Source organism: Lynx rufus, unplaced genomic scaffold (assembly GCF_022079265.1).
Source record: "Lynx rufus isolate CCGP_SWC_20201006 ecotype Redwood Valley unplaced genomic scaffold, mLynRuf1.p SCAF_5, whole genome shotgun sequence".
NCBI classification, from domain to species: Eukaryota; Metazoa; Chordata; class Mammalia; order Carnivora; family Felidae; genus Lynx; species Lynx rufus.
Genome location: NW_025814867.1, coordinates 45152495 through 45224583, shown reverse-complemented (window position 1 = coordinate 45224583; position 72089 = coordinate 45152495). Strand labels below are relative to the sequence as shown.

General features: G+C 42.2%; 1 protein-coding gene across 1 annotated transcript; it reads left to right on the top strand.

Annotated features, from left to right (window-relative positions):
- Positions 1-20169: 20169 nt before the first annotated feature.
- ERICH6 (glutamate rich 6) lies at positions 20170-49135 on the top strand. The gene is made up of 14 exons (XM_047099809.1): positions 20170-20560; positions 21638-21695; positions 26161-26252; positions 29242-29304; positions 29580-29635; positions 29729-29845; positions 32196-32309; positions 33261-33418; positions 34556-34626; positions 35704-35849; positions 38328-38413; positions 41033-41188; positions 44319-44547; positions 48872-49135. Exons 1-14 carry the CDS (start codon positions 20170-20172, stop codon positions 49133-49135), a joined length of 2001 nt encoding a protein of 666 aa, XP_046955765.1.
- Positions 49136-72089: the final 22954 nt, after the last annotated feature.

Sequence of the window (72089 nt, the reverse complement as noted above, 5' to 3'; positions counted from 1 at the left end):
AAAATGAATGTAGTGGATATGTGATAGGACTTGCCAAGGTACACAAATAACAGCCATTTATATTTAAGCAAAATATAAGCCATGGCTCTATTTTTTTTTCTGTAACAATGTTAAATCTTTTAGTTTTTGACCCGGATAATAACAGGTAATATTTAGCGTGCACTTACCATGTGCCAGGCACGATGCTAAGTGTACTGCATATATTAACTCACTTAATGCTCACAACAATCCTAAGAGGGGAAAACTATTAGCTGCTCTGAGCTTGTGCAGTACCTCACAATTCAAGGGAGGATATACGCATGAAATGTCACATCAAAACAAAGCAAACAAAGCCGAAGGGCCCAGGACGTGCAGAGAGAGTACAGGAATGAAGAGCCACATACAGATGGCCGGGGCTGTGTTCCATAATCTCGTCACATTCGTTGTCGCTGATGCTACCTGGATGATGTGCTTTCCGTTTACCCGCAAAAGTAAGCCATCTGTTTCTTCTTAACAGCTTATTGAGATATGATCCACATATCGTACAATTCACCCACTTCAAGGGCTGCCCATTAGCGGGCACTCCCCATCTCCCCACCCCCCGCTGATCCTAGACAACCACTAATCTACTTTTTGTCTCTGTAAAATTGCCTCTTGTGCATTTTCTAACAGTGGAGTCACATACTACATGGTCTTCTGTGACTGGCTTCTTTCACTCAGCACGTTTTCAAGGTTCATCCACGTCATAGCATTGCGTAGCTACTTCATTCCTTTTTGCCGGCAAATAATATTTCATTGTATGGATATACCGCACATTGATCACGCATTTACCAGTTTATAAACATTTGGGTTACTGGGACGCCTGGCTGGCTTCGTTGGTTAAGCGTCCGTCCAGCTCTCGATCTCAGCTCAGGTCATGATCTCACAGTTCCTGGGTTCCAGCCCCGTGCCAGGCTCTGCGCTGACAGCAGGGAGCTTGCTTGGGATCCTCTCTCGCCTGCTCTCCCTGCCCCTACCCCACTGGTGTCCTCTCCCTCTTCAAATCAATACATAAAACTTTAAATAAAAGTAAACATTTGGATTATTTTCACTTTTTGACTATTATGAATAATGCTGATACAGACATTCATGCACAAGCTTTCATATGGACATGTTTTCATCTCTCTTAGGCCTATGTCTAGAAGTGGAATTGCTGGGATGTATGGTGACTCTGTGTTTAACCTATCAAGGAACTGCCGGACTGTTTTCCAAAGTGACAGCACCATTTTGCTTTCCCACCAGTAGTATAGAAGAGTTCCAACTTCTCCATTCTCCCAACACGTGTTTTTTTGACTGCAGCCATCTCAGTGAGTGTGAAATAGTATCTCATCGTGGTTTTGTTTTGCATGTCTCTGATGGCTAATGATGTTGAATGTATAAAACCATCTCTTTTTTTTCAGTTTATTTATTATTTTTTGAGAGAGAGAGCACGAGCGTGAGCAAAGGAAGGACAGAGAGAGAGGGAGAGCAAGCATCCCAAGCAGGCTCTGCACTGTCAGCACAGAACCTGATGTGGAGCTCCAAGTGACAAATTGCGAGATCGTAACCTGAGCCGAAATCAAGAGTTGGATGCTTAACCGACTGAGCCACGCAGGTGCCCCTAAAACCATCTGGTTTTGATACTGGTGGTACAGTAGCCACACAGGCCAAATTCACACAATCTAGTCTGATTTTTATGAACAGCCTAAACATATTGATAAAATAGGAGTAAGGAACAATCAGGAGAGATGGAGTCGAAAATTCTTAAGATGACAGGTCATTCATTTACTTATTCATTTATTTGAGCCCGTTGGAGGTAAGAGACCATTTGGGGTGCTGGAAACAAGGCCGGCAACCACACCCAGAATAATTACTGCCCTTTTGGAGCTTAACATTCTATCAGGGGACACTAGCCAAGCAACTATTTACATAATGAAGTAATTATAGTCATGAACGGCTCTGTGAAAGACAAGTAGGGGAGGCTCTGAGACATTACAGAGGGTCCTGACTTTGTCTGAGGGCTCAGGGAAGGCTTCTCAGAGGAAGTGAAGTTTGAGTGGAGATCTGCAGGATGAGTTCATGGTCACAAGAGAGGGTGCTGGCATAGAAGGTGCTGAAGAGGTGGGGGCCATGTGGGGCAAGGAAGCTGAACAAGTGTGAGGGACTGAGACTTGGCAGTGTGGCCACAGTATAGACACTGAGGAAGGAGGCCAGAGGCACAAGCCAGATCATACGAGGTATGACAACTTGTGTTCAGGGTTTCGACCTTTCTCCCAGAAAGCAATAAGAAGCCACTGTTTGAAGGGTGTTAAGTTGGGGAGCTGAGTGATAGGATTGGATCTGCACTTTTAAATGATCACTCTGGCTGCCATTTAAAGAATGCAAAGATAAGAAGGAATGCAAGCCAACCTTTCAGGAAGTGATTTTAACTAATCCAGGTCAGAGATAAAGGTAACTCGAGCCCAGAATTGGGGACAGTGGAGATATTTGAGAAGTAACTAGGAGAAATTTTGAAGAAACCTAGTCAATGATTAGACTCGGGGGCCAGGAAGTGGAAGATGTCAAGGATGACTGTGCAGTTGGATAAATAGTGGCGCCATAGACTTGATAATGGGATTCTGAGGGAAGGAGCAGGTTGCAGATGGGAGAGCTCATGAGTTCATTCCAGAGAAGCTAAAGTTAGGTGCCCGGGAAGCACCAAGTGGAGAGGTGGAGTGGACAGTCTGATATACAAGTTTTGAACTCAGAGGAAAGATCCAAGCTAGATCTCAGGGAGAGACCCACGTGGGACACTCAAGGTACAGATGGTAAAGGTGGAGCCTTGGGTGGAGATGAGCTGATTTAGGGGAAAGGTGTGGAATTAGAAGAGAAGGATCCCACTGATGAGGCAAGAGTCACTGCAATATTCAAAGTCACACGGAAGAGGACTCACCAGCAGAAGAGGCTGAGGAGAGATTAAAGAGGTAGGATGAGAACTGGGAAAGTTGCTTGAGTCATGAAATAAGAGTCTCAAGAGAGAATGATCAACAATATTAGAAACAACACGATGACCACTGGATTTAGCAACACAGAAGTCACCGGTGACCTTAGCAGGATTCAATATGTTAAGTGGTAGGGGCTGAAGTCAGGCTGGAGTGAGGTGAGGAACCTGAGAGGAGACAAGCAGGCAACTCCTTCAAGAACGAAGGGGGTGAAGGGCAGAAGAGAGGAGACAGCTCAAAGGAGATGTGTGGTCATGGAGGGTCGCATTTAAGATGGCAAGCTGAGGCATATTTAAATGTGGATGAGAAGGACCCACCCTACTGACAGAGACAGGAGGATGATGGCACAGAGGTGACAAAGCTGAGCGACGAAGAGTTCGGTTTCTGAAGCCAGACCTCTTGAATTCAATTCTGGCTCCTCTATCTGCTGCCTGTGTGGCTTTGAGTGGTATTTTGGCTTCTCTGTGCCTCAGTTTCCTCATTTCTAAAATGTAGGGGGGACAAAACGGAACTACCATTGGGAGGGTTAAATAAGAGCACTTACGGAGAGGGATGAGATTTGGGTAGAGTCACTTTGCCAATGCAGGATGTCGGAACCACACTGACCATCTTCACCAGTCACCTGAGCTTTGCTCTTAGAGACCCCCATTTGCTCCCTCAGAAATTCCGACAGCAACTACCAGATAATTCCTGATCCAAAGGGGGTGATGGTAAACTGTTTCTACAATTAAAAATAAAGCACCAACAGAACGTGAGCGTATGCTCACCAGAAGTCACAAACCAGAACGTTCAGAGAAGCAAGATTCATAACCGCCTCAGATTGGAAACTACTCAAATACCCATCAACAGAATAACCAATAAATAAGCTGGTATATTCAGACAATGAATACCGTAGGGCAACGACAATACATAATCCACCACTACACACAGCAGTGAGCATGAAGCCAGATGCAAAAGAATGTATGTTGTATGGTTCTATTTATATAAAGGACAAAACCAGACAAAACTAATCAACACTGTTAGCTACCAGGACAGGGATTTCTGCTGGGGGTGGGTAGTGACCAGAAGTGGGGGAGGTTTAGACAAAAGGGGGTTTCCTGGGGGGATGCTAGCATGCACTGTAATCCTAATTTTTAAGAAAACATTAAATAAAGGACCTATTTGGAAAAAATACTGCTGGATATGCTCTATAGGCATCTTTCAAGTTCAAGTTCCTGTATCGGGTTGGTGAAATAAATATGTACATTCTGAAACGCAAAGCGGTAACAGTTTTTGCATTGTTCCCACAAAGGCAATGACCCCAGACGCTATGAAAGGTGTTTAAGAGTCGCCACTTTGCAGAGGGAAAATCTCTCATGTTTTCTGAGGATTTGAGGTCTTTCATTTACTCCGGACATTCTGGGTGGGTAGCTTTAAAGGAAGCGTCTTCCTGACTCAGCCTCAGGGAGAGTCACAGTGGAAGCCCCGCAGTCTCACTTACTTGTTTGAACCAGCCTCTAACTGCTGACCCTCTCACTATGGCATGCTTGACTGACAGTCACTTCTCGTCGCTCGTGGAAATCCCTGAATGTTTCTGAGACAAAGCTGAGGAGTAGTCATAGCCCCACCTCACCTTCTCCTGCCCGGGTCTCTTGACCTTATTTTTCTCTTCATTCAGAGCTTTTGCCTGATTTCTGACAGAATGATTGGAGTGACCTAGCTCTGAACCTAATATCAAGATACTTACCAAATTTTCTGTCAAATTGTTCCTTCAGCTTGTTTCCACCACACTGGAACCCCTATGATCTCAGAAAATAAGAACTGCACTGCATGGGGCGGGGGGGGGGGGGGGCGCCTGGGTGGTTCGGTCGGTTAAGTGTCTGATGCTTGATCTCAGCTCAGGTCATGATCTCATGGTTTGTGTGTTTGAGCCCTGCACTGGGCTCTGTGCTGACAGTGCGAAGCCTGTTTGGGATTCTGTATCTTCCTTTCTCTGGCCTTCCACCCCCACCCCCAAACTTCTCTCTCTCTCTGTCTCTAAATGAATGAATGAATGAACACTAAAAAAAAAACAAAAACTGCACTGGCTGAGTCACATGCTGCCTGACACTTGACTTGAGGGGTGGCCTCCTCCCTGGGTCTTGATTCTGTCTCTCCTGATCCCTCATTTCTTGTACTCTTTATATTTGCTCTCCTTCCCATTTTCCGAGGTGCGTCTTCTCATGTCCTGCTTGGGGCCGACTGTGACACTACAGGGTTAAAAATGTCCCCTCTCTCTTTCCCCTGCGTGCCTGCTAAATGCCACTTGGAACTGGAAAGAAAACAATCCACACTCAGCTAAGCTGCACCTACCTATCAATCATCAAAAACAAAGCCGCTAAGGGGCATCTGGGAGGTGCAGTTGGTTAAGCATCTGACTCTTGATCTCAGCTCAGGTAATGGTCTCACAGTTCGTGAGTTCAAGCCCCACATCGGGCTCTGTGCTGATACTGCAGAGTCTGCTTGGGATTCTGTCTCTACTTCTCTCTGACCCTCCCTTACTTGTGCTTTCTCTCTCTCTTTCTCAAAATAAATAAACTTAAAAAAAATAAAATAAAAAATAAAGCCTATAAATAGGTTCCTTCCAGTTTTTGGTAATTTCCTCAGGAAACAATTATTTTCAAATTGATCTGCCTTTGTTTTTTATTTCATTCTATAAATTGGTATGTAGAAATTCAGCTACCTCAAGAAAGGGAGAAAGCAAATAAATCAGTCATGTTCCTTTTTGTCCTGAAGAACCCAGTCCTCTATTCATAAAATTCTCACTAAAATATAAACAGCTATAAAAATAACACACTGCACGTATCTTTGTGAAATAAACAGACAGTGAAATCTGCTTATCAGAGATAATTCAAGTGAAGGGGTTTAAATGGCTTTCCAAGATATTCTACTGGAATTAGCCTGGAGAAAGAAAAAGAGTATTAGGAAATCAAAAGTAAAGGGGTTACGCTCATCTTTGTTTTTGTTTTGTTTTTTTTTTTTTTAATTTTTTTTTTCAACGTTTTTATTTATTTTTGGGACAGAGACAGAGCATGAACGGGGGAGGGGCAGAGAGAGAGGGAGACACAGAATCGGAAACAGGCTCCAGGCTCCGAGCCATCAGCCCAGAGCCTGACGCGGGGCTCGAACTCACAGACCGTGAGATCGTGACCTGGCTGAAGTCGGACGCTTAACCGACTGCGCCACCCAGGCGCCCCACGCTCATCTTTGTTAAGGAGTTGAACGAGTCGAAACTACAATTATCTCCAAAGTAATACAACGGTGAAGGATTCCAGAACTTGACAACTGAAAACGTAGGGCTCAATTATATTATTATTGCTATACACACTTGTCTTTGTCAATTCTTACAAACAAAACCAATCCAAGCGTGTTGGCACAGATAGAGCGTTCTCAATGTTTAATTCCTGGACCAGTAACATCAGCATCATCCAGCAAATTGTTAGAAATAAAAATTCTTGGAACCACCTCGGACCCACAGAATCAAAGCTCTAGGGGTAATGTCCAACAATCTAGATTCTGACAAGCTTTCTAGGTAATTCTGATGCATACTCAAGTTTGACTTGAATTCATTTTCCCCTAACACACAGAAACACCAGGTACCCCTACTTTTGTGTGAAGTCATACTGGTATATCTCCTCCTTGTCCCATTAGCCCTACCTGGGTGTGAGATGTCATTCTCTGCCTCTCTTAACTAGGACCATGACAGAAATTGCTAACAGTTCCTCAGGATCCATTCCTTCCTTATCCCTCTTACTATTACAGTCATCGCCCACCCCATTCCACCACAACTTTTAACCAGCCAAAGGGCTTTCCAACAAGAACTTACATATCTGATCCTCTCTTACCTCTAGATAGGACTAGGCAGATAATTAGTTTGGATCAAGAACACATGGATGGAAGTGATGCGGTCAACTTCCAGATTCTATCTTTTTAAAAAATCCCCAACTACCTGGTTGCCCTCCTCTTTCTCTTGCCCACCCCCATCCCCAATCAGAATGCTAATATGGTTCTTTGGCTCTGAGGGTGAGGACCACATTGCTCTGGTGAAGCAACAAGGTACCCAACACCTGGGTCCTTGAATGCTTCCGGATCAGAGCTGCCTCAAGAACCTTAACTGCCTTCTTTTGGACTATTGTGTGAGAGAGAAATAAATACACTGTGATTTTATTTGAACTGCTGTATTTCTCTCTGTTACAACCTAGTCTGCACTTCCTCAGTGGGTAGGGCTTCCTTCCCAGAGCTTTCATCTTATTTCCTTTCCTAAGGCTGAGACTTCATGCACTCAATCCCATAAATCCACCTTCCACATATATATTCCCACCCAAGACAGCTGAAGCTTTACACAAAGGACTTCTTCCTCTAGTAATGACGGGCTTGGTAATTTGGACCAACTTGCCCACTGAGGACCTCTACAAAAGCCAGACATGTTCATATAATTTTTTAAAAGTCTACTTAAAGTCACCAAAGAGGTAACAATAACAAGGCAGTTTAATAACTAAGTTAATGGAGAAGAGGGAAATCCAAAGTAGTATTTTTGGGCTTGCTTTTTCCCTGAGCATTTGCCAATTCTAGGAGAGGTGACTGAGAGGATGAGAAAGATTTCTGACAGCCTTGGGGGCACCTGGGTGGCTCATTCGGTTAAGCATCCAACTTTAGCTCAGAGTTCAGCTCATAGCTCGTGAGTTTGAGCCCCGTGTCGGACTCTATGCTGACGGCTCAGAGCCTGGAGCCTGCTTCAGATTCTGTCTCCCTCTCTCTCTGCCCCTTCCCTGCTGGCACTCTCTCTTTCTCAGATATAAATAAACATTAAAAAAATTTTTTTTTAAAGATTTCTGATAGCCTTGAATGGACTAAGGAAATTTTAAAAAGTGAGAGAGCCCATCAAGTATGGGAGAGAGGTGCTGGTAACTCCTACACTTGAGACTGGGACGCTGAAGGCTGCATTCCAGGCATAGGATGAAATGGAAGTAGAATAATCCTTGTTAAAGGGTGCCTCTGTGGCTCAGTCAGTTAAACCTCAACTTCGGCTCAGGGCATGATTTCATGGTACGTGAGTTCAAGCCCCCCATTGGACTCTCTGCCGTCAGTGCAAGCCTACTTCAGATCCTCTCTCCCCCTCTCTCTGCCCCTCCTCCTCCTCTCTCTCTCAAAAATAAACATTAAAAAAAAAAAAAGACTTCTCATTAGCGATGCAATCTAGCTTTGAATCACCATAATCACTGAAATTGGATTAAGGTAATCCTGGATTATGAGCATTCCTAGGTTCCCTCTTGGAGCAAATGGAATTCCTCTCCAGAGAAAGACTGTATTATATAAAAACCTCACATTACTTCTACGATTTTTTCAAATAGCAATGTCTGGCACATGATAAAAAAAAAAATAACCAGGTATTATGGTGACAGATGGTGGCTACACTTGTGGGGAGCATAACATAACATATAGTATATTGAACAATATAGTATATTGAACAAATAGTAATATTATACGCCTAAAACTAATGTAATGTGTGTGAACTATGTAAAAAAAGAAAAAAAAAACCCAGGTACTTAAAGAGACAAGACTATATGACTGATAACAACAAAATGAGGAGAGAAAGAAACAACAGAAACAAATGTGGAGGGTTCTGAATATTGCAGCTACTGGACATAAGCTTAAAAATAACTATGCTCACAAGGTTAATAGAGACCAGAGGCAGGCTGAATTTCAAGAGGGGATCTGAAAATATAAAAAAGGACACAGCAGAGTCTGTTTCTTTTTTCCTAGAATTTCTAGAATTCTAGAGTTTCCAAAAAGAATTCGGGATGTCCAAGGATTAGGAAACTGTGGGCTGACTCCTGATCATGGAGAGAGATTTTGAGGTCATCCCCACCGAAATCCCAGGACATGGGTTCTCCTCAAGAAAGACGAGTAGAGACAAGGAATGTCGGGTCACCAATAACAATCATTGCCCACCCGAAAGCTTTATAATGACAGTGACAGAGAGTGGATAGCTAATAAAATTAAATAAGGGGACACGGAAACTTTCAGGAAGTTTCCAAATTAAACTCATCCCTAGTAAAGAACTTCAATGACCTATATTTTCCTCTCTACTTAGCCATGTTTTTTTTCCTACACAGCCCCTGCTTTTTGTTTTCTCAGTTTTTTTGGTCCCTGGAAATCCCAGACCCCGTCTGCTCTCAACTGCTGTGCACTCAAAACCTAAGCTCCCACAACTTTCCCACTGAGTCATCCAGTGGAAGGAACTTCTGACTCCGCAAATGGGTTGATCGAACAAGCCCCTGGGCACTCTCTCCCACCCCAGGCCCAAAGATCTGAGGTTATTTCCTCACCTCTGGAAAGAGCAGAACACATTTCTACTCCTTCCTCCTCCTCTCCTTTCTTCCACTGCTTCTCTCCACCGCCCCACACCCACCAAGGGACACAAGGACTGAAGGGGCGCAGAGAGCTTTCCAAGGCTTCTGTGAGGCCTCTAACATTTAGGCTTATGGAGAGGATCTCCTCCCATCTCCTGAGGGAAGGAAAACCCCATAGGGCTGTGCTTGAGAGGGAAGGGGACTGGGTCCCCCAGGCCACAAGTTGGGGACATAACAGAAGCTCCTCAGCATGATGTGGGTATTTAACTTTAAAAATGACCCAGGTGGTATTGTAAATGTATATTTCTTCCAAAAATATCTATATAGAGGTGAATACAGAGCTAAAGTTTAAAGGGCTTCTTCACTCTCCCCACCCCCAACTCATTCCTACTCCTCAGGGGTATTTGTTTCTAAGATTAAAAAAAAAACAAGCCCTCTCCCATATGTATGTGCATACACGTGTTTATCTCCATCCATACCTCGAAGCTACCATATCTGACGGGTGTCAAACGTGCGTTTACTTATTTCTTTCGAGAAGTTCCAGCTACTGCACTATTAGGCTACAACAGAAAACCACTTTTAGTTCTATTGCCATACAACAAACCACCGCGAAACTTAGCGACTTCAAAGCAACGACAGACTCACCATTTTAGCTAGTTCCCGGTAGCTCGGCTGTGCGGGGCCAGACGATACATCCCCGTGGGCAGCTGGTGGGTGACCAAAAGTTCTCCTTCACATTTGGCCGGTTTGCGGGCTAGCAGGTGCAAGGGCCCTCAGCCGCACCAGCTTGTCCCAGCTCCACGCGGTCTCACGTCCTCCAGCAGGCTAGCCCAGTCCTCATTACAGGGCGATCTCAGAGTTCCCAGCGGCAAAAAGTGCCAACCTGCCTAACGAGGGCTCTGGGCTTCCTTCCACGCACATCGTGTTTGCTAACGCCCCATTGGCCAAAGCAAGTCACACGACCAAACCCAGATTCTGGAGTGGAGAAATGGACGCACTGCTTGCTGGGAGGAGCAAAATTACATTGCGAAGGAGTGTATGGACCCGGAGGGAGGGACTTTGCAGCCTATTCAAGCCACCAGACTCCCTGAGGGCACGTGGAGGGTACCTGGGAATTCCTCGAGAGGTCTCTCCTGGAAGCTGGATCATCTGGTCAGAAGCGCAAGCAGCTCCGATGTCGAGGGGAAAAGCACACCCTTCTTCAGATCCTTTGTGCTCTGGAAAATGTCTCTCCTCAAGTGCCAGACTCAAGAGAGAAGGCTGACAGGAGTGCTGGGTCTGAGAGGTGCTGGATCCTGGGACCTGGTCTGGGGCCGTTATGACGGAATGAAGGGGCTAAGAGCTGTATGTTTATGAATTTAAGTAAGGGGCACTTAACCAGGGAGTGGATTATCCTCTCTGCAAAGCCCAGGGAGGCAGCCTCTGTCAGGTGAGTTAATTTCAGGGCTTAAGTGATTAACTGGGAAGAGAAAATGTGACCATTTTCACAACAGGTTTGTGCAGTTTATACTAATTATACATATTTTAGTTGACTTTTCATCATTAAAACTTGTCCTAAGGGCACCTGGGTGGCTCAGACGGTTGAGCATCTGACTTCAGCTCAAGTCGTGATCTCATGGTTCGTGGGTTCCAGCCCCACGTCGGGTTCACTGCTGTCGGCACCGAACGTGCCTGGATCCTTTGCCCCCTCTGTCTCTGACTCTCCCCATCTCTCAAAACACACACACACACACACACACACACACACACACACAAACAAAAACAAAAAAAAAAAACTTGTCCTGATGGGTTAACTTTGAGAAATTTGCCAAGGTGTACACTTATCATTTGTACACATTTCTATGTGTACATTTTAATTACAAGCTTGTATTTTTTAAAAATTGCCCCCAGGTTGAGCATAACAGTGCTAAGGACATTTTTGTGTTTTTGTGAAGATAATATTGCCCTAGGAACCAGATGACTTGAGTTGTGGCCTTCATGTTGCCACTAACTAGTTCTGGGAGGAGAGAAACCACCAAGCTTCTCGGAGCCAGAGTTGTTCACCTGTAAAGTGAGAGATTATAAATCATACCTGAAACCCATTTAATTTTATGTGATCCACCTCCTTTTATTAAAAACCTACTAGGCCATCAGGACACATCGGAGGATAAGACAGATACATTTCCTGCCCTAATGGGACTTACAACTTAGTAAGTACAGACAGAGAAGTACACAAGCAGAAACTGCTTGTGATCCGTATCATCTCCTGAAAGGAGTAGCACAGGGGAATGGGGGGGGTGGGGGAGCCTTGTGGAAATCATGAAAGATGAGTGAGGTGAGTGAGCTAGGTGAGGCACAGGGGAAGAGCACACGGGTAGTGGGAACAGCATGCTACGGGTCCCGAGAAGAGAGAGATGACAGGACGAATCTAAGGAACGCAAAGACATTGGGTAGAACCTGAACGCGGGGGGAGTGGGTAAAGGTCTTACAAGACACAGCTGGAGAAGCAGGGGCCTGCAGCTCATTAGATCAGCCTGCACCTGAACCCTAGCTGACCCGTTCGCCAGCAGAAGTCCCTCACAGGACAGAGTGAACATGTAAACACCACCCAGAGACCTGAAACACCCTCAAAGGACCTCTTTGATACAAAGAGGCCATATGCCTTACTCCCCCCCCCCCCCCATTAAACCCACAGTAGGAAATAAAGCAAGATTTTGAACCCCATGGCAAGCTATTGCTTGCATGTGTAAGGCCTGATGCATTATCAACAGTTACTTGAGTCAACGGATGAAATAAAAACAGTAATCCAAAAAATAATGAGAAAACCTGCCCATATCTCCCCTGCTCATAGATGTTGTACCTCCACAATTTTCCTGCATATAACATTCATCTAGGGTCAGCTGACATTTATTAAGTCGCTCATTTGCTAAAAACCACTGGGACAGGAAGGAATTAACAAGTGGATGAGAGTCTGATCCAACAAGCAGTTTATTATCAACCTGCCACTTCCTTCTCAGGCCATAAATACGCTTGAGTATTTATTATTTATACCTTTAAATCTCTCTTTTCTTGACCTCAATTATTTTTCAGATCACTGACAAGCTTTGAAAGAGGCATCTACATGACTGCCCCCACCCACAAGCTGTTACTGCATTCTAACTGCAAGACTAAAAATGTAAATAGAGGGGCGCCGGGGTGGCTCAGTCAGTTAAACATCTAACTCTTGATTTTGGCTCAGGCCCACATCCGGGCTCTGAGCTGACAGTGCAGAACCTGCTTGAGATTCTCACTCTCTCTCTCTGTCTTTCTCAAAAATAAGTAATAAATTAAAAAAAAAAAACTTTAAAAAATGTAAATAGATAATGCAATATTTACAATGTGCCAGGAGCTGTTCTAGCTTATTACATAAGTAACTCATTGAACCCTCATGACTGGCCTATAAAACAAGTATGAAGCATATTAGTGCCCACTTCATGGGCTTGTCAGGAGGATTAACGATCGCTCCTGTTCATAGTTAACAGTCTCCGTGTGCAGACTGAGGCATGGAGAAGATAGGTGTCTTAGGTCACGCAGCTGGTCAGCTCCAAGGCGATGGTTTAAACCCAAGTAGTCTTGTTCCTCGAATCCATGCCCTTAGCCATTTTGCTATTGTGTTTCTCAGTAACACCACCTGCCAAGTGTTCTGCGGTGCTCCGAAGAGTCCTCTAAGAAGGCCATGCCTAGGTTCCAGGAAAGGAGTCAGGGGGTATTATGAAGGGAAGGCAGACTTAAGCGCGGCCATGACAGCCATGAAAATGCCCTGCTCACTCCCTGCTGCTAAGGGAGGGGTGGAGGGTGGCAGACTGATGGCTCCAGCTGCAGCACTGTGAATCCCATACCACAGTCACCGTAAGTCGTACCTCCCAGCCAAAGACTGAGTGCAGTAGGGATACCAAGACGGGCCTGTTCCTGCAAGATGCAGACTGCCTGACAGTCAACATCAGCTCGGGGACTCCCGTTGGCTTTGCCGAACTTCCAGAGAATTGTACTGCTGGCTAACAGTCTTCCACCTAGCCTGCCTGCCTTCCTTCCCCATCTCCTGCACAGGGTTCACACCTGCAATATAATTGGATGACTCTCCCAGCCTCCTCCGGCTCCTTCTCCCCTTTTCTTCTCAGACCTTTCCCCATCTTGGTGTTTACCCCTTGGAGAATCCAAACGAACACAAAGCTCCTGAAGGATGAGCACACTTCCGCCATGTCCCTGAAACTGCCCTTACAAACATCAGTAATCTAGTCACCAAGATCCAGTAGTCTTTTCTCAGGCCTTGGTCACCACCTCTGGCACAACGGCTCATCCGAAATCTTGGCTCCTTTGTTTCCTTCAAGGTAGATGTTGTGGACTGACTATTTGTGCCTTCCCCAAATCCCTATGCTGAAGCCCTAATTCCTGATGATATCTGGAGATAAGGCCTCAAAGGAATCAAAGCTAAGTGAGGTAAAAGGGTGGGGCCAGGGTCCAATAGGATTAGTGTCCTTATAAGAGGAGACACCAGAGAGCCCGATCCCACTCCACTGTGCTCAGGCAGCCAAGAAGAAAAGGCCAAGTGAAGACCCGGGGAGAAGCAGCCATCTGCAAGCCAGGAAGAGGGCTCTCACTAGAAACCAAATTCGCTGACTCCTTGGTCATGACTTCTAGCCTCTACAACTGTGAGAAAATTAATTTCCGTTTTTTCAGCCAACCACTCTGTGGTATTTTATTATAGCAGCTCTAAGTGACTGATATGGTGGGAAAACCTAGTCCTCCAGTAGGTGAGAGGAGAAGGCTTTCCTTTCTCCCAGGGTCAGAAGTCTGAAACGAATCTTCGGGACTAAAGTCTGCCATGTTGGCAGGGCTGGTTCCTTCTAGAGGCTCTAAGGGAGAATTTGGCAAAAATAAAAGAGGATGATGTGGTGGAGGCCTGGGGGTGCCACTTGAGGTCAGACACGAACGAGGAGGAACCACACGTGCAGAGAGCTGAGGGTAGGGTGAGAGCAAGAGCCCGGAGGAGGAAACAGCTTCATGTATTGGTTTCCTGTTGCTGCTGTAATAAATTACCACAAACATAATGGCTTAAAAGACTACTGATTTACTATCGTACAGATGGAATTGCTTGTTCTTTTTTTTCATTCTTTAACGCCTTCTTGTAACTTCCTTCCAGAATATAAACTTCATGAAGGCAAGGGTCTGGTCGGTCTTACTCCCAGCTGTATCCTCAGAGACTAAAGCACCGAGATCAAGTATTTGTTGGATAATTCTCTAACTGGATGCAAAAAATTAGGGAGTCAACTGAGGTACATCTACTTGATGTAATAGAAAACTTAAATGATGAGAATGTTTACGACATCATGTTAAAAGGATGGAAAGCATGATACAAAATTACGTATACTCACAAGATGTAAAACAAATATATGAAAAAAGGTGACCGAAAGAAAATACCTCTAAATGTTAATAGTGTTTGTTTCAGGTTGCTAGAAATATGGATAGGATTTGTTCCCCCTTTTGTTTTTATTTTCTGCATTTCCAGATTTTTCTGTAGCAGCATGTATTGTTACTTTTCAAATATCTGGGGTTCTGGGTTAGATATAATCTACCAGGTCATACCGGGTAACGGCTGCCTCCTTCCTGAGTGTCTCCTGATTCCCCTCCCCTTGATCCCTACCCAGGAGCAATCTGGTCAAGCTCTAGGACATCCTCTGTGCCTGTCTGGCAGTAGGCTACTTGTTTCAGCTTCTGGTATAGTTATTTGGGAACTTGTCACATCTCCCCTCTGTCTCTCCTTCCCAAAGGCAGAAGCCTGCCTTACTCGTTTCTGTATTCCCTGCAGTATTTCTTTGGCCCTTGGGCTGTACTTCAAACATACTGCCCATCACCATAACCTTTTATCTCTCCTTTTTCTCTTCTCCCTGATCTTGCTCTCCCATAATCTGTAGAGTCTAGCAGTCTAGTCTAAATGTAACCACGCCTTGCTCAGAGCCTCCAACGGCTCCCCATCTTCCTCAGAGGAAAAAGACAAAGGCCCTTAACAATTGATCACTTGCTTCCTCCACTCCAGCCACACTGCCCCCCTCCCCTCTCCCCAAGCCTGAAACACTCTTCCCCCTCTTTCCAGAGATCCCCCTGATAGCTCCCTTGCTTACCTCAGGCCTCTGCCCTTCTAGAGAGGTCTTCTGTGCCCACCTCCATAAGAAGGCAACTATTCCTGCCCACAACTCTGCACCCCTCCTACACACATTCACTTTATGTTTCTCCATAGCGCTTATGACCTTCAGCCATACTATTTATTGTACGGTCCTCCTCAATCTAAGCACCATGAGTGACAGCAGAAACCATCTACACCGCTGCTTCCCCAGGGCCTGAAACAGTGCCTACTCTACGGCATCCCCTCGATACATATTTTTTGAATGAGTGAATTACTGAGTATACTGAATGAGAATGAATGAATGGATGAATGGGGAGTTGCGTAGGAGGCAGGAAGGAAAGGGATGGCCCCGGAGTGGTTAATTTCACCAAGGAAGGGCGTCTCCTGCCCTGTAACTGCAGGGACAGTCCAGAGACAAGAAACAAGAAATAGAATTAGGCTTACAAATTGAAAGGGATGGAATCAAAAGGGCTATAAAGCCAGGCTTGACCTCAAAAGAACACAGTGAGAAGATATGAAGCCAGGGAGGAGAGAGCAGGAGGATTTAGGGACTTAGGGGTAGAGAAAGTGTTTGCTATGGCACATTTCCCAAAGGCAGTCTCTGCAGCATGCATAGCAATCGGGGAGAGTGTTTGATATAAAATATTAAAGGGAAAGATAAAGTAGACGTCACTGCTAATTAAAAGGCATTAAACATGCTTTCAGAAATCATCTTGTGAAAGGAGCTTGTGGGAAAGGAGGGGGGATCTGACATTTACAAAGATGCCCCTCATAGCTCATTATTATGGTCTGAATGCTGTGTGCTCCCAAAAGATCCTATGTTGACATACTAAATAAAGCCCAGTGTGATGGTATTAGGAGGTAGGGCCTTTGGGAGGCGCTTGGGTCCTGAGGGTAGAGCCCTCGTGAATGGGATTTGTGTTCTTATAAAAGAGACCCCCACAGATTCCCTTCCCCTTCCAGCACCTGAGGACAGAGCAAAAAAATCAGAGGTCTATAAACCTGGAAGCTGGCTCTCACCAGGCACCAAATCTGTCACTGCCTCAAATCATGGACTTGCAATGTTTAGAACTATGAGAAATAAATTTATGTTGTTTTAAGCCACTCAGTCTGTGGTATTTTGTTATAGCGGCCCAAATAGACAAAGACACTAATCAGCCCTCATCAAGGCTGTGGGTCTTTGCTATTGTTCCTTCACTGTGAATGAGAGCGATGCTTACCAAAAGCATTCTGAAGAGACCCTGTGCTTTCTTTCTGAACTGAGAGCTATCTTTGCATGCAAATATTGTTTGCACTGGGCAAAAATTCTCTCTTGCCTTTCTCAGTGTGGATGTATTCATGGCAGTCTTCAGAGACACAATGGTAAATAGAAAGAGAAACAATATACCAACTGATGACAAAAGAGAACAATTACATAGAACTATATACTTTTGATAGGAGGAAAAAAAGTTTTAAATCAACTTAGCATTGGAAGCACCTAAAACATTTTAAAGATTACATAAAAGTGACAGTATTTTCTAAACAAAACTATGGGGGCCCGAAGGTAAAATACAAGATTCGTTCTTAATAAGAAAATATTTTAATGACATGCATGTAATATAATAACAATAATAATTAAAGTTTATCTCAAAATAGCTCTGTGAATAAGGCAGATCAGAAATCTCAGATCAGGGGACCAAGGCTGAATAAGCTGAGTCAGTTAGTGAGGGGTGTTGCCTGGTTCTCAAATCCCAAGCCCCCAACTCCAGTGAGAAGGGGGGGAAGGGGAAAGGGGGGAGGGGACCAATAACGGCTCAGTGTCATCTTGTCTCTGATTGGCCAAAAGAGGGAATGATGTTTCATTACAGAAAATAAATTGTTCTTTGTAGAGTAAGTGGATCCAAGGGAAGGGATTCCTAAGACTTTCAGAATGGCCTTAACAGAGGGTCTACATATGGCTTCCTTAAAAATGAATTCACTGCACAATTGCAAAGATGCTATAGCAGCCACAGAACCAAGCTGGGAGGGGGGGGGGGGCAGACAACTCATCATAAGTGCAAGCGCTTTTACCCTTGCTCTCTCCAGCCCCGCAGCCACACCCACATACTGATTTCCATTCTGCTCTCTGAGGACCCTGGGAACAAACAAGCTTGCCTCCTCTAGAACAAATCACTTCCCCATGTACAAGTAGCTGGTGAATTTCATGACCTCTAAGGTCCCTTCCAGCATCAAAATGCTTTTATTGCCCAGAAAGGGTTGGGCTTTTTTTTCTTCCTTCCTTTCTTTTTTTTTTTTAATACCACTTAACTTATTTGTACCTCGACCTCTCTACCGCACCTCCCTGTGCTGGCCCTCTTTCCCTGCCCTGAGCCTGGCTGGAATGCTTTTAAATGCTTTTTCCCTCCTCTCCAAACACCCACACTTTACCCTTCCTTCCAGAGCAGCTCAACTGTCTTCTCTCATCTGTACCAACTGCTCTGCTAGCCTACGAGATATCTCCTTCTTCCAACAATATTCTGTGCATTTTCTCTCTGACTCTCTAGAGCACATGGTTGGTTTTGTGCCTTCACATGACCTGCTCTGCCCCAGCGCCCCACAGCTTGCCAGACTCCTGCTACATGCACAGGTACCCCAAGAGGTAGTGAAGAACCATGCCTCTCCCATTCACTGCCATGGCCTAGCACCAAGCGGAGGGCTAGCTCATAGTGCTCATGAAATATTGGACAGTCATAAAATATTGCTCAGTGATTGCAGACACCTAACTTCTCACTTCCTGCTCCCTTGAGAGCCCTGTGAGTACAAGTCTTCTGGGCTGGAAAGCTCACACATAGAATTCCCTGATGCCATGAACCGACCCAATATTCACAGCTAGATCTCATTATTATTACAAGCTGGTCTGACACAGCCAGGCCATTTGGTTTTCTTGTTGGACAGAAACACTCTTGAAGAATAACAACCTCAGACAAGATGCTATAGTCTGAATATGTCCTCTTAAAATTCTTATGCTGAAACCTCATTTCCATTAGGTTTGGTATGGTTCCCATCAGGTGATGGTATTTAGAGGTGGGGCCTTTGGGAGGTGATTAGGTCAGATGGGCAGAGTCCTCATGAATGGGATTTGTGTTCATATAAAAGAGGCCCCAGGGAGTTTCCCTTGTTCCTTCTGCCACCTGAAGACAGAGCCCAAAGACAGAGGTGTATGAGCCAGGATGCAGATTCTCACCAGACATCACATCCGCCCGATCTTGTTCTTCCCAGCCCCTAGAATTTCTGTTGTTTATAAGCCACACTGCCTATGGCTTCTGTAGCAGCCCAAACTAAGCAATACACAGGTTACTGGGACACCATGATAAAATGAAACAAAGCCACTTCATAATTTTGTCTAAGCATAAAAATAAGGTCACTGTGCCACGACCGAACACTCCATCGTAGAATTGCCCCCACTTTGACAGCATCCAACTTAGAGCAGAACCCTGCTTGCTTAGACCATCTCCCAAATCATCTAACCAAAGCCTAGACCCTGGAGGTTCTTTCTACCGTTTTCTTACTAAGACACCTTGCTGTAATAGGGGATAACTTATTTAACCACCTGTGTGTTCCTGGTGGTCTTTGGCTGAAATGCACTGACAGTTGTAGGCTGTCATTTCACATTCACGGATACCCACAAGCAAGTTAGGATACCCACAAGCTAGTCCCAATTTACACAGAGGGAAAGCAAAGCTGAAAGACGTCAGGTGATTTAAGAGCTCATACAAGGAGACTTCTAGGCCTCATACTGTTCACTTAACCTAAGAATCAGTCCAGGCCCTTTTTACAACACCCAGATATCTTCAGCCACAGAAAATCTTTGCTTTCTTTACCTTAGAGGTGAAGTCAAACAGCAGCAACACAATCCCTCCCGCCAGGAACATTTCTCAGTCTTGAAAGGCCTTTGAAAGGAAGCTGAACTCTGCACTGAACATGTACATTCCAGCCCGGGCGGTAAGTAAACAGATGTCCATTATACCTTATACTGTGTTCCTCTTTGTGTGTGTACAAACATTTTAACAAAAATACAGTGAACTGGAAACAAAGACCCAGAAAGACACAGGTGTTACCTAGGTAGCCAGATGTCTCAGGCCTTGCAACAAGCACGACTGGGTCTAGAGGGAGACACCCATCTCGGGCACAGAATTTAAATGGTATCAAAAATCTCATTAATCAAGATAAATAATGAAGGCAATGTCTTAAAAAATCAAATCAGCAAACTCCCACCCGTGCCTGGTCTTATTATAAAGTTTTATCGTTAAGTTTGAATAAGCATGTGTCTACTGGAAAACCAAAGTCCAGCGTCAGCAATACCAACTGGCCTAACAGCGTCCATCTCTGGTAGCCTCTACCCCTACCCCAAAGAAACAACGCTCCAGAGGAGGGAGGAGGAAAGGGAGATCAGTTCGCCACATGCTGTGAGGGGTCTCCGTGACCCCGGAAAGGAGGTGAGAAAGAAGCTTGCAGAGGTCCTGGCTCCTTAGCGGCTCTCTGCCCCGACGCCCCGGTCCCCAACCCTCGAGTTCTGCGCTGCCGCTTTAAATCCCAGAGGCTTGGCGGCGCGCCGCTGGCCGTTGCCCCGGGAGACGGGAGACGCGCGCACAGTAGGGAACCTGACTGGGACTGGCGGCCGCACTAGCCTCAGCGCTAGCGGCGACCCTGCTTCCCCCCAGCCATGGCCAACCCGCACCCGCGTCGCGGCTCCAGAAAGCCGGAGAAGGAGGAGGTCCCGGAGGAAGAAGAGCAGGAGGAGGAGGAGGAGGAGGAGGAAGAGGAGTTGTTGGTGGAGGAGAAGGAGGGAGAAGCAGTGGAGGGGAAGACAGGGGACGCGGAGGAGAAGACGCTGGAGGTCCAAGGGACGTTCAGCGAAGAGTACTTCTGGAAGATGATGGACATCGATGACAGCAGTGACGAAAACTCAAAGGCCTTCCTTCCCCGATTAACCAGCATCACCAGCCCCAGCCTGAGCCCGACCCCCACGCTCAGCGGGACGCTGTGGAGCGAGACACCGATCTTGAGTTCACACTTGAGCTCACAGGAGACTGGGAGCGTCTCCTCCCAGAAAAGTACATCCGCTGCCCGCCCCTTCCTCTACGGCTTCCCTGGCCCTCGGACCGCTGGTCCCGCCACTCCAGAGCCTTGGTCTACCTGAGTGTCTGGTTTCTAAACACATGCACCACCCCACACACAACCCAGTCTATCTTGGTCCCTTTATTCAAAGGCACTGAAATCTTGGCTGAGCGTTCTGTCGGCTCACGATTTAGGACATCGGTGTAACGCTTGGTGAGACTGGAAACTTGGGTAGTGCTTCACTGAGTTCATTTGCAATACGTCTATGTGCATTCAGGCCATGATGCTGTTCCCTCCCTCGGCCTCTCTCTCCCCACCCCCTCCCCTCTGTCTAGGCCTCTCTCGCACCTCCCTCTCCCTGGGTCTCCCCCTCTGTTCCTGTCTCCCCTTCCCAGTCCCTCTCTCTTTCTCGGAAACACACACAGGAACATGCCGCTCCTGGAAGAGTGGTCCCTTCAGGGTGTTGTGCTACCAAGACAGTCCCGTAAAAAAAAAAAAAAAAAAAAAAAATTGTGTTTAGGTTCCTATGCTAAAACCACTTCAGTCACTTCCTTAAAAAGAAAGACAGCACTTATTTTGAGTGTTGACATTTCCATCAGGACCATCTTTGTTGAGTAGAAGGTGGGAGGGGGTATCCCTGGCATTATAGGATGTTTTCCAGTATCCCTGGCCTCTAGCCCTGGCTGTGCCGTGAGCCCCCACTCTGATCTGGGACAATCAAAAATGTCTTCAGGGGCGCCTGGGCACCTCAGTCGGTTAAGTGTCTGAATTTGGCTCAGGTCATGACCTTAGGTCATGATCTGAATTCGACTCAGTTCAGTTCAAGCCCCGCATAGGGCTCTTTGCTATCAGCGCAGAACCCACTTCCAATCTTCTGTTCCCCCTCCCCCCCCCCCCCCCCCCCCCCCCCGTCCCCGCTCACGCTCGCTCTTTCGAAAATAAATAACCATTAAAAAGATAAGAAAAAAAATGTCTTCAGAGTTGCCAAATGTCTCCTGGGGGGCAGAAGTTGTCCTTTTGAGAACCACTGATTTAGAAGGAGTGGCTAAATTTTTCAACGTTTCATTCAACAGGTTTTCCTAAGATATTCCAGACATTTAGGAAAGACATGTCTGAAGTGGATTTAGATAGGTAAGAAGATGTTTTGTTTTCATACAATTTTTGAAGCTGATGATGTTTACTTTTACCTCGTGCATAAATATGTCTGGAAGTAGAGTAAAAATAATCCAGGGCACTTACAACCAATTTATTAAAAAAGGATTTTTAAAAATCTATTACTGTTACACACTTTGGGGATAGAGACACAGTCCCTGCCCATCTGCAGCTTATTATCTACCTACAGAGAAGGCATGCCCACTTGATATAACATGAAATAATAACACTATACAATAGCAAGTGCTCTGAACGTTTAGGACATGGGTCTCGGCGAAATGAGACCGTGATTAGACACACCTCCTGTGAAGGAAAGTGGAAATTATGGTCTTATTTTTTTCCTCTCTCTTTTTCTTGTTGTTGTTATTGCTATTAGTCGCCAAGCACAGGAAGACACCAGAGAAATACCTTTTGGAACATCTTTATAAATCTTTATAAAGCTGAGTCCACGATCTTGAATTACTGTTCACTTAAGCTTTGCTTTTACAAGCAACTTTTAAAGTCCTAAGCATAAACAGGATTGTTCTGTCCCACTCTTATGTTTTTATTTATCCTTTTAATTCAACTTAAAAAATAATATATGTACATGGTTCAAATATTAAAGTATACAAAGGTGTAAAATAAAAAAAAAAATTCCAGGGGCGCCTGGGTGGCGCAGTCGGTTAAGCGTCCGACTTCAGCCAGGTCACGATCTCGCGGTCTGTGAGTTCGAGCCCCGCGTCAGGCTCTGGGCTGATGGCTCAGAGCCTGGAGCCTGTTTCCGATTCTGTGTCTCCTTCTCTCTCTGCCCCTCCCCCATTCATGCTCTGTCTCTCTCTGTCCCAAAAATAAATAAACGTTAAAAAAAAAATAAATAAATAAAAAAATAAAAAAAAAATTCCATGCCCTTCTTCACCCCCACACTCCCACCCACCAGGGTTAACATATTGTTAACAGCTTATTTTGTTTCTAATTTTATGTTTATTTATTTTAAAGATTTTATTTTTAAGTAATCTCTACACCCAACATGGGGCTCGAACTCACAACCCCAAGATCAAGAGTTGCATGCTCTACGGATTGAGCCAATGCCCTTCTACTTCTATCTTTCCTCTCACCCTTTCTTCTCCCAGTTAACAGCAAATTATATATTTTATAAATATATGAATAATGTATAGTCATATAAAGTCATATTACTTTGCCAAGTTTTATTGTATTTGTATTATGTTTTATAATCATAATTAACTCAATACAGGTTAATTCTGAAAATTGAAAAACAATCAACAATACTCACAATTTCATGCTAAGAAGCCAATAATGTGATTGGATTCTGCACAAAACCCCAGATTCCTATGTCCATAAAACTTGACTCCTAAAAGGAGAACTTTTCAACTCTCAGTTTTTAATTGTCTTCAGCTTTCCTGATTGGGGTTAAATGGCCACACTTTCCTGATTCCCATATTGCTTTCTTTCTTTTATTCCTTTTCTCTTTGCTGGAGAAACTCCACAGGTAATTATTTCATGTAGATCTCATGGGTAGTCAGATTCCTGAGTTCTTGCCTGTCAGGAGATTTCTTCATTTTTACCATCATACTTAATTAATAACATAACCTGGCATTAAAGAATACATTTAAAACCATTTTCCTCAGAGCTCTGAAGACATTGCTTTTTTGCCTTCTAGTATCCGGTATTGCTGATCAGTCTGATTCTGAAACACTTCTGATGTTTATTTCCTCCCCTTCATGTGTCTTCTTTAGAACTCCTACTAGATGGCTATTGGCCCTCTTGGATATCAAGATTTTTTGTATTTATGGTAACATGCAGCCCTTGTACAAAAGTTTTTATTTTCGTATTCATATTTGTAATTTCCAAGAACCCGTTCTCACTCTGATTCTTTCTGTTCAAATAGTTATTTTTAAATCTCTTTTAAGGGTACTTTTATACTAAGGTTCTTTTTTGTTGTTGTTCTTTGAAGTTCTTTTTTCGGGATTAATTCTGTTTATCTTGGACTTTCTCTTTTATGCTATTGGTTGCCCTTAAGTAACTGGCAATCCTTCATTATCAATTTGTATTTATAAATGAATGGCCGGTAGGTAACCAGAATGGACTCCTTCTGCAGCTGAGTAGCTCTTAACAGGGTGTATCTGGAAGGTCGACTGTGTCCTACGTGAGTGGATGGGGGATGTCAGAGGCGGCAGCTTGTGGAGCGTTGGTAGGAGGCAGGCAAGCTGCATACCCCACTATTACTGGAGTTTGGATAAGGACACTTCCCTGTGTGGTTGGAGTTCTTCACGCATTTCACTTCTGGGCGGGATGTCCCCTCCTCCTTTCTCATCCAGGCCTATTGGGCAGCTTCTGTGTAACCTCATACTATGCTCTGCTTCTCTTTCACACCTACAACGTCCTGAGATAGGCTGCCCACTCTTTGTAGGAAGCAGCTTGGGGGGCTTTATCTAGAAATAAAAAGAACAGCTGCCTGGCCAGCTGCTCTGAGGTGACTCTCTGAACTCCTCTGATTGCAGTCTCCAGTCCCCTCCTCTCTGCATTTGGTTGAGTCTGAGCAAGGGACTTCCCAGAAGAATTTTACTTACTTCTCTTGCTTTGAGCTGCGGTGTTCTCCACCCTGGTTTTCCATCAAACTAAAGCCATTTATTTTCGTTCTTTTGGGACTTCAATATTACTTGTCTACCAATGACACCTTTCTTATTTTCCAGGGCTATTTATTTGTTTATTTGTTTGTGTTTGTTATTTCAGTAAGATCTGGGAAAGGAAGGGAAGGAGAATTGGGTGCTCAACTGCCATCTTGACCTGGACTTCCTATTAATATGGGAGCCTCTCTTTACTTGATCAATTTCTTAATTTCTCCTCATAAATCTTCCTAAGATGCTTCTTTTATATTTCAAAGCATTCTCTGGTGAATTTGGTGAGATTGTGTTTTGAAGGAAATCTATCCTTAAATGTCATAAAAATCAATCAATATTGGCTCACCTTCTATGTTTTAGTGCCCAATTACTATTCTGGTTGAAAATGGGGCCAACTATACATGGCAGGTAAATACGGAGAAACACAGGTTTTGAAGCCAAACAGGCCCAGGCCCCATTTGCATCTGGCACAATACCGTTTTTCAGGGGTTCCCTAGAGTCTCAGTTTCCTTGCCTGTAGAGGAGGGAAGATCGATACATGCCTTGATTAGTCTTTGTTAATATCAATGAAATCATGTGAAGAAAGCAACTACTACGAATGTACCACTACACAGTCAGTTCTCAGGAAATGTTCATTTTGTTAGCCTCCGTCATCTCGTCATCTGCCATCCTTCCGCAGAATTTCAGAAACAATCTTTGGTGTCGGTTTAAGGAAGGCAGAGAGACCTAGAGGAGCCATGTAGGTCTGATTTTGTTAACCACTGAACTGGAAAAAAAGGCCAAACGTTCAGTGTTGTCTAGGGATCGCTCCTTAATATTCTTTTTTACCCTCAGTCCCTGTAGCTTGTTTGGGAAGTTAGACAAACAGGACTCCCCCAGAGACTTGCACAGGTGGCTTTGGCTGAGTCGTTCTTCGCTTATTACAAGACAGAGTCATTTTGGAACTAAAGCACCCCGCCGATGCAATGTGCCAAGGAACAAAGCACCAAAAAAGGAAGGTGGAGAAAGAACTAAGAAAGGTGAAAAAGTGACAACCCTAAAATTGATTCAATCATTTGAAAAAATGTGATAATTTTAGAAGATCCAGCAAATCATCACAATTTGCTAATCATGCAAAATAATTGAAATTCAAAGAGGCAAAGGAACTTGAAGCACTAGTTATTACTTACTTGTTACCAGTAACAGTCATTGTAACTAGTAAAAATCAATACATTTCTGCCTTCCTATCATGTCAATGACAACTCAAGTAACTGAACTACTTGCAGAAAGAATAAATAATACACATTGTTTGATTACAGCGCATTTCACTTCAACTCTTAAAAAAAAAAGTTTGGGTTATTTTTAGGCTACTTAATCGGGTCGCCTGGCTGGTTTAGTCGGAGGCACATAGGGCTCTTGAACTCGAGGTTGTGAGCTCGAGCCCCATTTTGGGCGTAGGGATTACTTAAATAAATAAAACTTAAAAATACATAAAAATAAAATGAATAATATGTCTCATTTAAATTCAAGTAAATGTTTAAACACACACACCATCACCACCACCATCAACACACATGCACGGACATAGTGGTCGTAATTTACTCCCTGGAGGGAAAAATATGGTATCGGGAGACTCCGGGACTTAGAAAGGAGTACTTTCCCTATAATGCAAACACACTGTGCCTGACTTTACTGAGAGGCAAGAATGGAGGAAAATATTTCAAAGAAAATAGAAAGCCGGATCTTCAACCTACGTGTGTTACTTGATGGTTAAATGTGCTATATTTGGAAGAATGGCTAACAATTATGTAGGCACACTCACAATTAAGATTTTGTCTCAACTTCAGGACTATGTATCACAGTTTGTATCCAGGAATTCCAACGTCAGTACAAACAGAAGAAAGCTGGCTTCAAAAATTTTCTGGCAAAAGGCAGCCAAGTGAGTAGTTTGATTTCTTAGCTTTTGCTCAGAGATGGGATTGCACATCGGAAAGAGCATGGCTGCAGGCACTGGGGGAGAGCCAGGATTGAATCCCAGCCCAACACAAACTGACACGGAGATGAGGGCCTCATGGAGTCCCAGGTTCTTCCCCTGTCAGTAATAATAGTAATACTTTGTCACAGAATTTTTATGAAAAGCAAAATGAGATTAAATATCGAAACCCTTTGGCATTTCGTCTGTAATAAATGCTAATGTTTATGTTCTCATAAAAAAAAATCTGCCATTTTATTTTGATGCATATCTTCATTTTTTATCAAAGCAGTAACATGCACGCTGTAGTCTAAATGTCAACCATCAAGAGATAGATAATACAAAAATTAAAATTTTAATTTATCCCAGTATAAGGATTTATGAATAGACTTTCCTGGTAAGTTTTGTATTTGTTTTATGTCACTTATTCATCAGACGTTTATTGAGCACCTATCATATACCAAGCACCCATCATAGTCCAAACCCTGTTCTAGGGAAATGGCAATGAAAACAAAAACAAAAACAAAAAAACGAAAACGCCGGTCCTCGAGATCTGGCATGAAAAGTGTGGAGGGTGGAGGTGATGGTGAGAGAGATCATAAAAAATAAGGAAAATAAGGAAATATATATAACATATAATTAGGTGATAATATATGTATTATGTATACATTATATATATTACATATAATACATTAAGTGCTAAGGAGGAAAAGCAGAGGAAAGGATGGAAAATGTTGGGTGGGAGGGGTAAGTTTACACAGGGTGCTCAGGGAAATCTTTACTGAGAAGCTAAACTATTTGAGCAAAGACCTCAAGGACATGAGACAGTGAGCCAGGATGATCTTAGGGAAAGATTATTCCAGGCACACGGACTAGCAGGTGCCTCCCCCTAGAACAAGGAGGCAGTTGGTGTGGTTGCGGTAAAGTCATCAGGAGGAGAACTGAGTGGGGGATAAGTTCAAAGAACTAACTGAAGACCAAATCTTTTTCAATGGGAATGAAGTAGAAAGTTCCCTGAGGATTTGCACAGAAGAGTGACAAAATCGAACATAAAAAGGGACCAAATATTAGGAAGATGCTAATAATTCCCAAATTAATCTACACAGTGTAATTCTGATGGGATGTTTCAATGGAATTTGACAAGTTGATTTGTCGCCCTTGCTTCGCAGTGTTAAAAGACAAACTGAGGTATTTTCAGATTTCTAAATTTGAGCAAACATGAATGGAATGGAGCAATGCCAAACTGGAAATAGGTGGGAGGGCTTCCCAGACAACAGTAAGGAGATTTTTACAGAGAAGACACCAGAGCAAAACGAGGAAATTTTTTGATTGGCTATGGCTTAAGGGGTTGTATTACTTGGGAAAGCCTGGTTGGCTGTTTGTGGTTGGCTGTTCCTAACCTTGAGGCATTTACAGAAATTGACTCTGGCTCAGGTTTCAGTTTGCTTTCCTAGGCTACACACGAAGGCATTAGGGCCATCTCATCTGATGGCCACTTGATTACTTTAACAGCAGGAACCTAGTGTACCTCTCCATTTCTTTCAGACCTTCTTTTATAGTCCCCCCCCCCAATATAGGACTCGTGCAGCTCTTACTATAGTCTTGTATTGATGTAACAATTGGAAACTTTTTTCCTGTTATATTTACTAATTGATTATTGTCAACAAGAAGGAAATTATTGATTTCTATATATTAATCTTGTATCGGACCCCCTTGCTGAAATTTCTTATTCTAATAGTTTCTAAGTTGAAAGTCTAGGAAACAATTATATTTCCTGTAACGGCAACTTTATCTCTTCTCTAATTCTTTTACTTAGCAGTGTATCATGGATATCTTTCCATGTCAGGAAAGATTGATCTAATTCAATGAAACAACTGCATAATATTCCCTTATATACAGTTATTATGGCTTATGTAATAAAACGGATTGCTAGGTATTTCAGAGTTGGTGTGGTTTGATGTTTTGAGCTCGTCCCTATAACAAATAATGCCTTAATAAACACCTGTGTGCGTTAATTTTTTCATACCTATACTGGCATTTCTGTTGGACAACATGCCTAAAACATATTCAAAATTTTTTCAGGTACTCCACATAGGAAAGCACATCACTTTCTGAAGCCCACCTCTTTCTCCAGTAGCAGTCCTTGCCGCCCATGGCTCTGGGGGGAAATGGGCCAGCTCCCCCCCCTTTACCCCTGCCCCCACTGTAGGTTGATCTCACTGGTTTTCATCATTCCAATTCTATCAGCTTAAATCTCCTAGACGGTTATTCCAAGTTGCTGATGTCCGCCTTCCCCATTTCTAATACTGCCCTGGAATCTGTGGAGGGAATAATCCTCCTGGTTGAGTTAACGGTCTTGAATTAGAACCTCTAGCACCCTTCTACCTGAAAAATCTTTTACAAAGTAACAGGTAGAAGGTAGACACCATAGTACTTTTAAAAACCAGAAAATGGAACACCTCGGTGGCTCAGTCGGTTAAGCATCCGACTCTCGATTTCGGCTCAGGTCATGATCTCACAGTTCATGATATCCAGCCCCGCATCAGGCTCTGTGCTGCCAGTGTGGAGGCTGCTTGGGATTCTTTCTCTCTTGCCCTCTGCCCCTCCCCAACTTGTACTCGCACACACACACTCTCTCTCAAAATAAATAAGCTGGAAAAAAAAAAGCAGAAAACATAAGAGTCTGCACCAATGTTTATAGTCAAGTGAAATATGCATCTCTGTAGTATGTTAGGACTAGAAAGGAACAGGGAAACCTTTTTCGATGTGATAGATCAGTGGTGCCTTCCCTCTGTTCCTTATTGTTGATAAAATGTTATTTGGAAAGGGCAAAAAAGTAAAAGGTCAAACAAACACAAATAAGGGTACTTACTTTTCCAAAAGGCATATTTTCTTTTGTATTAAACTTCTTTTCTACTTTGTCAGGATTGATGACAAGTGTATGCTCGTTTTACAGGGAAGAAAGCACCCTCTGTAATTAAGGAACCTGAACATGAAAATCTGGCTTCTAAGTTAAGAGGTAAATAGATAGAGTCCTTCCCTCTGCCGGCAAAGGCAAACCAGCCTTAACTCAGACAGTGCACACCCCCTCTAGAAAAGCCCTCCCCTAAGAATATGCTCAAGAAGGTGGTGAAAAGGTTTCAGGGCATTTAAACTGTGTGTGTGTGTGTGTGTGTGTGTGTGTGTGTGTGTGTGTGTGTGTGTGTTTGACATGGGGTAGTGGGCTAGGAGAAAATGGAACACACTGTACTAAGGTTTTAAACTTCCTTTCTAAATCGATGCTTTTCTCTGCAGAAAAATGGGTAATTAATCCAGAAGAGCGAAAACTGAATGTTTTATGTGAGTTGGAGGTAAGAAATGTTTATCAGTCCAATAGTACACAGGGTTCGTTGTAAATACCACTTATTCAAACGTTGATTCTCTCTCTCTTTTTAAAAATGTAGTTTAAAGAAGACTTCATAACACTGTTTGAGCCAGCTCTGAAAACACTGCCCAGCATTGGGCCACCATCCATTCTGAAATTCAAACAAGAGAGTTCCAATATAGGCATTAACTTCAAGGTGATTTTAATTCATATTATTTTTAAATTTGAAAATGTTTTTTATTGATAAATGATGTCATAAGCCACATGATGATTTGCACACAAGACAGTGAACATGCTTTTTAAAAAATACACGAAGAGCTCATTTATTTGGAGTAGCACTTAGGGTGGCTGTGTTTGTTTCCTGGGGCTGCTGTATCCAAATACCGCAAACTGGGTGGCTTAGAACCGTAGCAACTTGTTGTCTCGTCATTCTGACAGCTAGAGGTTCAAAATCAGTATGTCAGCAAGTCCAGCCTGTAGGGGAGCATCCCTCCTTGCCTCTTCCTAGTTCCGGTGTGGCCATCAACCCTTGGCTTTCCTTGGCTTGTGGCTTCTCCATTCCGATCTCTGCCTCAGTTGTCCTGGTGTTCTCTGCATCTGTTTCCAAACGTCCCTCTTCTCCAGGCACACCACTTAAATTAGATTATGTAAATTATGTAGATTATGTAAATTAGTTACAACTTCAACCTATCTTTTCAGGGGACAAAATTCAACACACCAGAGCAGTGGGGGACCGAATGGTGGTATGATTATTTGCAAACTCGGGTGACCTGGCCATGTGGAGAGAACAGCATGCTCCCCAGATTGGGACCCCCTTATTTCTTCTGGGGTCTGCTAAAGGTGCAGGCTTATCCACTGGAAATAAAAGCCATCAATTGTTTGAGGCTGTGCCCCACAGATGTGTACGCAGGGTTGATGGGAACGCTGTGTGGACACAATAACGTGCTGCTCATTGCCGCTTTGTGCAGCACATTAAACTATGCAAGTCTCACAAGGAGTTGCACACTAAATGTCATGTAGTATCAGTCAATATTTGCTCTTTATATCTGTCCATGTTTCTAAACTTTATGGCCACCCTATAGACTCTTCAGGCTGAAATTCTTTTATTCAAACCTAGCTCCTTTCTCTTTCTGAACCACAGAAGTTTGTAGTCAAGGAAGTGTCTTGAGTTTTCTTCTGCTGACACCCGGAGATGGTCCTAAACATGAGGAAAGCCTTGTAGCCTTTCTTCCAGGGAGTTGTGCCTGCATTGGCACCAAGGCAGGGCTGGCTTCTCCTGGATCTTGGGCAGATCCTTCAGGTCCGCCTAGATGGGGCTTTGACACTAGTGTAGTTCAGAGGCGGCAGTAGCTGGCTCGCCAGCTCTCCTCTCCAGCTACACACTCTCCAGGAGCAGATTCCAGCCCCCCTCATGGTCTTTGGAAGAATCTCCACCTTGCTTCCCCCACAGGTGAAGGGGTGAAGGGACCATGGGCTGAGGAGCTCATTAGCAAGACCCTCATATGGAAGGGTTGTGGATGGCCTGGAATCGCCACACTCTTTTTCTGCCTGCTCCGTCACTTAGGTGACAAACTACATGTGTCACCGCCATCTCTCTATGGTGGGGCTTTACTCTCCAAGGGTTCTGCTGTCAGCGATGTGCAGTACTTGCCATTGGGTAGTTTCGGTAACCTCAAGATACGGGCCATCACTCTGGTGGTGAATGCCTGGCTGCACAGGCCCCCTCGCCACCCTTTGGCCCCACAGTGGCCATTTTGCTAGTCCCAGAGAATGGCAAATTACAGCTGGCTTGGTAGTGTTCATGACCTGCGACTCATACATGATGTGGGTTTTTCCTGGAGGCCTGTGCTAAGGCTGCTTGCTTGCCCAAGAACCCCTGCAGTCACAGTCGTGACCTCAAATCATAAATATGGCCATAGTGCACCAACCCTTGAGCCCCTAACTCCCCTCTGTCCTGTTGCTTCTCCAGGTCTCCCCCACCCCTTCTGAATTACCTTCACAGCACAGTCAGGAGAATCCAGACCCCCAAGCTGGGGCTAACGCGTTATCCTCTGTCTCGTGCCTCTAGTTACACGCCATAGCGCCCCTCCCCCATGAGGAACTCCGCTGTCAATAGTAAAGTCATTTGTGCAACTTTCTTCTTGCGATGAGGAGACATCCTAAGGATCCACAAGCTCCTGATGGGCTCAGCTGTGCTCTGGTGAACGGTGCCAGACAGAAGCCCTCAATATACCACCTCAGCCTCTTCAGTGCTCACCAGCCCTTGAGTAGAAATAATGTCTCATTACTGAAATACACAGATCTTGCTAGCTTGGTGCCTTCTGGTAGAGGATCTTAGCCCCCTGAAAGTTCCCCACCAGCTAGTTCAGGGGGCCCCCAGGGATTCCGGCAGGAGTTCTCAGGCAGGTTGGCACACAGCCCACCAGCCCTGCTCTCCTTCTGGACTTTTGCTGGCCCTGCCCAGAGTCCCAGGAGCATCTACTGCTCCCAGGGGCTCTGGGCCCTCTTGTGGGCACTCATTTATTCTTGTTTTCCTCTCTCTGAAGGAAGAAGAGGAGGAGATATCGCCCACGTGTGAATTTTGTGGAGGCGATCTAAAATCATTTCTTTCCAATATGGATGTTTACTATGACGATGATAGCTCTAAACCAATAGAAGATGTGAGTTCTAATGCAGGTTCACTGAGGAAATGGTGTTATTTTTAAACACACGAAGTGTTTCCTCCCCCGCACGGCAAGTCTTAAAAGAGTTACATGTTAGCTGTTGGGGAAATGCAAATCATAATCACAATGGGATACCATTCCATACCCACTAGGATGGCTATAATTAAAAAGACAGATAATAACAAGTGTTGGCAAGGATGCAGAGAAACTGGTACTCTCATATACTGCAAAGGGGGAATGTAATACGGTGTAGCCACTTTGAGAAACTGTCTGGCAATTCCCCCAAAAGTTAGAGACATAGTTACCTATAGCCCAGCAGTTACACTTCTAGATATATACTCAAGAGAACTGACAACATATACCTACACAAAAACTTAACACACAATGTTCATAGGAGCATGAGTCCTAACAGCCAAAAGTGAAAACAACCCAAACATCCATCAACTGATGAATGGGTAAATAAATGAGATATATCCATACAATGGAATATTATTTAACCATAAAAAGAAATGAAGGGCTGATACATGCTACAACATAGAAGAACCCTGAAAACATTATGCTAAGCAAAAGAAGCCAATCACAAAGTACCACAATTGTATGATTCCACATATATGAGCTGAACAGAACAGGCAAATGTATGCAGACAGAATTTAGCTTAGTGGTTTCCAGAGGCTGAGGGGAGAGATGGGAAGGGTTAACGGATAAGAGTTCGTGTTCTAAAAGTTGGCCGCAGTGATGGTTTTGCACAACTCTGTGAATACACTAAAAGCCATTGACAAGCACATTTGAAATGGATGAATTGTACGGTATGTGAAGTCTATCTCAATCAAGCTGTTACTAGGAAAAAGCTACCATAGATTGTTATCCAAATTTCATTAGCCATTTTTGCCCCCTGTAATTATCTTCCTCTAGGACTAATGAGATGAACATGACCTCTTTGTTTTCCAGGTCTCCTGTTGTAGTTATTTTCAAAATCTGATTGACTACATCTATGAGGAAAAACAAAAAACCCAAAGCTCTAAAGCTGAATTAATCTGTATTGACCCTCATGCAGCCCATGGCAGTGAAGTTGATAGACTCAAAGCAAAGGAAAAAGCCCTGCGGAGGTAACATTGAGCCTTTGATATTGAAACTCAGGCCCACTTAAGCTTTTTGTAAATGAACCTTGTTTTTTTCAAAATATTTAATTTTGAAGATGTGTTCTCAGTAATGAAATAAAAATTGGCCAAAGCAAACCTATAAAAATTCCTGGTGGGGGGCGCCTGGGTGACTCGGTTGAGCAATCGACTCTTGATTTCAGCTGAAGCCAGGATCCTAGAGTCATGGGATCAAGCCCCACGCTGGGCTCCAAGCTGAGCCTGGAGCCTGTTTGAGATTCTGTCTCTTTCCTTCTGCCCCTTTCCCCAATTTGAGCTTTCTCTCTAAAATTAAGAAAAAAATTTAATTTGTTAAATAAAAATAAAATAAAATTCCTGGTAGATGTTATTGAGATTCAGAAGCTCCCAGAAACTCTGGAAACTCACCAATTCAAAGTAGAAATTTACCAGGGTGCCTGGTTGGCTCAGTCAGTGAAGTGTCTGACTCTTGATTTGGGCTGGGGTCGTGATCTCACGGTTGTGGGATCAAGCCCTGCATATCAGGCTCTGTGCTGAGCATGGAGCCTGCTTAGGATTCTCTTCCTCCCTCCTTCTCTCTGCCCCTTCCCTGCTCATGCTTTCTCTCTCTCTGAAAATAAATAAACATTTTTTAAAAATAAAAATAAAATAAAGTAGAAATTTACCAATTGTGGGGCACCTGGGTGGCTCAGTCAGTTAAGCGTCTGACTTCGACTCGGGTCATGATCTCATGGTTCGTGAGTTTGAGCCCCGCGTCGGGCTCTGTGCTGACAGCTCAGAGCCTGGAGCCTGTTTCAGATTCTGTGTCTCCCTCTCTCTCTGACCCTCCCCTGTTCATGTTCTGTCTCTCTCTGTCTCAAACATTAAAAAAATATATATAAAAAAAAAGAAATTTACCAATTGCAAATTCTCAGGGCAATTTGGAATTCCCATATTGGAGAAATTTGTTGAATTTGTTGCCTGAAGAGAGTAGAAACTTATATGTATGGATTAAATGCCTGGATTCACAAGTAATAATAGATAAAAATAATAATGGATAGTATGTAAACAGTTAAAATTTGTACTAAAATTCTGTTTTAAGCTTCAAACACATTTTGGATTTATACAGCATATTTTTTAATTTTGTAGAAAACAGGAGCGACAAATGGCCAGACAATTTGCACTAATGACAAATGAACAGACTAATTTATCTGAAGACGGTGAGTTCCTCAATGCTGGTGTTATGGGTCAGTTGTTCATCAGAAAGCTCAGATGTTTGACCAAAAGCTACAATTGGTATTTTAAAAAATATATTTAAAATGTTCATTTCAGTCAATGTAGCAGTTAAAATGGCTCAGAAAGGCTGGTGTTTCAGCTTTCTGGCTTTCGAAGTTTTTAGTCTTCAGCTTACTATTGTTATTGACTGAAATAAATTAGCAACATCTACAGAACACTTTACAGATAGCCGAAAAGAGCTTACTGAATTCATTGTCTCTTGGTTTATTAAGCACACATTCCCTTCTGTTTTCAAGCTGGGATATGGAAAAATCCGTCAAAAATAAATCACAATTGTTTCTTCATATGTGGACCAGTATGGCTATAGTGTGGGTGAAATGGAAAGAGCACTGATTTTTAGAATCAAGTTCTTGATTTATGTACTCGCTTTTCTCCTTATAGGCTGTCCGATTTGGGGCAAAGTATTTAATCTTTCTGAGCACAGGCTCCTCCTCTACCACTCAGAGCTATTGAAAAGTACTTAGAGGGGCGCCTGGGTGACTCAGTAGGTTAAGTGGCTGACTCTTGATTCCAGCTCAGGCCATGATCTCATGGTTCGTGAGTTTGAGCCCTGCATCGGGCTCCAACTGACAGTGCAGAGCCTGCTTGGGATTCTCTCTCTCTCTCTTTCTCTCTCTCTGCCCCTTCCATGCACTCTCTCAAAATAAATAAACTGAAAAACAAACAAAAAAAATTAAAAAAAAAAGATACTTAGGAAAGACGGACATTTGTTTTGGTTTAAACTAAATCCCTGGTACAAAGTTCCTTAATATTCAAGTGTTTCCTACTAAACACAAAGCCAGAAAATTCCACTTAATGAAAATCATCATTCTTTGCTTAACAAGGGAATGTCTTTATTTTTTAACAAAAGAACACACTCACTTTAATTTAATGAAAGCCTCATTTTTCTGCCATTAAAAGAAGTCTGATGAATCAATACATTTGTAATAAGGTTTGCAATTTCATTTTAGAAGAGAGGTTTTGGAAAATTTAAAACAAATATGTGATTCTTTTCCCATTAGAGCCAAAGCACTTAAAAACAATTTCTTACCAACTTTCCGTGGATATTCCAGAAAAAGAGCTATTTGATGACAGACTACTTGATTTCCAACTAGAAAACAGAAACATATCCATTGTTTGTTGTGATGCTAGAATAGCATGTGGACAGGTAATTATCTTGCCTTTTTTTTTTTTTTTACTTGCTATTCTTTAAAATCAGTTTTACCTGAAGTTGTAAAAGCTGTCATAATGAATACAACAGGTTGGCTACATGACACATTTAACTCTTTGTCAAGAAGAAATGGTACAGATGTGGCTTTTTAACTTCTACTAGACTTTAAAACAATGTTTTTACATGTTTTATGGTAGTCTATTTTGGCTAAAGCCTTTTTATTTTAAAATGTGATTGTTGTACATTAAAAAATGTTTGGAACGCTTAAAAACTAAAAAAGAAGGGGAGAAATATCACCAAAACCTCAAGCACTTTCCCAAAATCATTGTTAATATTTCAACATGAACAAACTGGAAAACACCAAAGGAAAAAAAACCTTAAAAGCAGCACAGAAAAAGAAATTCTGTTTATATTTAAAGGAAAAGAGTTAGAGGGCTGCCTGCATGGCTCAGTTGGTTAAGCATCCCACTTTGGCTCAAGTCATGATCTCATGGTTCATGGGTTCGAGCCCTGTGTCAGGCTTTATGCTGACAGCTCCGAGCCTGGAGCCTGCTTCAGAGTCTGTGTCTCCCTCTCTCTCTGCCCCACCGCTCACACTCTGTCTCCCTCTCTGTCTCAAAAATAATAAAACATTAAAAAAAAAAATAGAGAAACTGTCAGATAACCTCCCAACAGCAACACTGGAAGTCAGAAGACAGTGGAATGTCTTAAAGAAAATAGTGGTCAATCCAGAAGTTGATAACCAGCTAACATATTTTTCAAGAAAATATGGCCCACCAAAACACTGTCTGGTAAAGTCAAAGATAATTTGTCACTATTAGCCCTTCATTAAAGGAAATTCTAAAGAATGTACTTTGTGTCACTAGATGGTCTGAGATTCAAGAAGGATGAAAAGAAAGTGGTACATAGTTTTTACGGATAAAACTAAAAGTTGGCTAATAAAACAACAATAATAATAGCTTGTGGCACTTCAAAAAACAGAAAAGAATAAAAATACATTTAAAAATAGTACATGATGGGAAATAGGTTAAATGTAATTATGGTACTATAAAGCCCTTGGTTTGGGAGAAGGGCAAATATTAAACCTTAACTTCAGACTTTGATAAATTAAGTTTGCTTGCTGAAATTTCTAGAGTAGCCAGAAAAAATAACAGAAGCAGAGAGTATAAGTTCCAAATGCGTAGAGACAGAACAGAAAATAGGATTATATATTTTAATTACCCCCCTCCAAAAGACAAAATTGCATAAAGGAAAAAAAAACATAACAGGGAACATACAGAAAATATCAAGGAATGTTAGTAATTATATGTAAATAGGCTAAATATTCCAGTTAATAGACAAAGAATGTCAGATTAGTTCTTTTTTTAGGGAAAAAATTCCAACTAGATGGTTTATAAGAGACACATCTAAAATATAAGGATACAAGAAGATTATAAATAAAAATGATATATCATGAAAATATTAAAGAGTATTACTAGAGATAAAGATTACTTCATAATGATAAAAGTTTTAATCCACCAGGAAGATACAACATTACAAAATATTTTTCCCAGTTTAAGATAGGCTCAAAATATGTAAAGCAAAATTTCACAAGAGGAAAAACCTTTAAATCCATAATTATAGTGGGATATTTTAGCCTACCTGTCTCAAAAATTGCAAGGGTTATTAGATAAAAAAAGTAGTAATACAATAGAATATTTGAACAATCCATGTAATAAATTTGACCTAATATTTATGGATTGAAAGATTAAATATTTTAAAGATGACATCCTTCCCAAATTGATTTATCCATCCAATGCAACTGCAGTCTGTTGAAGTATAATTTATATACAGTAAGATTCACCTTTTTCGGATGTACAGCTCTATGAATTTTGGCAGTTATGTAACCACTACTACAATCAGTATATTGAATCTTTCCATTGGGCTAGAGCTGGTTTGTAGTCTCCCGTTTTGTTTTTACAGTAAGATGTGAATAAGGTAAAAATTAAAAAAAAAAAATTCAAACAGATATGTAATGTCAGATCCCTGCCTGAAAACTTTTATCAAGTTATCTGCAGGGGTTAGGAATACTCTTTAATGATTCCTAAGGATTATTCCTGGTCACTGTTGCAGCGCCAAAAATTTATTTATTTAAAAAAATTTTTTTAATGTTTATTTTATTTTTGAGGGAGAGAGACAGAGTGTGAGTGGGGAAGGGGCATAGAGAGGGAGATACAGACTCTGAAGCAGGCTCCAGGCTCTGAGCTGTCAGCACAGAGACTGACACAGGGCTCAAACCCATGAATCACAAGATCATGACCTGAGCCGAAGTCAGACGCTTACCCAGCTGAGCCACCCAGGTGTCCCCCAAAAATTTTAATTAAGAAATACTTTGTATCACTGTCTAGCAAGCAAAGGATGCTTGTTACTATCATAATTGATGTGTTATATCTGGAACAATTAATGGTTAAGGGTCCTTTCATTTTTCGTGGTCAGATCATGAGGAATGAGCTCTTAGAGAAGCACTACAAACATGGGAGCAAGTTTCTGACTTCATTTCCAGATGGAACAACACAAATATTGTATCCTTTCAACAAGTTATTTTTATTAGTTTTATTTCTTTACAAAAATGATATAGAAAAAAATATATAGAAAGCTATAAAGAAAAAAAAAGTTATACCCCAAATCCCACCACCCAATGAAAAGCTATTAACATCTTATATAACTTTCCTATTTCTTTCTATGAGCATATATATATTTTTTTCATTTTTATTTATTTATTTTTGAGAGATAGAGTGTGTGCACAAGCAGGGGAGGGGCAGAAAGAGAGGGAGACACAGAATCTGAAGCAGGCTCCAGGCTCTGAGCTGTCAGCACAGAGCCCAATGTGGGGCTTGAACCCACAAACTGTGAGATTATGACCTGAGCCAAAGCTGGACACTCAATTGACTGAGCCACCCAGGTGCCCTATATAATTCTTTAAAAATCAATTCTTCAACTAGCTATTCATATTTTATAACTTTCCCTTTCTGCATAATATGTAATAATGTTATGAGTATATAATATGCAATAAATATAGAGATACACTGCCATTTTTATAACCATAAGGTAGTTAATAATGGGGATGTATTACAATTCATTTAACCTAACCACAAAGGTTGTTTCACTTTTTTTTTTTTTTTTTTGCTACTATATACAACAGCTAAATGTACAGCTTTGTGCAGACTTCTTTGCATACTTATCACTTATTTCCTTGAATTAAATGCCTAGGTGCCTAGGGGTAGAAATTCTGGGTAAGAAATTACAGATATTTGGGGCGCCTGGCTGGCCCAGTCAGTAGAGCCTTTGACTCTGTATCTCAGGGATGCGAGTTCAAACCCCACTTTGGGGGTAGAGGTTACTTAAACACATACACACACACACACACACACACACACACACACACACACACAAAACCTAAAGAAATCTGAATAAATTATTAAAAAAAGAAATTACAGGCATTTTAAAACTTTGGTAGACTTTCTCCCCCCAGAAAATATGTACCGATTTACACATCTGTGAGCAGCACATTATTTTTTAGTACAAAAATTCAGTATCTGTTTTATGAAACGCTAAGTGATTCATCACTTGAAATTCTGCCTGATGGCCAAGCCATTTGCTATTCTGACATAAAGGCCATTTAATACTTTTAGGAAAGTAAAAAACAAACAAAACTATAAAATGAGGTGGGCTTTTTGGTGACTAAAGGCCCCAATTTTTAGGAGAAAGTCATGTTTAGTCACAGTTTCCTAAAAGTCTAGTCAAATCCCAATAATCAACCAGAAAAATAACTTTCATGTCATAGGAATTATAATGAAGTTTTAGTCTGTAGGCCCTATGAGAAAGAGTGTAAGTTTTGTTTTAAATAAATACATTTAAATAAATACAGTACATTTTAAATAAATCTCCCCTTCTTTTATTATTATTATCAGTTAATTCCCTGGCTTTAATTCTTGAAGGCCATGGCTGCTTTTCAAAATGATTCAGAGTCAATCTAGTGTTTACTTCACCTCTGGGCTTCTGATCAGCTTAGATAGGACTGAGTATTAACGGTAAATTATCCTCAGTAGACTTTATTCTTTTTGATGCTATTGTAAATGGAATTATTTTCTTAATTACACTTTCAGTGCTGCTAGTATATAGAAATACAATTCACTGCTAGTATATAGAAATACAATTTATTTTTATATGTTGGTCTTGTAGCCTACAACCCTGCTGAACTTGTTTGTTCTAATATATTGTTTTGTGGATTCCTTCGGATTTTCTAAATACAAGAGCATGTCATCTGCAAACAAAGTTTTACATCTTTCATTTGCAGTCTGGATGCCATTCATTTCTTTTTCTTGCATAAAATTTCCCTGGTTAGAACGTTTAGTGTAATGTTGAATAGAAGTGGGGAGAATGGACATTTTTGTTTAGTCAGTGATCTTAGCGGGAAATCAGTCTTTCACCATTAAGTATGATGTTAGCTGTGGGTTTTTGTTAGATATTCTATTAGATTGAGGAGTCTCCCTTTCATTCCTAGTTCACGGAGTTGTTATCATGAAAAGATGTAAGTTTTTGTCAAATGCTTTTTCTTTTTTTTTTCTTTAAAAAAATTTTTCTTTAATGTTTATTTATTCTTGAGACAGAGACAGAGCATGAACAGGGGAGGGGCAGGGAGAGAGGGAGACACAGAATCTGAAACAGGCTCCAGGCTCTGAGCTGTCAGCATAGAGCCCGACACAGGGCTCGAACCCACCAACTGTGAGATCATGACATGAGCTGAAGTCGGACGCTTAACTGACTGAGCCACCCAGGTGCCCCTCAAATGCTCTTTCTGTGTATACTGAGATGATTTTTTTTTCTTTTTATTCTATCAATATAGTATATTTCATTGATGGATTTTTAGATGTTAAGCCAACCTTGCATTCCTGGGATAAATTCCTCTTTATCTAATACTATATAATCCTTTTTATATGTCACTGGATTCCATTTACCAGTATTTTGTTGAGGATTTTTGTGTCTTGTAAATATACTTTGATCCCATAAAAAGCATAAAATCCTTTGTGTAATAACAGTAACTCCCATTCTAGGATGGTTTCAAAGGGCTCTCTCATAAATTTATACCCAGAATAGTCAAGGACCATTAGAACAACTCAAATAACCTTATCTAATCTCAGCTACCCATCTGGAAACCTAGCCATCATCCGAGTGCCCAACAAAATAAATGGCTTCACTTGTATAGTCCAAGAAGACATGCCCACTGACCCTGCAATTTTAGCATTGCTAGATTCTTCTGGCAGAATTTCCTGCTATCATCCCAATGGAAATGTCTGGTAGGCTTCTAAGTTTCTCTTGCTGCCATTTGGTGGGGCGGGGGGGGGGGGGGAGGAGGGCGGTGGGGGTGTTGTGAAATTTTATTTTTTCTTTTATTTTTTCCAACTCTATTGAGATATAATTGACATTCAACAGTGTGTAAATTAAAGGCATAAAATGTGTTGATTTGATATACTTGATATATTTCAAAATGATTATCCCATTGCATTATCTAACATCTCCATCGCATCACATAATTACCATTTCTTTTTTGTGTTGAGAACATTTAAGATACGCTCTCTTAGCAACTTTCAAGTATATATACAGTATTACTAGCTATAATCTCTATGTTGTACATTAAATCCCTAGAACTTATTCATCTTATAACTAGAAGCTTTCTTTTTCCTTTGAAATGATAAGAATGGCTTTAAGATTTATTTAAGTTAGTCTTTGGCAGTAATGTTCAACTCAGAGAAATTTTTTATTTATGTCATTCCATTTGCTTCCCAGTGGAAAAAGCCCAGGCAACTATGTAAAACAAAGCTCATCATATTCTTTCTATAAACAGCAAGAAACATGAACTATATGATTTCAATATTAGAAAAAAACTCTCAATAAACTATATGGTCACCCTAAGGATTTGGGATATGAATCTAGTGATCTTCCTAGAGCCTGTGCCCTGATAATGTTATACTGACTCATCTATGGAAATAATTTACAATGGATAGCTGCTACACTGTGTTGTTATAGTTTGTGTTTGTGTGTGTGTGTGTGTTATTATAATTTGAGATATATTTGTAACTGTTCCTATATTCCTATAGCCACAACCAACAATAACATACAAACAAAATCTCTAAAGAAATTAAGATCCTGATCCAATTTTGACCTACTAACTTATATACTCTATGACTTCACATTATTTCATTTAACCTGAAAAAATTAAATTTGGGTCTTAATTTCATTTATTTTTATTTTTTTAATATTTATTTGTGAGGGAGAGATAGCGTACGAGCAGGGGAGGGGCACAGAGGGAGACACAGAATCCCAAGCAGGATCCAGGCTCTGAGCTGTCAGCACAGAGCCCAATATGGGGCTTAAACCCACAAACTGGGAGAATATGACCTGAGCTGATGTCAGATGCTTAACCGACTGAGCCACCCGGGCTGACCTTCAAATGCAGTTCAAACTCTTTGAGTTTTCAGAAAGAGATATTCTCCCCCCTTTAAATTATTTACAGGAATAGCAATCTCATCTTGAGAAATTCTGTCAGTAATTGACAAAATTAGGACATTCTGCCAGTATTTGAAAAACTTAGGACATTTGTGGGGTTTTTTTTTAATTCTTTTTTTTAATGTTTATTTATTTTTGACAGAGACAGAACGCGAGTGGGTTAGGGGCAGAAAGAGAGGGAGACACAGAATCTGAAACAGGCTCCAGGCTCTGAGCTGTCAGCACAGAGCCCGACGCGGGGCTCGAACTCACGAGCTGTGAGATCATGACCTGAGCCGAAGTCGGACGCTCAACCGACTGAGCCACCCAGGTGCCCCTGTGTTTTTTAAGTCCAAAGCAGCACTCAGTCCATTATCCCTATTTGTATTACTGGAGAATTTCTACTCATCCTTCTGGGTTTAATAAAGTGATGCTTTATTACGTTTGGTGAGGTACTGTATTGTCACCAAATATTCATTGGTTTCTAGGACTTTTCCCTTGTCTGTGAAGTCCCCTGATCCAGCAGCTCAATTCCTGGTGCTCTGATGGAACTTCCACATCCTCTCACAGACCCCTTCTAGCTGCCTCTTGTGCAGCAAGCCCATCCCCCTGCTGGACTGATGTTCTTTGCTTTATGTTTTTTAATTTTTTTTTAACATTTATTCATTTTTGAGAGCCAGAGAAAGAGAGAGAGGGAGAGCACAAGCAGGGGTGGGGTAGAAAGAGAGGGAGACAGAATCTGAAGCAGGCTCCAGGCCCTGAGCTGTCAGCACAGAGCCTGACGTGGGGCTCGAACTCATGAACTATGAGATCATGACCTGAGCGGAAGTTGGACGTTTAACTGACTGAGCCGCCCAGGTGCCCCTAGAAGGGTGTTCTTTGAAGCCACATTCTGAATCCTTACCACTACCAGCATGTGTCTGCACTCACAGAATATTTATCAAATGAACAATCTATGTAAATAATTGTAGCCAAATATTATTTTCATCCCCATTTCGAGATGAAACCAAGCCTTCCTCCTCCCAGATACAGTAAGATAATTACCTCAATTTCTCATTTGCACTTCTGTTATTAGATCACTACCACTAATCAATAGTGGGGAAAGAAGGTGTTAGTTATCTTACTCTAGGGGCCATCATAGCCAACTTGTCTAGTTAAAAAAATAATAATTTGTTATCAAATTCAGCCAACTCTCTAAATACCCAGAGCTCAAGAAAGGGGTGGTGATCCAAGTTGGGAGAAGGTGAGAGGGCATGAGGTAGAAGGGCAGTCATTAGTGCCACCAGATCGCACACTTGGTCAGGCTTGATATGTATGTAATGACGTAAAATGTAGTGTCGGCTATGCTGAGAGACTGGAGAGGCCCCATTAGTCTAACTTCCACCTTGTGCTCCATCACAGGGCTTTTCAGCTGCGCTCTGAGCCATCTCAGAGATGTTCCCCGAGCCACTCCTGCCCACACCCGGCCCTGATGAGAGCCCTCCTGGAAGGACTCCGGGCTCCCAGGTGCTGGGTGCTACGAAAACACACCCATCCTGTACTGAGGCCAACTAGGCCTTCCCCCGCTGCTCTGCATTTCGTCCTGGAGAAAATCCAAGCACTGTTCTTCTCCCCTCTTTCAGGGATCGCCTGGTGTCCTGTATGTCTGCTCGTCCAGACTAATCCTTTCCTGCTTCCCCTTCATTCTTCCCAGCGCATAGTTTTCCAGGCCCCTTTACCATCCTGGTTCTGCCTTTTGGACCCAGTCTGGACCCACTACTTCAAATTAGCATAAAATTCAGTGGCGGTATCACCATGCCAAAGGTTACCTGCGGTTTTGCACTCTCCATATGCTACTGGCTAGCATGAACTGTAGCTCCCCTTGGCCAGCAAATGACAGGGCTAATTTCAAGGTTGGATCATAACGTTACGTTTATAATTTTTAATTTCCTTTCTGCCCAGGGTATACATCAATATCTTGGGAGGTCAATATTCAGATCAAGCTGGCAACAGAGTAAGGGCTTGGAATTGGTCCAGTTCTGCCCCTACCTCACCCTTTGTGTCATTTAAACCTGTCTTTCTGGCTTTGAATCATTACATTGGAGTTCGCATCTTAGAACAAGACAAGATTTCAATCGCCTTTCTGGCAATGGGCCAACAGGCAAGAATCAGTGTCGGGACCAAAGTGAAGGTAGGTACATTTTTGAAAACAGTTCAAGGCACTTAGAATAATAAGAGTAAATGGCTTTTGTCAGTGTTATTACTCAGATTATACTTGCGTGTAATCTACGGCCTATTAAGAGTTTTGGAATTCAATGAAAAAAAACACATAGTGAAAATTTCAGGTGGAAATGAGGCAGCCTTATTGTTTGTTTTTCAGAAATTCCTTTTAGTTCACACTTAGATCCAACTAACATTTACTGTGTTTACTCTGAGACCAAGTAGTGTTGCTTTAGGGGTTTGGTTTTAGGGTTTTGTACTGTGTTTGTTTCTCCACTGTGCTATAGTAGAAAGCCCTGGACTGAGTCAGGAGACCTGGGTTCTCACCATGTGCAAGACCACACATATGTGCCATCTCCTTGGAGACACTTCCCAGACCTCCTAGTCCTTTGCCCAATCACGGCCTTCTCTGGGTCATGCATGTACTGCCCTTGGTCCCTATGCTCACTGAACCATGCTGCCTTACCTGCCCTTATGGCTGCCTTTCCTACTGGATGGTGAGCTCCGGAAGCACAAAATCTCTGCCTTACTGATTCCTCTATCCCACCCAGGGCATGGCTCAGAGGACATGCTCAGCGACTGGCAACGGTTAATATCCTGGTCTTCGGGTTACGGGGATGTAGTTTCATACCTCAACCTTGCCACTTAGCTTAGTGGGTGAACTTGAACTTCACGGCCCTTCTCTATTAGATGTGGATAATGCTTCCCACCAAATAGATGGCTGTGAAGATTCAAAGGGAATGCAAAGTACTTGGTGTGGTGCTTGGCACCGACAAAGTACTCAGTAAATGATAGCTCTCTCTGTTAGTCAATTATACCTCAATAAAGTTGAAATGTAGATAGATATAAAGAGAGATCTATGGGGGACACTGGGTGGCTCAGTCGGGTAAGTATCCGACTTCAGCTCAGGTCATGATCTTGCAGTTTGTGGGTTTGAGCCCTGCATCAGTGCAGACCCTGCTTGGGATCTTCCTTCTCCCTCTGTCTCTCTGCCCCTCTCCCACTGGTGCGTGCTCCCAGGCTCTCGCTCCCTCCCAAAAAGAAACATTCAAAAGTATGTATTTAAAAAAAGAGAGATCTATGTAGCATATCTAGTGTGCGGCTCCAAACACGCCCCTTCACCTCTGAGACCTTTCATTTCATCGATGATTAAAGGAAGAGATTGCTCCAGACCTCAAAGGTGTTGTCAACCTCTAAAAATTCTACACTTCTCAGTAAGTGGAAATAGGACCTCCATATTCAGTACAGGCAGGCCTATCTCATACACACCAAACAGAAGGGAGACCTCAGATCCAGCCAACAGGGACTGAGGATCTACGAAGTGCTCAGCACTATCCCTGCCACTTGCCATCAGTCCGGCCACCGCAGTCAGCTGTTCAGGCTCCCAACTATCCAGCGGCTTCTAATCCTACTCAGAGTAAAAGCCAAGGTCCTAGAAGAGACCTGCAATCCTGTACAGGCTCTGGACTTCCTTAATGTTCCCTCTGTTCTGCTCTCTCCTCCCTCGGCGTGCTCCAGCCACGCTGGCCTTCTCACTGTTCCTCAACAACACCCGGCATATCCCTGCCACAGGGCTTTTGCACCTGCTCTTCCCTCAACCTAAAACACCCCTCCCCTACTTAGCACACAGCTGCTGCGCCACTTCTTTCAGGTTTCTGTTCAGAGTCCTCTCTCCAGCACCCAGTCTAAACTAGTAGCGCCTCCTCCCCACCCCCACCCTGCCCTCTCTGTGCCTCTCTGGCCATATGGAGTCCTCTGGTTTTCTTTCCCTTCTAAATAGTTTGTCCTATCTACTTTGGTTTCTTCAACTCCGTAGTTAATTGCATTTTCAAAGAGATTTTTACAATTTGCCATCCTTCTCTTGTTCATTTCTACATGACCAAGGAATATGGCTTGCACTGTTTTCCCTGCTGTTTGAAATGTATTTATCATTTTTATTGGTGGCCGAGTCCAGAATTTTTGTGACTGTTCCATGTATATTCGACCCCCCAAAAAAGTGCACTGTTGTCACAAGCTTGTGTATGTCTACTGGTCCCACTGACACTTCTCTATCCTTTTCTTTTTATATTATTGGCTTACTTCTGAGCAACCTATGAAAGATGATTGCGAATTTGTTCCTTTCTCCCACTATTCCTATCAGGTTTTGCTTTCTGTGTCTTTAGAAATATAGGTTAGGAAATTACAGATGCTGACCATCTTCCTGGGGTTTTCCTCGCTTATTCGCTCTTCAGCTGTGCCCATTATGTGAGTCAGTGTTATCAGTGAAGGTTTTTCTTTTTGACAACAACAACAAAACTGTAACATTATCAATAGGTGTTATTCCCAATTTCCCTCCTGGCGACCTTTGCCTTAAATGCTATTCTACATGGTGTTAAATTGCTACACCTGCTTTCTTTTTAGTTAGCATTTGCTTGGTACATTTTTTTTTCATTCTTTGATTTTCAGTGTTTTTATACAGTTTTAGACGCGTCTCTTGCAAACAGTATATAACTGGATTTCGTTGTTTTCCTCAGCCTATTAGACTCAATCTTTTAATACATTGTATTTTAATGGTCACTCTAAAATTGTTAACACATCTTTTTTTTTCTATGTGCATAGAATTAATTTCTAAGTCTTCTAGTTATTTCTTCTCTTTGACAACCATTCTCTCAAAGTCCTCAGAAAATATTAACCACATATATTCCAAAGCCTCCCTCTGGCTACGAATGCAGTCTCCTTGAGTATTAGTATCCCTTATAAGTAAATCTGTCCTCTCTTTCACGGCCTCAATTTTCCTCAGATATTTGGTGATTCCTGGCCATGTGTTCATTTTGTAATTGAGGATCCTGGCTTTCCCGCATGTTCTGCTTACTGAAGTTAGTTTGTGGGGACTGTGGGAAAGTAAATGTACTGCAGAGGGGCAGAAGGCTGGCCCCAGTGCCAGACTTCCAGCCCCAGCCTGGGGGCACCATGGTTCAACGTGGAGGGCGAGGTGAGGGCTGGCTCCCAACTGGTCATCCTAATATTTACCTCAGGGCCCCTCCTGCTTCTCACTTTATTAATGTTGATCTCAGATTGTGTGTGTTTTGGGTTAGTGGTTTCATTTGGTCATTTCTCTCTCTGTGGATATGGTCCTGTTTGCTTTATGATTTTCAGGAATTCAATAAGATTATTCCTGCTGATCAAATTCTTTTCTATTTCCTTTTTAAAAAAAAATTTTTATTTAAAAAAAACGTTTTTTAATGTTTGTTTATTTTTGAGAGAGAGAGAGACAGAACACGAGCGAGGGAGACACAGAATCCGAAGCAGGCCCCAGGCTCTGAGCCGTCAGCACAGAGCCTGACGTGGGGTTCGAACTCATAAACCGCAAGATCATGACCCCAGCTGAAGTCGGACAATTAAACGACTGAGCCACCCAGGCGCCCCAAAAATCTTTCCTATTTCCTATAGCCATTGTCGATTTACTCTCTTAAAAAGTTTTCTGTCATCTTCCGGAATTTGGGATTGAAGGGAAGTCAAAAATGCTGGTCCATTCCTGTTATTCATCCATCTCATATTCCTCTGTCCCTCCCTCCCTCCTTACCTTCTGATGCAGGGAGGGATGAAAATGCTGTGAGTTCTTGTATCCCTTGCAGGTAAGTGGTCACTCTGCTTGCAGGACGTAGCAGTTCAGCTTGTATTTAGCCCACCCACTGAGGCCGGCCCTGAATCCACGCCCTGGAAACATTCAGGCAAGACCGTCCTACAGAGCCATTTCCCTACCTGCAGCTGCAAGGAGACCATCAGCCTGAATCACCAAAGGCTGTGAGGAGGGGTCATGGAGAGATTAATGTGGAATGGCCTCCTGGTGGGAGGGGCACGTTCTGGAAGGAAAGGAATTTCAGCCATCCGGGTCCTTCTTGAAAACTCAGCTCGGCTGCTACCTTCTCTGAGGAAGGCTGCCCACTCAGTGCCTTTCCTAGCTCCAGTCCAGCACGGACCATGCTCTCCCCACGGGGCATCTCCCGGGGAAGGGGCTGTGTTTGCGGCATCTTTGTGCTCCCCTCAGCATATGCTCATAAATTACTTGCATAAATTGTAAGCCTTTGAAAGTACCCAAATTCTATGTGCTCTGGCCTGCTCTGGTCTCTCGTATCTCCACAGCATTTCAGCCCCTTCCTCCTCCGGGTTAGAATAACACCACCACGGCCCCCTTGTGTAGCTAACAAGACTCGAGGGATTCCAACTCCAAATTAGTACCACCCCACACCTCCTCCTGCCTCCCGGTTTCCACAGATGGACCCTGAGCTTCTCTTCTCTTTCTCTGTGCTGAAAAGCTACCTAACCCTGAGGAGATTCCAGTTCTCCGATACCTGAATGGGGATGACCTTCTTCTGCTGGCCCATTTAATAAAGATTCGACGCCTGTTTCACAAACTTGAAGGATGTGCGAATTTCCCCTCCAGCCAGGTTTGGGAAAAGTTGAAGCTACCTTCCTACCTGTCTTCACTTTCTCTAAAACTAATTGACCTTTGTCACAATTCCGGTGTAAAGCAAGATACAATAAGAACAATAGAGGCTATAATAAACGAAAATATTTAATGCTGGCACTCCCATTTGTTTTGTTTTTCGGGGGGAGGGGGTGTGTGCGAGATTTCAAGTAAGTGTAAGGACCAGGAAATACCAAGAAATATGCTCTATTATACATTTAGAATACGGCCTGAGTCATCACTGGCTTACATCTGTAGTTGGAAAATGAAATCCGCTCTTCAGGACGCCAGAAGAGGAGCAAACAGCACCAAAGCCAATAGCACCAAAGTGAGAGGCAGGAGCTCTTCGGGGCGGGCTACAGCCTCACCCAGGAGTGCAGGGTCACAAAGTGCCATTTACCCCACGGGCGCCCCGCCTGCCGTCAGCCAGGCTGCTGCTTCTCTCCCACCTAGCAAACCTCAGGTCTCTCCCCAGAAGTCAACAGAGGTGCCTAGACTCATGGCTTGATCAGTGTTAGATGCCTCTCTCTTTTTTTTTTTTTAACTTTTGCCTTTTCCCCTCTCTTTTCACTCGTGAGTGAACTTTCAGTTTCTATCAAGTGAGACAAATATTAAACTAATTGGAATAATGTGCATCCATATAGCTCTGGAAAAATAGCACACAACACTACAACGTCTAACAGTGACAACAAAGCCTTCACTGAATCTGTTTTTGTACGACAGTAAGAACTGTTTTGGGGTGCGGAACCCATAGTGGATACTGAATAAAGCCTTGGAGACCGGAGAGAGAACGAGATGCCATGTTTTCCCTCGTTGCTTCATGTTTAGTGACAGAATGTTATTTAAAAGTATCTTTACTTTAGGGCCATCTGGGTGGCTCCGTCCATTAAGCACCCAACTTTTGATTTCAGCTCAAGTCACGATCTCAGGGGACCAAGTCCCACATTGGGCTCCCTGCTGAGTGTGGAGCCTGCTTAAGATTCTCTCTCTTTCGGGGGGCGCCCACGTGGCTCAGTCGGTCAAGCTGCCGACTTCAGCTCAGGTCATGTTCTCACGGTTTGTGAGTTCGAGCCCCGTGTCAGGCTCTCTGCAGACAGCCCGAAGCCTGGAGCTGCTTCAAATTCTGTGTCTCCCTCTCTCTCTCTCTCTGCCCCTCCCCTGCTCATACTCTTTCTCTCTCTCTCAAAAATAAATAATAAACATCAAAAAAAATTAAAAAAGATTCTCTTTCCTTCTGCCTCTTTTCCCCACTCATGCTCTCTCTCTCTCTCAAAAAAAATTGTTACTTTAAAAATGATAATTACATGGGGCGCCTGGGTGGCGCAGTCGGTTAAGCGGCCGACTTCAGCTCAGGTCACGATCTTGCGGTCCGTGAGTTCGAGCCCCGCGTCAGGCTCTGGGCTGATGGCTCAGAGCCTGGAGCCTGTTTCCGATTCTGTGTCTCCCTCTCTCTCTGCCCCTCCCCCCTTCATGCTCTGTCTCTCTCTGTCTCAAAAATAAACATTAAAAAAAATGATAATTACATGTAATAAAGAAATTGATGCTGCTTCTTTAAAAATGTATTAAAAATAAAAATGTTTCCAAGTGAAAAATAGTTGTATCTGTATCTACTATTCTATTAGGGTCGTATTTCAAGGCAGTTTTATTTAAAGGATTGAGTTGTTAAAAATAATAATAAATCTTATTTTGAATATCTATATATATTGGGGTATGCCACACATTTTATGTATCAGTGTCAGCTTTTCTATATGTCTATTTTAGGTAATCTCAGTTTTGAATAATCCATTCTGCTAAATCATGGGTTGTTTTTTCTCTTCTCAGTTTTTCACAATAAAAGCCTCTTCAAAAAAATTAAACTCTTAGGGCCACAAGGTTGTCATATATTAGTACTGCATAAATTGAGGGAGAAGAAAACACTTTAAATGTGTAGGTTTCTCCAGATGTAAATGTTAAAGAAACTACTGATGTACTTTGAGCTTAAAGCAGTACTTCAAATCTTTGTCTCTCTTTATTCCTGACCTCAGGGTTACTTTTTTATTTTGTTTATGCATAGTTCAGATCTTACACATTTTTTGACAGATAAAATGATCACCTTTTAAGAAGATACATATATGCACTTCAATGAAACTGATAAGTAAAGGGATTAAAACACTCTGCTCCAGGAAAAGTTGGCCGCAAAGTGTGCTCAGCAAAGCCCTGCCGGGATCAAGATGTAAAAAAACGTGTCCAGAGTATTAGCCTAAGCAAACCTTTTCCACTGTATGAGCCAAATATTTTAAAGTACATTTTGTTGGTGGCCTTTTATGCTAACACCATAAATGGTTAAAGTAACACCATCTCCTTGTAGAAAATTTGGGAGATTACAGAAAAGTATAAAGATTTTAAACGTGCTCATAATCCGACCACATGGTGATGGCCATCTCTAATATTGTGCTCCATTTATTTCTAGGCCCTTATCTGTATTCACGTATGGGTGTGTTTTTGAAGAAAAAAAAAATTCAAGCAGAGAAATCAGTCATTGCCAATAAGAATTTTGAAAGATAGGAAGAAAACTAAATTTCTACTCCCCAAAGAAAGCTATAGAAAATTAAACTCTATTTAACAGAGAGACACCAAATAAGCCAAATAAATTAAATGCACATTGTTAGTAAAGAAACAAGTATCTTCTGGAACTGTTAGTATTTCCATTTTCACTTATAAATTTTCCACCAGCTTATAAAAAAACTAAATGAACAAATAAAATCTTTTAGAGTCTAACTTTTCACGGAGGTGCTAAATAAAATTGGTAACATTTGGGATGCCAATCACATATTTACGAGCAAATGTTATACTTAATAATTTTTTAAAAACACAGAACTGCACTGCATTTTTCTCCAACTATGTTAGATAATACACAAAAGAAGATTTAAAAATAGACTTTCATTCAAATTAATTTATTATGATTATTCTGTTGTTTCATTTTCCTACAAGACAACAAATATTGTGTGTGTATATTTCATGCTCTACCTTATTCCAGACACAAGGTATGGAATCCTTCAGGAATATATTCAACATAGAAAACTAAAATCATTTTAAAGAACATAAATACGATTGAGGCAATACGGAATGAGTTGAACTGTTTCTTTTTTTTTTTTAATTTTTTTTCAACGTTTATTTATTTTTGGGACAGAGAGAGACAGAGCATGAACGGGGGAGGGGCAGAGAGAGAGGCAGACACAGAATCGGAAACAGGCTCCAGGCTCCGAGCCATCAGCCCAGAGCCTGACGCGGGGCTCGAACTCACGGACCGCGAGATCGTGACCTGGCTGAAGTCGGACGCTTAACCGACTGCGCCACCCAGGCGCCCCGAGTTGAACTGTTTCAAACACACCTCCCCTAATCCCCTTGCTAAAGCTGACACAAGACAATCTGTAATGAAGAGATAACCCTCTTCAAATTATGCGTTTCCTTAGAGGGAGGGTCTTATCAGACACTACACTTGATCTTAGCCAAAAGGCTCAGAAGCGATGGGGACTGTCTTTTCAGTTTTTCCACTACAGCACAGAGTGAAATCCAGAAATGAGGAATACCCTCATTTGAGCCAAACTAGCAAATCAAAAGCAGGTGATAAAAAGACTGTATGTGTGTCTGCAGCCAGAAAGAGAACCCCTGAAGTTTCTCTGTCACACTTCGTGGTGACCCAGCAGTAGACAATGCACACAAGAGTGTGGGCGGAAAACAACACCGCTATTCGCATCCACTCTTTACATACTGCTCTACAGGACTGGCCCTGGGAAACGAAGATGACAGTGCCACGTCCATCCATATTCTTCAGAGATGATGCTCAGTTGAATCACTGTCCAAATAACACAGACGCTTTCTCTGTGTCACACTATGAAGCAAAGTGACAACACACTGCTTCTTGCTCCCTTGTTCACGTGAAAACATATAAACACTTAACAAATGTTGACTGAATAAACAAAGTGAAATCTCTGCCGGGGATATACACGGGGGTGGAGCAGAATTCTGGGCGTCTGGTCACTGCTCTATCCATGCCTGATAGTGCGGGATGAGGACAGACTAACGGTGCCTCATTCAAAGTCTGGTTCTTACCTCAACAGTCTGTGGAAAACCTGGTTTTCTCTGGAGCTGAGTGGCCATGGGTTACAAATTCCTGTCAGACACACGGCTGGCACTGTCTCTCTAGACCCTGAATGTCTTAATAAACCAGGTTCTCATTCCAGGTCTAGAATTCATTCCATCTACTTATTTGTTCATCTGCTTAATAAACACTTATTAAATGACTACTGTGTGCCAAGCACTAATGATACAAAGCTTAAAAAATATTTCCCTCTCCTCAGGGAAAAAGAGACCATGACAAACAATGAGGTTAAGGGCAACGACTGGAAGTAGTACAGGGAGAACGCCAAAGAGACCGCCTGTCCCAGCCCAGGAACGAGGTGTCATGAGGGGTGGAGGGCACAAAGGTGAGTGAATCAACTGATCAGTCTCAGAATAATCATCGTATTTTCTCCCAGAAGCAACAAGTAATCCTTTAGGAGGTCAGCTGGATTCAGGAATCACAGGTGATTCAAGTGATGCTCACAAAGTCACCACTACCCAGATGATGAGTAAATGCATATATGCTCGGCCCCTTGAGGAGTCTTCCACACCATCAGTTGGCAAGAAAGGGCCAGAGATGACTAAGGCAAACCCCATCCTCTACCAAGCACTTACGGAAGCCACGATGACCTCCAGAAAGACGGAGAGAGAAGGATGGTAGTCATCGGTTCCAGGCACTGAGGCTAGAGGGGGATGGTCTGACTTTAGTCCAAAGAGAAAGATTCAAGGGCACCTGGGTGGCTCAGTTGGTTGAGAGTCCCAACTTGATTTTGGCTCGGGTCATGATCTCACAGTTCATGCTGAGAGCAGGGAGCCTGCTTGGGATTCTCTCTCCCCTTCTCTCTCTGCCCCTCTCCTGCTAGCGCTATCTCAATCTCTCTCAAAATAAATAAACATTTAAAAAAAAAAAAGAAAAGGAGAAAGATTCAACTGTGGATAGATTCAACGCCTGAGATCTTGGGACGTCTCAGAAGGACATAAATAGCACTAGACAGGGTGTCTATATAGGATACTATCAGGGTCCTCTACATTCACCCCAATCTATACACCAGTGGTCAGCAAAATACTGGGACAGTGAATGCGAGAGAAGCGATAGGAAGGGGTAACAAGTTACCAAGTAGAGAAAGCGTCTATTCATTCACTCAGTAAAGATTTGGCACGTGTCAGGCATTGTTTGTGGCTCTCATGGCATTTACATTCCGGTGAGAGAAACAAAGTAAGCAATTTCAAATTGTGATAAATACAATGAAAAAACACACAGAGTAATGTGAATGAGAGCCATGGGGTAATTAGGAAGACAAAGAGGGGGACTCCTTTAAATTGTGTGGTCAGAGGAGGCCTCTCAGAAGGGCTGATTTTTAAAATTTTCTTTTTTTTGAACGTTTATTTATTTTTGGGACAGAGAGAGACAGAGCATGAACGGGGGAGGGGCAGAGAGAGAGGGAGACACAGAATCGGAAACAGGCTCCAGGCTCTGAGCCATCAGCCCAGAGCCTGCCGCGGGGCTCGAACTCACGGACCGCGAGATCGTGACCTGGCTGAAGTCGGACGCTTAACCGACTGCGCCACCCAGGCGCCCCAGGGCTGATTTTTAAAGGTTAAGAAGAAACCAGTCATGCAATGAACTGGGAAGAGAGTGTTCCAGGCAGACAAAACGAGTTCTGAGGTGGGAATGAGTTTGCCTGTATGTTCCAGTCATAGAAAAAAAAGCCACCCTGAATGAGGGGGGAGGCCGGGGAGGGTGGCCAGGTAAGAGGAAGCCAGATAAGGCAGGGCTGTGTATGCCATGGTAAGGAGTTTGGATTTTATTCCGCAAACACTTGTCCTTTTCTTTAAGGACAGTTTCAAGTCTGCAGAGTTGATCTAACTGCTCATTGCCCTGTACTTTTTCTCTGTCCTACCCAGTAATGATAGCTGGGAGCAAGGTTGAAACGCAGTAACACTCAAATACCTTTGGAGAAAATGTAAATTGGTGGCATCATTCTGGACAACAATCTACACTACCTAGGAAAGTTGAGGATGTGCGAACCCAACACATGGAAGTTCCAGCCCTACACAGATAAATCCTAGAGAAACACACATTTACACAAGAGGACAAAAAACAAGCTTGTGCTTGCAGCATTGTTTGTAATCACAAAACAAAATGTCCACCGACAGAAGAACAGGTAAACTGTGTTGTTATGGACTGAATGTTTGTGTTCCTCCAAAACTCATAGGTTGAAATCTAATTCCCAGTGTGGTGGTATTTGGAGGGGGTGGGGGTGGGGGCTTTGGAGATAATTAGGTCATGAAGACAGAGAGCCCTTAAGAATGGGAATAGTTGGGGCGTCTGGGTGGTGCAGTTGGTTAAGCGTCTGACTCTTGATCTTGGCTCAGGTCATGATCTCATGGTTCATGAGATCCAGCCCCACGTTGGGCTCTAAGCTGTCAGCACAGAGCTCGCTTCAGGTCCTCTGTCTCCCTGTCTCTCTGCCCCTCCCCACGCTCTCTGTCAAAAATAAATAACCATTAAAAACAAAACAAAACAATGGGAATAGTACCCTTATCAAAAGAACCCAGAGAGTTAGCTCACGTTCCTTCCTCCACGTAAGGATGAAAGGAGAAATCAGCAGTCTGCAACCCAGAAGACAGCTCTCACCAGAACCCGGCCATACTGACACTGTGATCTCAGACTTCCCAGCTTCCAGAACTGTGAGAAATAAACTCATGTTGTTGATAAGCCATCTAGTCTGTGGTGCTTGTTTTACCAGCTTCAACTAAGACATGGTGTATTCATACAGTGGAATATCAAACAGCATTGAAAGTGAATGAACTAGACTACCTGAATCAACACAAATAACCCTCAAAAACGGTCTCACTTTGAAGGAAAAAATCAAAAGGGCAGAGGAATACTTCAGTATTATTCTATTTATATAAAGTCTCAAAACATGCAAAACAATGCCATATATCCTTTAGCTAGACACACCTATGCAGGAAAGTATAAAGAAAGGCATGGGAGGGGCGCCTGGGTGGCTCGGTCGATTAAGCGTCCGACTTTGGCTCAGGTCATGATCTCACGGTCCGTGAGTTCGAGCCCCGAGTCGGGCTCTGTGCTGACAGCTCAGAGCCTGGAGCCTGTTTCCGATTCTGTGTCTCCCTCTCTCTCTGCCCCTCCCCCGTTCATGCTCTGTCTCTCTCTGTCTCAAAAATAGAAATAAAACGTGAAAAAAAAATTAAAAAAAAAAAGAAAGGCATGGGAGTGATAAGACATCAAGTTTCAGGCTGGTGCTACCACTGAAGCGTAGGTGATGGGGACAGGGGGGACAGGAGCTTTGACTAGCTCTCAAGCAAGGTGCTAATAAGTTCATAGGCCCTCATTAATTATTCTTTATATATATTTTTAAATTTTTTTTTCAACGTTTTTTTATTTATTTTTGGGACAGAGAGAGAGCATGAATGGGGGAGGGGCAGAGAGAGAGGGAGACACAGCATCGGAAACAGGCTCCAGGCTCCGAGCCATCAGCCCAGAGCCCGACGCGGGGCTCGAACTCACAGACCGCGAGATCGTGACCTGGCTGAAGTCGGACGCTTAACCGACTGCGCCACCCAGGCGCCCCTCTTTATATATATTTTTAATATCCAAAGTTGATCTTTTTCACTTTTTTACAAGACTAACCAGAAGCAGGTGAGCAAACACAGAAGGCATTTGAAGCAATTTTTTTTAGGAGAAGCAACAATTCTTTGAGTCAGCAGAAGCTTTAGCTGGGCTCTTGAAATTAGAGTAGGGAATCAGGCCATGTAAGCTGGAACTTAGAAATTTCTTCTCTCCTCATCAGAATAAGTGATGTCCCTTTAATACAAATGGTATTCTTGTTTTTTCTTTAACTCAACCCTTACACGACTCTCCAGAGACAGAGACCAGATTCAGAGCTTAACGTGAACAATTTAGGCATTCTCTACTCAAGTTCATTCAATTCGTGGACTGTCTGGAATGCACGCAGGCGATATTTTTCTATCTAAAAAGATGTGCTACATTTTCCTGTGCCCATACCACCTGATTCATTTGCCCAATGCCAAGATCAGGCAGGGATGCTACACACACCCATGCACTTGCAAGCTTTGACAATCCATTCACTGCGCCATTCAACAGAGACGGGGGAAAACAATCTCAGTCCCAATTCCACAAAATCAAATTATGTTTTATGAACTCCTCTGTGATCAAAAGACGGTATTCTACAACAAAATAAGAACTAGGAAAGAGGACAAATGAATCCTCTGTCTTACTCTTGTACTGATTACAGTTTAAATCTCACATGATGCTGCAAATTTTGAACAACACGGCCTGCAAGATGCTAAGTGACTTACTTAGGTCTCACAGCTAACCAGGCATTGGAACTAGAAAGCGAGCCCTGATCTTTAGATCCCATCCAATGTTCTTCCTTCTGTCACTCACCTGGATGCTCTTCACCAAGAGCCAGAGCCCAGAGAGGTGTGTGCTGAAGTAGAAATCATCAGTTAGACAATCCAGGGGCAAGTCCCACCTCCCCACAGGTAGCTCTGTGCCCTTGGGCTAGATCCTTAACCTCTCTAAGCCTCACTTCTCTCAGCTATAAACTGAAAAGAACAGAATCAACTTCCCACGGCTGTAGTGACCACTAGACAGAACGTGGGTACAGCTACCCGGCCTGCTGGTAAGCTGTGCTCAGTGATGGGAAGGAGCCACCGTGATTGTTACAAAGACCCAGAATTAAACGTGCACAGATCCCAGCAGTCCATTCGCATGGTCCTTCCCAAACCAGGAAAGGATCTCACCTCTCTTCTGAGGATTAACAGAACTAGAAATAGATCAGTTAGGTGAGATAACTTTATTTTTTTTAAGATTTTTAAAAGTGTTTTTATTTATTTTGTGTGTGTGGGGGGGGGGGGTGGGAACAAAGAGAGAGATAGAGAGAGAATCCCAAGCAGGTTCCACGCTGTCAGTGCAGAGCCCGACATGGAGCTTGATCTCACAAACCGTGGGATCATGACCTGAGCCGAAAACAAGAGTCAGATGCTTAACTGACTGAGCCACTCAGGTGCCCCACAAGATAATTTAAAGTACTAACGGGAAGTGAAAGATGCCGTTAGAAGAGAATGATTTGATTATTACTATTAAAATAAGCTATATTAATACATTTTAACAATAGTAAAAGTAACTTTGTGCCGCAAAGACATACGTGTTTCTCCGTTGCCCACAGATTATATATAGAAAGTGCCATGTCCGAAACACCCACACAATTCTGCAAGCACACATTTAAGTTTCTGTAGTGCTTACTGTTCATCAATCATAAAACAGACGAAGTTGTAAAGCACGGGTCCATTTCTGCTTCACTGAACTATAAAGACAAGGTTTGAAATAAATTATATCCTAGTGAATGGCCCTTGGGCCTCCAGAAGGAAGAAAGCAATCCATCCAGATTGGTGATCTTCTAACTCTTCCCTTCTCCTGCCCTTAAAAAAATGTTTCTAATACATGTTCTCCCTTGCACAATTTTCATTTGGTATCTATAAGGACTCATACATAATAAGTTTAAGTGGTTGTGAAGAATGTAATTTATAATGTACTGTAAACCTGGACATTTTGAAGTAAAACATTACTTTCTAAAATGAGACTGATGGAATCTAAATGCTATGGCAATATGATGCCCACCTTTATCCATTTAAAAAAATACATAAACTCACTCTTCTTTAACATACCACCTGTTTGAAGATCACTATTCTTTCCACTTTGTTATATATTTTAAAAGATCCATGTGATAAGAAAAAATAAAATAAATAAATAAATTAATTAACAAACAAACAGGGCACCTGGGTGGCTCAGTTGGTTAAGTGTCCAGCTTCGGCTCAAGTCATGATCTCACAGTTTGTGAGTTCGAGCCCTTCATCGGGCTCTATGCTGACGACTGGGAGCCTGGAACCTGCTTCGGATTCTGTGTCTCCCTCTCTCTCTCTGCCCCTCCCCTGCCCACACTGTGTCTCTCTCTCTCTCTCTCAAAAGTAAATAAAAACACTAAAAAATCCCCACAACATACAAATACCTATACATACATATTTTATATACACATATTTTTTATATTTATACACACACATGCACGCACAAAACCAGAGGGCCTGGTTCCACCACTAGATTCTCAATTTAAATTGGTCTGGTATGTGGATGGGCTTCAGCCTTTTTTTAATGCTTCCCAGCTGATTCTAAAGAACAGCCAAGGTTGATAATGACTGGGTTAGGGCTAAACTAAGCGAGAAAAAAATTTCCTTACAAGCATCATGATCAGCACAGACTTGTGCCTACACTGTGGGTAGTATCAGCAGGACCTATTAGTTCTGTTCTTTCCCTTTGTGCCGGAAAGAAAAATCACCACCTCTACTATGAAGAACTCAGGGACACAGTGGTTGTCTAGGAATTCAGGGACAGAAGAAGCGTTTTTCCTGGTAAAGCATACGGTCTCATGCAGACATCAAACTGACAACCTCAGACTCAAAGAAAATGTGATTTTTTTGTTTGTTTAATCAACTTTTAAAAAGAATCAATGCATCCATTTTAAGTGTAGTGCTATTATATTATCTCCTGTATTGCAAGGCTACCTCTTCCTCTATAATCAATGTGTTGTTTTCCACTGGCTGTTTTAAAGACTTTTCTCTTTATTACTGGTTTCCACAAGGTAGAAAAGCAGTAGAAAAAAAAAAATCAATGAAACCAAAATTTGGTTCTTTGAAAAGACAGACAAAATTGACAAAACTTTAGCTAGACTAGCCAAGGGAAAAGAGAGAAGGCTCAAATTACTTCAAACAGGAAGAGAGGACATTTACCAAACTTACAGAAATAAAAAGGATTATAAGGGAAAACTACGAACAACTGTATACTAACATCAGGTAGTTTAAATGAAATGGAGAAATTGCCAGGAATACACAAAATACTGAAACTGACATAAAAGAGGCATGCCTGGGTGGTTCAGTCAGTTAAGCGTCTGACTTCGGCTCAGGTCATGATCTTGCAATTCAAGAGTTTGAGTCCCACATCAGGCTCTGTGCTGACAGTATGGAGCCTGGAGCCTGCTTTGGATTCTGTCTCCCTCTCTCTCTGCACCTCCCCCAACTGCACTCTGTCTCTCTCTGTCTCTCAAAAATAAATAAACATTAAAAAAAAATTTAAAAAAGGAAATGGAAAATGGGACTTGGTTTATAATAAGTAAAGAGATCAAATCAGTAATTTTTAACTTTCTACAAAGCTCAGGCCCAAAGAAAAGAGAGCAGCACTGGTAAATTTTTACCAAACATGCAGAGAAGAATACGAATTCTTCACAAGTTGTTCCAAAAAACAGAAAAGGAATAGACACTTTCTAACCCATTTTATGAGGCCAGTATTACCCTGATAGCCAATTGGACAAAAATTGCACAAGAAAAGAAACTAAAGATCTATGTGGCTTGGAAATACAGATGTAAAAATTCTCAACCAATGCTAGCAAACCGAACCCAGCAGCATATAAAAAAGATTATACATCGTGACCAAGTGAAATTTATTCGAAGAATTTAAGGTTGGCTTAACATCTGAAAATCAATGTAACAGACAATAACATAGAATAAAGAGAAAATATGATCATTTTAATAACTGCAGAAAAAACAGGCACTTCCTCACCTTGATAGAGGACATCGCTAGGTACTTCACAGCTAGTATCAGACTTAAAGGTGAAAGACTAGACGCTTTCCACCAAAATCAGGAATATTCAAGGATGTCTGCTCCAGCCAGTTCTAATTATCATCGTATTGGAGGTTCTCTTGAAGGTGATGAAATTACTCTAAAACCGACCGTGATTGGAGGGGATTTAGGGAGGACAAAAATGATCTAAAATTAGGTTGCAATGATAGTTGCACAAGCCTGTAAATATACTAAATGACATCAACTTGTATAGTTTAAATAAGTGAATTGTGTGACACGTGAATTATATTTCAACAAAACACAGACTTTTGGGAACCTTTTTCACCATTATTTCTCAAATATTTTCTTCTCTCTGCCCCAAGACTTTGGTTACTCAAAAATTCTCTCTCATAATATTGTCCCACAGGTCACTGATGTTCAGTCTTTTGTCTCTTCCTTCAGTTTAGTTTCTTTTGCTGTGTCAAATTCACTGACCTTTTCATCAGTGTCTAATCTTCCTATAAGGTTCTCCAGTGAATTATTCATGTAAGATATTGCATTGTTCCGCTGCTAGAAGTTCTATTTGGTTCCTTTTTTATACATCCAATTTCTCTTGTGATTGTATTCATGTTTTTAAATATTTGAACATATGTATAAAAACGGCATTGGGGTGTCTGAGTGGCTCAATCGGTTAAGCATTTGACTTCAGCTCAGGTCATGATTTCATGGTTCGCGGGTTCGAGCCCCGCATCTGGCTCTGTGCTGACAGCTCAGGGCCTGGAGCCTGCTTCAGATTCTGTGTCTCCCTCTCTCTCTCTCTGCCCCTCCCCTGCTCGTTCTGTTTCTGTCTCTCAAAAATAAATAAATGGTAAAAAAAAAAAAAAACAAAACTGTATGAAAATCTTTGTCTGCTAATTCCATCATGTTAGTCGTTTCTGGGTAGCTTCCATTTATCAGTTTTTTCTCCTGGCTATGACTCACATTTTCCTGAGTCTTTCCACGCGCAGTAATTTTTTGTTAAATCAGCATCACAAACTCTATATTGGGGATTGTTAAATTTTATTGTTTCCTTTACAGGGCGTTAGGAGCATTCTGTGAGGCAATTAGGTTAATTTTGGATCATGGTGAGCCTTTCAAGGCTTGTTATTAAGCTTATTGGTGTGAGCTGAGGGCAGTCTTTACTCTGGGCTAGTTCAGCCCTACTGCCAAGGTGTAACCTTCTGGAGTCTTGACTGAATGTCCTACATGTATAAATCTCCATTCTAGCAGCTCAACACATGAATGATTCTCAGCCTTTCTGAGCTCTGGGAATCGTGCTCCTACAACCCTCCATTCTTTGTACAGCCTCATGGGGTTTCAGCATTACACTCAAGAGAACTATGGAGACTTCTGGAGGTCTTTCTTCACATAGCTCCCACCTCTGTGGTTTCTTTCCTAAAATTCTAGCCACTTCCTTGAACTCCAATCTGCCTCCTCAGCTTAATAAAATGACTGCGCTCTGCTTGGGATCTCTGCACGTTGGTCTGGAAAGTGCCTCTGTTACCAACTCAATTGTGTTCCCTCCAATATACTGAAGCCCTAATCCTTAATGTGACTATATTTAGAGACAGGGCCTTTGGTAAGGTAATTAAATGAGGTCATAGGAGTGGGGTCCTAATCCTATAGGACTGGTTCCCCCCCCCCCCCCCCCCGCTTAAAGAGAGAGAGAGCGACAGAGGGAGACACAGAGAGAATCTCAAGCAGGCTCCATGCTCATTACAGTCTGACATGGGGCTTGATACCACAACCCTGAGCTGAAATCAAGAGTTGGATGCTCAACTGACTGAGTCACCCAGGTGCCCAGGCTGGTGTCCTAAGAAGAGACACAGGGTTCTCTTTCTCTCTTTCCATGTGGCCACAGAAGAGAGAACATGTGAGGACACAGTGAGAAGACAGCCATCCACAAGCCAGAAGGGAGGCCTCACCAGGAACCAACCCTGATTGCACTTCGATTTTGGCCTTCTAGTTTCATAACTGTAAGAACATAAATTTCTGTTTTTTAAGCCACTCAGCCTATGATATTTTGTTATAGCAGACTATGTCAGTACAGCCTCCAAGAGAAAGCCTACACCATTGTATGTAGTTCCTTGTTATTTCCCTCTTAGGGATCAAGGTCCTGCACTGCCTGCTGTCCAATTTCTGAAAATAGTCATTTCACATATTTCATCTTTCTCTAGTTTATTCAGGAAGGTTCAGTTCCAGGTAATCCCAATTAAATGAATTTCTGAGAAGAGAAAAAGATGGAGAGTCACAACCCCACCATGAGGGACACTTGAGAAATCTTCAGTCACCACCCACTACTCTCCAGGAAAAAAACAAGTACATTATGCCATTTTGATTGGGGTGGGAGTTAGGATCCTAAATGTATCAGGCAGCCCAGCAGAGTCCTAGCAAGATTTCAGACTTCATCAAGATAACACTTCTGGTCCTGTTCATACTTGTATTGACATGGAGTTCTCATTCAGTTCAACGGAGTAATCAGTTTACTTTCCATCATACAATTTTCCTTGGGATTAATAAGAAAAATTAACCCCCCAAGTGAAGGTCTAGGCTCAGTGTCCTTCCTGAAATCAGTACTCACATGACATGGACTGTAGATGTTAATTAAGATTATACCCTGGGCTGGGCCACAGAGGGCAAGGATGACGTCTCAGAAAAACAAGAAAGAACAATCACACTAAACCACCAGGCACTTTAATTACAGTGAATTTCATGCTCTCAGGGCAAGAAGGGAGGCTCCTTAGGCAATGAGCAGAAAATAGATACCGAGAGGAATGTAAATGATACCCAAGGGTTAAAAGCTGTATTGTAAACATGAAACTTTAGATTTAAAGGAGGAGAATTCTGAGAGAGTCTAGTTTCAGCGTGATAGGGAACCCTAAAGTAAAAGAAAACTCAAATACAAAGGGACTGTAACCACAAAAGCTCACACTGGTTTTTTTAATTGAATAAATTACAGTATAGATTTCCAAGGTCAAAGAAGTCTAAAGAGATGCTAAGAGAATGCCAGAATAATGTTTTTGTTAGAGCCTCTGGATATTTCTTTCCCCTTCCCAGCCTCCCCTCCATTCCCACCCCGTATCCTCACTACAGCCAGAATCCCTTTTTTAAAACATTTATCTAAATTCAAGTTAGTTAACATACAGTGTAATATTGGTTTTAGGAGTAGAATTTAGTGATTCATCTCTTACACAGAACACCCAGTGCTCATCCCAACTGGTGCCCTCTTGTAATGCCTATCGCCCATTTAACCCATCTCCCCACCTATCTTCCCTCCAGCAACCCCTCAGCTTGCTCTCTGTATTTAAGAGTCTCTTATGGTTTGCCTCCCCTCTGTTTTTCTTATTTTTCCTTCCCTTCCCCTATGTTCATCTGTTTTATTTCTTAAATTCCACATGAGTGAAATCATATTGGTCTTTCTCTGACTTATTTCACTTAGCAGACTACACTCTAGTTCCATCCATGTTGTTGTAAATGGCAAGATTTCATTCTTTTTGATCGCTGAGCAATATTCCATTGTGTGTGTGTGTGTGTGTGTATATATATATATATATATATACACACACACACACATCAGTATATATCCAGCCCTCTTTATCCAGTCACCATAACCTCTTTATCCAGTCATCAGTCGATAATTTCCATAATTTGGCTATTGTTAATAGTGCTACTACAGATATTGGGGTCCACGTGCCCCTTCGAATCAGAATTTTTGTATCCTTTGGATAAATACCTAGTAGTGAAATTGTTAGGTTGTAGGGTAGTTCTACTTTTTTTTTTAATGTTTATTTTTGAGAGAGAGAAAGAGAGCATGAGCGGGAGAGGGGCAGAGAGAGAGGGAGACACAGAATCTGAAGCAGGCTCTAGGCTCTGAGCTGTCAGCACAGAACCGATGCGGGCTTTGGTGAGTTCACCAACAGTAAGATCATGACCTGTGCCAAAGATGGTCATTTAACTGACTGAGCCACCCAGGTGCCCTGGTAGTTCTACTTTTGTTTTCCAGAGTGGCTGCATCAGTTTGTGGAGAAAGAGAAATACTTTTGCACTGTTGGTGGGAATACAGCCAGACTCACTTCTTAAAATCCAGATCTGATCTCACTGCTCACCCACACAAAAACCTTCTGTGGCTATCATCCATAGAACACAGCCCAATTCCTCAGCTCTTAATGCCCTCAATCATCTTTCCCCAACCCACCTTTCCAGCCTATTTCCCACTGTATCATCCCTCGTCCCCTGCCCCTCCTCCATATGCTATGCTCTGGACCCCTTCCCCTACAGGAATTAGCCACAAAGACCCTGTGCCTCTGTGCTTTCTGATCTCTAAAATGCTGTTCCTTCTGTGCCATCCCCCCTCACACCCATGTATTGAAAATTCTATCTTCAAGGGCTTAAATCCAATGTCCCATTCGTCTCTGCTCCCGGGGCCCTCTTGTGAGGCTTCTTGTATCAGGATTTGCCATGTTTAACATTTTTGTGTGTCTTCTGTTCTAAGCTCTCTGAATGTAGAAATTGTGTCACACATCTTCACAACTTTTATCCTTCCCGTTACCAAACACACAGAAACCCCTCCAAAAAAAGCTTTTAAGGGACTAAATGGAAGTGTTATTCTGAAGCAGGAAAATTCCAAGAATAGGATTGACTTACAAGTGCGGATTTGCTTGGCTCTCAGTGTAGACTCTAAAGCTACTTCCCCCGCCTCAGTCAGCCTAAGGAAAGGTAGAGGCCCAGATGATTAAACTACATTGTAATTATTGGAAAACATTTCTGGCCTCCAGTGGTATGGAATGTTATCACTTCTTACCATCCAACTAATTAATGCAAATACTTCAGGAAGGAGGAGGGGGAAACCTCCCCAAAGTCAATCTCCCCGCCCACGGGCACCCCCACCCCCCCACCTCCTTAGGTTATGTATTTCAAAGCTTCGCTTTAGCACACATTCCGAGGAAACAGGAACTTCCATGGGAAACACTGAAGCCTTTTTGTACCCCCTTCTGTCCTCCGGGGTGGGCCACTACCAACAGTAAGCAAAGTTCTGTGACATTTTTTCCTATTCAAAAAGAAAAAGGATTTAATAAGGGCAATTTCTTCGTTGGCTTGTTACATTTGACACTCTTTCCCATGAAAATGTTTGTCACCTTCAATTTAGTCTTTATTTCATTATTGAAATGAAAGGCTTCCTCTGTGAAGGTAATTTTAAATGTAAACACAAAACATCTCAAAGAGGCAAAGGGGATGCTCTGAGAGCACACTAGGCCTCGCTGACAGCAAATCCCTTTCAGGCTCGGTTAGAAAAGGGCTGTCCTCCCCCACCCCAAGGGGCTGGCTGAGCTAAGGCACTTCCCCTCCCAGGTCCCAGCTGGAAGGCTGTGGTTGAGGCTCCATTCTGAGTCACTCTGCACGAGCCGGATGTCCCCAAGCGAGTGTCTCCTGACTAGTCTGTCGCTCAGTCTTTTTCTTCGCATTTCCCAGCACCCTTGTCCCACTCTCCTAACTGTAACCCAGAGTTCTCAACACCGGCCCTACTGACATTTTGGACCAGATTCTCTGTTGTGGTGGAAGCTTGCCTTGGACACTGTGGGTTAATCTGCGGCATCTCTGGCTCTGCTCACGGCTGCCGGCTGCCGGGAGCAGCACACCCTGCCTCCCAGTCGTGTCGGTCATCAAAAGTATCTCCTCACCAACGTCCCCTAGAGAATAAAACCCCCACGGTCGAGAACCACTGCCTTAACAAAACCCATTCATTCATCCACCTACTCATTCACAGGCAGCACTTATTGGGCTACCATTTTTGCCTCCCTCAAGGCTTTCAGACGCTTTTCCTCCAGCATGTTTGTCATTACGTTACTCTGTACGGTATTTACTTAGCTTTTTGGTATCGTAACTCTCTTCAACATTTTATAACTCGGAGTTGTGCTTCTCAGGATCTTTCCACATGCGTCTTCTGGGTACAAATTTCCTGGAACCTACTCCTTCAGTCACTATAGTAATTCTTAAGCATGGCGCTTTACTACAGACTGGACAGAAAGTTTATAGAAGTTTAAAGGAAACGAGCCTCTAACGTAGCTCACTCTATTTCTTAGGATGATGTGTACACACACACACACGCTCCCCCAAGAGAAATGAGATGCCATGGAGGAGTTACACACAGCCTCAGGAGAAACACAATTTTTTAAGGGGATGAATTTTGCTTGAAGCTTTAGGAAGTTAAAAATAAATATTCTTGTTAAAACCAACATCAACAACTTGGAGTGAAACGAAATCTTTCACATGGATTTTAAACTAAAAGAGGTCAACAAAATTGTTTTGCAATGGGTCACATCAAGCCCTGGTCCCAGGCAGACCTGTTCCTCAGCAGAAGCACTGAGAATGGAGAATTCTCGTGGAATGCAGAATCTTTCGTGAATTAAAAATCCAAGAACTTGAAGAGAACATACGATCCAAACTCCAGCTCAGAGGCAGGCGTGGTGTTTTTAAACTCATCTTATGGAGGAGGTAACCTTCTTGCCTAGGACACGTAAATGGAAATCTCTCCATATGCTTTGCAATTATCACATAAGCAGTGAAGAGGGTAAGTGGTCAGAAAAACCGCAATTCATAAATCCACTTTTAGGGAAGGTAGGGAAACAGGCTGAATCAATCTGTGGCTTGCATCTGTTTATGTGAGGGTAAGAATTTGTCATGCAAACTTGCCTTTCCTCCTGGTGTCTCCTGCACTCCCTGGCCTTTTTATTGGTTTGGGTGATTTGGAAAATTCCGGTGCATCCTAGCTGAAGTAAAAGTAAAGAAACAGTTGTGAAGAGAAAGGGAGATTACATTTTGAAGTTTGCTTTGTTACTGTCTCTTCTCTTCTGACCTGGGGCAATTTCTAACAAAGCCCTCTTTACTTTTTCTCGTCCTTCCCCAGGTCTCACTGAAGATGGAGCTTGGGGGGCGGAGGGGGGTTGTTCCTTTTCTTTTCGTTGCAGCACTATCTCAAGCTAAAGAACCATGGCCGAGATACTTAACCTCTCTTCATCTTCCTTTGAAGTATTGAGGTAGATCTGAAAATCTTTCACAATACCAAATTTCCACATATCTGTACATTACAGAATTTTACTGGGAGAATCACAATAGGTAGCCTATTGTTTAAACATACATTTTTATACCATTTAGTGTCTCATCTCTAAATTCTGTGACCTATTAAGAGATGAAATCCTGTAGATTTTCTAACAGTTCGAAAAAGAATGTTTAAGGGAAAATGTCATCAGCACACTCACCTGCAAACAGATGTGCTCTTAGCAACTCAAGAGTAACAATAAACAAAGGAGCAGTAGTTGTTTTTTTCTCTGCTAAGAGTTGCTAGTACACAAAGTAAATGAGCATTGCCAGTGGCCTGAGGGAATAGAGCGAGCAACCTGCTGCTGAGACTCTAATACCTTTATTAACCAAGCCAAGCGACCCAATGCTGGCTCTATCCATTCCAGATTAATTTCCAAACAGCTAAGCACTTAATCTGAGCGGCTTATACCTACAAAGTCATAAACTTGTCTTAAGCAATTAATTTCTGAATAGGAAGGAGGTTGAGTGGAGGGAGAAAAGTCACTAATTAGAGGAAAGGAAGGGTTAACAGAGGACAATATTTTTAGAGTGGCTTCAAAATTCAAAGATAGGAACGTGACCCCAGCTGCACCACAGCAATCTTCTGAGACTTTATCTGTGCTCTCATTCCTCCCTCATCCTCCCCAATCCCACAAAATCTTCTCCCCAGTTTTGGTGAAGGCTCATGGAGAAATGAGACCAAATTAGAGAGTTCTGATAATCACATCTGAATCCCTGAGGCCAACTCTACACTGGATTTTTCATTTACATGAACCAGTAAATCCTTTGCTTTGGTGGAGGGGCTTAATTCAGATTGGGTTTCTCTCGTGATTTTAAGAGTTCTATTCTGATTACTACAATAAAACTAAAAGTATGCATTTTCTCTACTCAGAATTGTAAGAATTTAAATAGATTTGTTTTATGTAAAAATCAAGATCAGTAGTCACGATTAAATGTAAGCATAATGCAGGCATGTTGCCTCTTTTGCACTAAGAAAATCTGGCAATTAAAATCAATTACAGACCCAAAGATTTAACATTTCCTTTTAAAACATCTATCTAAAAAGTTAAAAAAAAATTCTTAATGTTTATTTATTTTTGAGACAGAACGTGAGCAGAGGAAGGGCAGAGAGAGAGACACACAGAATCCGAAGCAGGCACCACGCGCTGAGCTGTCACACAGAGCCCAATGAGGGGCTTGAACTCATGAACCGCAAGATCATGATCTGAGCCGAAGTTGGATGCTTAACCAACTGAGGCCACCCAGGTGCCCCTAAAAAGTTTTAAAATACGAACCCAACAAAGGATAACTACACAACTTTGCCACATAGATAAAACAGATTACTTGGGACAACTAAGTCCTCAATATTTCTTGGAAACATAATCTCCCGCTCCTCGCATTCTGTTTCCTCTTTGAGTTCCCATTTTACTGAATTCTTATTGAGTCACTCTATAAACATGAAGCAAATGGACAACATTTTCTTCTGTTCCATGTGGTACACTTTCTTGCAGGTTCAGTCATAAGCCTTCTGCATTCTGCTCTATGGTGCAGTGCTCCTCAGTGTGGACTACAGACAGACAGCACCAGCATTATCGGGAAGCCTGTCTGAAATGCAAATTATTGGGTCCCATCTCAGATCAACTGAATTCGAATCTCTATGGATGGCATCCAGGAATTTGTCCCAATGATTCTTAGGCACACAAAAAGTTTTGAAACTAATGCTGCAGTATATTTACATAGTTATCATGTTCCTTTTTATTTCGCTCAAGCTCAACACAGGCAACAGAAAACATTCTAAAAAGCTTTGATAGAGAGCAGGCAACTTAACACTCTTCCCACTCTGAGACCAGTTTATATTTTTCTTCAGGATACAGTTCGGAACTAAGTCCATATCTATTCGCTTTTCTGAAGCCTAGGGAAAAAGAGCCCAGGACCATGGAATGGAGAGGCTCACCAGAATTTTTTAAAAATATCTGCACTTTGTTTCCTCTTGTGAGATCATTAAATTGCCTCTATCAGTCAAGAGGGGACGTCCTCATATTATTTTTCTCCAGATTTGGGAATGTCACTTTTACTTTCTCAGAAGTTCTGGAGGTTGGGGGTAATGATGGACAATGACATAAACTGCTGCTCTCTGCTCCAACCCAGCACAGAATCACGCTACAGACCTGTTGTCAGTTCAGCAACACTGAAACACAAAGGGACCATAAGGCTTGAGAAGCAGTTTACAATCCAAGAGCAGGAAGACTTGAGTACCAGACCGAGAGGGAGGAGGTGAAGTGTTAGCACTGGCTGGGTTAAAAAAGCATTAGAAAGAGAACATGCTATTTGATACCAACAATTTTTACAAAATAAAATTTCCTAAATACAGTTGTTATGTGAAGTGTCCTAGCATAGATTTAATTCCACAAAAGAGTGGTTCCTTTCACATCAGCTCAACGTAAGTTTATTTTCACAATGCTATCGTAGTAAGCCACTAAACTTTACAATCCCTCGCGTTTCTCTCAAGAGATTTTTTTTTAACCCTTAGTATTGAATATCATCAAATCATGCTTTAGAAATCTGCAGACTAGTTTTAAAATCTGAATTATTTAAAATTATGACAGTGATAAAATACCAACCAATCAAGGTCCCAAACTAATAACATTCAAAATAAGAAAGAATCATCATTGGACTCCTGCTGGATTTTGATAATGGTAAAGGCTGACCAACTGCTGTCATTAATGTTAATGCCATAAAAAATGTATTTATATTCTGAAGTATATGTTTTGTATACCTTGATACTGAGGTATAAAGCCATATTTTGCCAACAGATTTTTTTTTTTTATTAATCTAACAAGTAATTTCGTCCACAAGAGCAACTGTGGTAAACACACCAATAACATTAGCCAAGCTGCTGTAATGTTCTATGGTCTTCTAATTAACATAGTACATAAACATTTATAAACAACACAGCCACACCAGTTTGTAAGCAACTAATAAATTCTGAAATGTTAGAAATATAATAAACTAATTCTAAATACTTTCTTTTTAACTTTCCCCCTTTCCAATATTCATGCTTCCCACTAATTTTTTCACTAGACTATTAAATCCTAGATTTAAATACGGTCAAAGATAAAACAATATTGAGATGAGTGTCGACAAAATAAGACACTGAGTTTTATCAGCATCTAAGCCACTTAAAGCTATTCTTCAAAAGACAAGTTATTCACCCAAGACAAACATGAAAAAAAGTTAAAATTTAATCATAGGTTCTTCAAGGCTAACCTGTCAGATACATGGGAATACCCAAGGCTTGAGTTTGGAAGGTCTAAATGCCAAAAGGTTAACTTGTCACTAGTGGAATGGCCATCAGCTGAGGAAAGACCCTAAACACACTGAGCACTGTGTTCACTTTACAGGAGACAGGAACTCTGGGCTAGTACTAATTAAGTTAACAAGGTTTTAAGCCCTAGGCAAAGATAAAATATTACACCTGAATAATAACCTCTTAGTAACTTCCAAGCTTAAATTGTATTGACTCTTGCCATTATAGGAACTTAGGTTAACAATTCTGCAGTCTTAATTAAAAGGATAAGCCATTAAATCAATTTCCTGAAGTGAATTATCAGACTAACTTCCTGTTAGCTAGAGATTACAGTATATTCCACCTTGAGGCTATAAAATCATGATGATTACCAGACATCAGTTCAACAAATATCCAGTGATAAATGAAGTATAAGGTTGTGCTAAGTGTTAGGTAGACCAAATGTTGAATTAGCTCATAATTTTTCCTCAAATCACTTTATTTCTAGTAACAAATGTAGACCTATCATTCCTATTCCCATATGGAAGCTAAAATATGTTAAGACTGTTGCTATAGGACTATTTTTCTACATTATGATCCTATTTCCACTAAATTACTCTTACATACGGTCCATCAGTTTACGTTTTTTGTTAAAAAAAAAACTATCTTTTTAGAACTCTGGAAAGATATGAAATTCACTGAATAAAAAACTTTTCAATTTTGTTTCTTAAATATAATAAAATTCTGATACATGATGGTAAACAAGTTAAATTATTAGGCAAGTAGTCTGCATTCACCTAAAATTAATGTTGTAAAGAGGTTCAACTGAACTTTGAAATGAGTGAGTTTCAGTTATCCTAAAAATGGTAAATGACTTATTACTGTGTGTGAATCTAAAGTGTGTTC

Coding starts and splice junctions, on each gene's coding strand:
- ERICH6 (XM_047099809.1), top strand. CDS start 20,170: ATGGCCAACCCGCACCCGCGTCGCGGCTCCAGAAAGCCGGAGAAGGAG. Junction 29,846..32,195: donor ATATAGGCATTAACTTCAAG/GTGATTTTAATT, acceptor CTCTCTCTGAAG/GAAGAAGAGGAGGAGATATC. Junction 35,850..38,327: donor CTAGAATAGCATGTGGACAG/GTAATTATCTTG, acceptor TTTCGTGGTCAG/ATCATGAGGAATGAGCTCTT.